The sequence below is a fragment of the Prosopis cineraria genome, unplaced genomic scaffold (genome assembly GCF_029017545.1).
Source record: "Prosopis cineraria cultivar Desert tree isolate PC_DT_omini unplaced genomic scaffold, ASM2901754v1 PC5, whole genome shotgun sequence".
NCBI lineage: Eukaryota > Viridiplantae > Streptophyta > Magnoliopsida > Fabales > Fabaceae > Prosopis > Prosopis cineraria.
In genome coordinates, this window is record NW_026555336.1 from 14,931,297 (window position 1) to 15,003,385 (window position 72,089).

General features: G+C 34.7%; 1 protein-coding gene across 1 annotated transcript; it reads left to right on the plus strand.

Moving 5' to 3' along the window:
- The first annotated feature begins 12,933 nt into the window (after positions 1-12,933).
- LOC129311827 (uncharacterized) lies at positions 12,934-45,719 on the plus strand. Its single transcript, XM_054954299.1, is given in 15 exon segments — positions 12,934-13,385; positions 14,140-14,275; positions 14,278-14,897; positions 14,996-15,132; positions 15,212-15,332; positions 15,428-15,526; positions 15,624-15,923; positions 16,035-16,142; positions 16,258-16,329; positions 16,491-16,577; positions 16,763-16,834; positions 17,173-17,262; positions 17,959-18,066; positions 44,129-44,197; positions 45,327-45,719. Coding segments are annotated over 15 exon segments (2,340 nt in total). The 5' UTR covers positions 12,934-13,139; the 3' UTR covers positions 45,402-45,719.
- The last annotated feature ends 26,370 nt before the right edge of the window (positions 45,720-72,089 follow it).

Sequence of the window (72,089 nt, forward strand, 5' to 3'; positions counted from 1 at the left end):
CATCGATGCCCAGATGTAGTGTTAAATGAGCAAGGGCTACTGTGTTATTCTAGATGTGCACGGCTAAAGAAGTTAGTCCATGAGAGTAAGATTAGATTTGGTACTTGGAATGTTGGGACATTGAATTGCAAATCTGTAAAGGTTGTAGGGGTTATGATTCAAAGGAAAATCAATATCCTATGCCTGCAAGAAATAAAATGGTGTGGAGAAGAAGCTAAGGATATTTAAGGTTTTAAACTTTGGTATACAGGAAAAATAAGCACATGTAATGGAATAGGTATCATTATTGATAAGGAGTGGAAAAAGAACGTTGTAGAAGTTAGCAAAATTGGAGATAGAATTATTTTCTTAAAAATGACAGTTAGATGTGAGACTGTTTATATTGTTAGAGCTTATGCGCCTCAAGTTGAGATAGAAGCCAGTCTTAAGGAATTATTTTAGGAGGACTTGGAGGGGTTGATTCAACACATACCACATAATGAAAAGATTTTTATTGGAAGAGACTTTAATAGGCATGTCGAGAGGGAGGTGGTCAATATGCGAGGGTGCATGGTGGTTTTGGTTTTGGAGAGCTAAACAATGAAGGGCAAACTCTTCTTGACTTTTTGTTGGCGTATGATTTTAAAATTGCCAACACTTATTTTAAGAAGAGAGATGAGCATCTCATTACTTAAAAAAGTAGAGTCTTAAGGTCACAGATTGATTTTCTTTTGGTTAGGAACATAGATAGAAGACTTTGTAACAATTGCAAGGTGATTCCCGGTGATGCTGTAACGACACAACATAAGGTCCTTGTCCTTGATGTATGTATTATGAGTAAAACTCAAGAACATCGAGAAGTAATAGCACCAAGGATTAGGTGGCGGCAATTAAAAGGTGAGAAGCAAGATATTTTCAAGAAGAATCTTTTAGACAAAGGAATTTAGAAATCTCAGGGAAGTGCTAATATCTTATGGGAGGATATAGCTAAAAAGATAAGGAAGGTTGTAAAAGTAGATTTGGGAGAATTCAAAAATTTTGGTTCGAGAGATAAGGAGTCTTAGTGGTGGAATAATAGTGTACAAGACAAAATCAAACATAATAAGGATTGTTTTAAAGCCATACATTTGTGTAATAATGAGGAAAATTGGGAAAGGTACCGTATGACTAAAAAGGAAACTAAGAGAGCTGTGAGTGAAGCTCGTTCTAAAGCTTTTAAAGAATTTTATAAGAGACTTGAGATAAAGGAAGGACAATGAAACATTTATAAGATTGCTAAGAGTAGGGAAAGAAAATCAAGAGATCTAGAATAGTTAATGTGTATAAAGGATAAAGAGGGAAGAATTTTAGTTACAAATGATGAAATTAAAAAACAAATAGGAGACATACTTTTCCAAACTTTTCAATGATAAAAAGGGTCCGTCTAGTAACTTAGAGGATTTAGTAGCTTGTAAAGGAGAACAAAATTTATCATTGTAGAATAACACGTGATAAGGAAGTAAAGGAAGCTTTTATGAAAATGGCAAATGGTACAGCCAATGGACCTGATTGTATATCTATTGAAGTGTGGAAATGTTTAGGTAAAGAAGGGGTGAGATGGTTAACTAAGTTATTTAATGGGATTTTATGGTTCAAGAAAATGCCTAATGACTAAAGGAGAAGTACATTAATTCCTATTTATAAATATAAATGGGATATTCAGAATTATACTAACTATAGAGAGATTAAACTCATGATCCACATAATGAAATTGTGAGAGAAAGTAATTAAGCATAGGTTGAGATTGGAGACAAGTATTTTTGAGAATCAGTTTGGTTTTATACAAGATAGATTGACTATAGAGGCAATTTATCTACTAAGGGGATTAATAGAAAAGTATCATTGTAAAGATAAAGATTTACACATGGTTTTTATTAATTTGAAAAAAGCTTATGTTCGTATACCAAGAGAAGTGTTTTGAAAAGCCTTGAAAAAGAAGAGAATATAGATTTTTTAAATTAAAGTTATACAAAAAATGTATGAGGGGGCAAGAACTAGTATAAGAGCATCTAGTGGTCAAACAAAAGGCTTTCCTATAAAGATTGGATTACATTAGGGACCATCTTTGAGTCCTTATCTGTTTAACTTGATCCTAAATGTTTTGATAGAACATATTCAAGGGAAAATTCTCAAATGTATGCTCTTTGCGGATGATATAGTTGTTATAGTAGAGACAAAAGAAGAGATTAATTGTAAACTTGAGTTATGGAGGAGGACATTGGAGTCGAAAGGTTTCCATCTGAGTAAGAGTAAGACGAAATATTTATATTGTAAATTTGGTAAGAGAGTAGTCGACAGTATTTTAGAAGTGAAATTGGGAGATCAAATGATACCTCAAGTGAAAAAGTTTAGATATTTAGAAGCCATTATTCAAAATGATGGCGAAATCAATGGGGATATTTCACATAGGATTCAAGCTGAGTGGTTTAATTAAAGAAAAGCTAAAGGAGTTATTTGCGATCGTAAGGTGCCTAATAAACTTAAAGGAAAGTTTTATTGTACTGCTATCAGACCAGCTATATTATATAGTAGTGAATGATGAGCTCTAACAGGACAACAAGAGCATAAAGTTAGAGTAACAGAGATGAGAATGTTACGATGGATGTGCGAACATATGTGTAAAGATAAAATTCAAAATGAGCATGTACACAAAAAAGTAAGGGTAGTACCTATTGAAAAAAAATGGTAGAAAATTGTTTGAGATAGTGTGGGCATATACAAAAAAGACCACGGGAGGCACCAATGAGAAGAGTGAAACATATAACTTTGAGCCTTGTTAAGAGGTGTAGAGGAAGACCTAAGAGAACACTCTTGAAAATTGTTGAACGCGATCTCTTAATTAATAATATTTCTACAAGTTTGGTAAATGACAAAGCACAATAGCGTCTTGCAATCCATGTAGCCGACCCCACCTAGTGAAATAAAGGCTTGTTGTTGTTGTTGTTATTGATTGAATTAGTATAGAAGGAAAAAACTGTCTACAATACTATTATGAAAACCACCATTTTATATTCAAGGTTTCTGCATTGCTAATTTTATTTAAGTGATGTTACATTTTTCAAAACTACATAGCATACACTAAGTATTAAAGTTGACATATCACTACTCCCTAATAAAATATTCTTACTTTTTGAGAAGAGTATTCATGGGGGAAGATCTTAGTAGTCAAATGCTTTGTTCTGACTAGATTGTACATTTTTGTTTAAGTTACTTATTTGTTCATTGCTTTTTAGATTAAGCAATAACAAGTAGTTCTGATGGAATCTAATAAGAAGATTGTCACGGTATGGAAAAGAAAGTTGTTAATGAAAACAAATGAAGGATTGGAAGGTGATTAAATGAAAAAGGGAAAAAGAATGTATAGTAACTTGGGAAAATATATATTATCCTAGTTACAAGGATGATTTCGAGAAGATATGAATTATTAGAGCACAATAAAATAATTTAGTCCAAAGCTCCAAGGAAAACGAAAGTATTATTCACTAGTCTCCATATTTTTTAGGTGATAAATATTCTTTTGAATTTATTAATTTCTATTTTTAGAGAATAAACTTTGTTTAAGTTATAATAGTTATATTTTTTATCTACAAAATATTGTCTTGAATTTTAATGTTGAAAAGAAATGTGATGTTTTCATTTAAAAACTAATACCTCAACATGAGGTATTATATTGACTTTCTAGGTATTATCATAACTTCTATATTTGTAGCTCTTACCAATATTGAAATACATCACTTTAATAATTTTTTTATTTGGAGTTTTCTCCTATCTTATTAGGCAATGTTCTAAAACCCTACTTAATCCTAAATGTAAAAGTAAAGATGTCGTAGTTTTCATTTTTCTTTTTTCTCCTCTAAAGTGACCTCTCTTTAATTTATTATGGGAATATTGATAGTTATAGTGATTGTGAATCATTATGTAATTTTAATTGACATCAAAACAAGATATTTGACTATCATGTAAGTCTATTCTTCTAGGACATTGCACCGATAGTAAATGATAATTATGAACAAAATGGTAAGTTTTTATTGAAAATTTTGATAATAAACATATAATCTAATAGCAAGTTTTTGTGCAAAGCAGATCTTCAACACAAATATAGTCATCTAATTCGTCTATAATAGTTAACTAGTAAAGTACTCATGCTATGCACGGGTTTTATATTATAATTTTTATGCATAGTTCCAAAAGAATAATTTATAGTATATATTTTATATATATCATCATATATGTAATGGAATTGTGTATTATAATCATTAATATTAAATATATATATATATATATATATCAAAGTAAAGAAAATGTAAAAACTAAATCAATATTGTGTAAATGGATGCGATGGAAAGTAAATTAACAAAAATTTAAATTTATAATTATTTAGATCAAATTATCAAAGACATTTTTATAAATGACAAAGGCCAATATAATAGGAAACTTCCTCCTTTTCATAGTAAATGACAAGTTGACAACCTTGAATTAGATGGACATATAGCAATACATGGTATATATACGTTCGTTCTTGTAATTGATCCAAACATTTCTCAAGCTTTAATAATATATTTTCTAGCTCCTGTAACTATAAAACATGTACCATTACATAACTCCATAAAATAATTAAGGGTTAATGTGAAATTTCGCCCTTAAAATATTATCAAAGGAGCAATGTTGCCCCTAAATTATTCATCAAAGTAATGTTACCCCTAAACTAATTAAATCGAAACAATGTTGCCCCTATCATTAAAACGTCCATTACTGTAGCTAGTGGAACTCACTTTTCATAAGTTGAGATACAATTTTGCCCCTACAATATTCTCAAAAGAGCAATGTTGCCCTCACCGTTTAAAAATTATACAATTAAACAAAAATAAAATTATAATAATATTAAATAAAATAATATTAAAATGTATTGTTAGTTTGTAAATAGGTTTGGACAAAATTTTTAAAATATTATTATAAGCCTAGCCTTTAAGATCTCAAGTTCATAAACTTATTTTTCTTAAACCCAACCTTTATTGATAAGATTTATGACTAAGCTTGAAAGCCTGTATAGTTTTTTAAAAAAATAAAAAAATTGATTATACTAATGCATATATAGATTATAAAGTAAATTAATTAAATATATAAAAGATAATGATAACCTTTGATGTATAATCAAAATAATACAAACCACAAAATATAATATAAGAGATACAAGTCCTAATTTGTTATCATCCAAAATGTAAATATAATGTTAAAATATTTTGATAGAAATTATTTTGACTAAAAATTTTATTATGATTTAAAATTGATTAGCTGTAATTTAACATATATTTAAAATTTTATTGAAACTATTTTTTATTTTGATATGAATGATAAATTTGCATCCAAAAATTGTTTTTGGTTAAAAAAATCATATAATATTGCATCCTTAAAATAAAAATATTAAATAAAAAATATTGATATATATATATATATATATTATAAAGATAAATAAATTTCATTATTAAAATATATCATAATAAAATGATTTTTCAAAAGTAAAAATTTAATTTTAAAATAAAAATCATGATTAAAAATAAAATAAGAAAATTAAATTGAAAATACATTGAAAAAGAATGATTAAAAAATAATTAAATTATATTTATAAAATTTATCATAAAGAATAAAATTTAAAATACTACTCACTCCGTTCAAAAATATAAGGCATTTTTAATCAAATCTCACTCCAATAAAGTAGTTACCTACTTTTAAACTAACTCTATCTTTTCATACTTATCCCTATCCAACATCTTACAATAAATATAAAGTCATTCATCAATAGGGGTATTTTTGAAAAAAAGCAATCATTACACATCGAAAGACTAAAAGTGTCTTACATTTTTTAATATCCAACTTCTTAAAAAATGCCTTACATTTTTTAATGGAGCAAGTATATTATAATGTCAAAAAGAACAAAATTTAAAGTTTCTAAAAAATATTAATTAATTAAAATTAAAATTTAGATTTTATAAATAATTTTAATATTTATCTTTGTATTTATTATAATTGTATTGTAACATCCTCAACTTTAAATCAGGATTAAATAAGTTAAATAGACTAATTAAGTGGAATTGTGAGGTGTGTGGCCAGAGAGGCCTAACAAGCGTGTTTGGTCTCAATTTCAGTTCTAAACGTAGGTCCGAAGGAGAATCGGGTCACTTAGGAATGGAAGAGGAAGAATTTATGAAAGAAGTGATTCTGTGCCACACGTCGTGGCTTGTGGTTGGTCCACATGGCGCATGCGCGACAACATGCCTGAAAGAGGCTCTCTATGCCATGCGCCGCTAGAATTTTGCATTATTAAGTTGCGAACCTAAAGTAGAAGAGAAAAGAAAACAAAGGGAACCGAGAGAGTGACAAAAGAGCTAAGCTAGGGCATGAAGAAACTAATTATTGGGAGTAAATTGGAGCTCATAAACACAAAGGTAAGCTTTCTTGCTTAAATCTTCCTCTCTTCTTCCATTTTTTTGATGGTAAAGGTTAGGGTTTGATTGTTAATGGTGATTTTCGGTCCATAGAAATTATGGCTCCGAACCCATTGATCTAAATAGAGTTAATGAGAGTGGATTGAGCTAAGTAAACTTAGTATTTATGGTTTTATAATGATTGGTGGTTGGAGGACATTAAATGTCCAAAATTTTTATAAATTTGGTAGTTGAAAATAATGTGGTTTCATTAATACCTATTTAAGAGCTCAGTGTTATTAATGAGAGTTAAAGGAAGCTAAGAAGCCTTATGGGTACTTTCACATGAGTCAAGAATAAATCTTGAGTATTAAGAAATGATGAAATGTTAGTGGAAAATCGCTCAAAATGGATATTGATGTTTTGCGTGATAAATGCTTGTAGTTTAACTACCATTAGCACCATTCAAGCTTCTTTGAAGTTTCGGGAGTGAGTAGTTGAGGGGTGAAACCTTTGACCTTTCAAAGGTTTGAGGTAACTAAGGAAATTCTATCTTATACTTTTTTGTGTTTATTAGTTTATTGATTTATGATTTATCATTTAAATGTGTAAAATAAAAAGAAATGCAAGTATGGCTTAATTTGTTAGGAAATCTACTAGATCCAATTTGTGAGTTTTATGCCTTGTGATGTAAAATGTCCTTGAGAACAATAGTAGTGGATTTTCATATTAATGTTTATTAGGAGTTCAATGATTTTGCAAATTGAGAAGTAATATGAATCTTTGTTCAAGAGAATTTTAATGATGTTTTAAAATAGTAGAGTTCAATGCTTTTGAAAGTGTGAAGTACAATGATTGTGAAGTTGGAGTTCAATGACTTATTTGTTTTGAAGTTTCTTGAAATGTGATTGAGAAGTTCGATGATTGTGTAATGATGAAGTTTAATGAAAATTGATATGTGAAGTTCCATGAAATGTGATTGAGAAGTTTAATGATTGTGTAATGAAGTTCAATGAAAATTGATATGTGAAGTTCTATGAACTATATATGTATGAGTTATGGCATAAATTTGCATGGCATGATCTTGAGAGGCAGGAGTTCGCCTAGGAAACAAATTAAATGATAAAATCTACATGATAAAGCCCATCTGTGTGATAGTTTGTCTGGATTGATTCTATCCATATTGTCCCACTTGTTCAATGAGGGATTGTCCCACTAGTTCAACAAGGGACTCAAACCTAACTAGCCATCCGCCAATTCCATGAAGAGGCTAGTCTAGGGTGTATGACACCCTATAGTGTGAGAAATGGGGAAAATTGTGATCCATAAGTAAGTTGGGTATGTCTTGGTTGGGTAATCCCCTCACAAGTGTTTTAAACTAGGGGAGTCAAAGAATATAGACTATCCCCTTGAGTTATAGCCTATAGTTTTGTGTCAGAGGAATAAGGAGGATATAGGGAAGGTGTGATCATACATATAATGAGTAAAGGCACTTAATGTCTATATTGAGTCTATAATGATGACATCTTGAGTTGAGTCTTAATTTCTGCCAATATATTTGTTAATGATTTGTGTGACTAACTCTCTTCATATAAAAAGTGTTAAAAGCATTGTTTCCCAAGTAAATGCTGTTATGTGAGCTGAATTATGAATATCTAATTTCAATTGTTACACATGGGTTAAAGTATTAATATTAACTGCCACTTACATTTAAACTAATTGACATGCATTAGTATAGGTTAGTTGGACCTTGATTACTGAGTAGCTATACTCACCCCATTATCTTCATTATTACAGGGAATAATTCAAGAGGTGTGGACAGAGGAAAACACCCAGAGGCTTAGGATTGCAATCCCTTTGTAATAGGCTTCTTTATTTTGGGTAAACTTATGTGTATGACAATTTCATTTGCCAACTAGGATTTCTCTTTTGTTACTTACTTACATTATGTGAAATGTAAATTGTAAGGGTATTTTAGGCCCTAGGGAGAGAGTTGATTATTATGTGTTATGGTGATAGGGCCAAAATACTAATGCAAGTGAGGTTAGAGAATATTATGTGATGATTTGGGAGAACTTGATGAAAATTGTGGTAAACTCCCATTTTCTATGTTTTTAAGTTTAAGGGGTTGAGTAATGGAAATTTTATTTGAAAATATTCCTTGTGTTATGGTGTATTGCACGAGTTAGTCTTGATGATTTGTATCTGGTTATATTAGTGTTGGTGGCTATTGGTCCTTGGTTTTTGGTTTGGACACTTGGAATTGTGAAATCTATAGTAAAAATGTAAGTTTTAAAAAGGGTGTCCAATTTTTATTTTAAAAAGAATTTGAGTCTGAGACCAATGCCATTAGTTAGAGCCTGAAAAGAGCTTTCTGTAGACACCTAGTTTGTGTCATTTAGATGTCAGATGGAGACTTGGGACGTGTTGGAAGTTAGCCCTAATGCTATCAAAATTAACATCAAAATTCACTGTTAAAATTTATGCAATTGCACCATGGCTTATGGTGTCACGAGTCGTGGCGCATGTCACAGAGGCGAACACGCCGCAATGCATCTTCAACGAGCTGCGGCACACACCTCAAAATTTTTCAGAATTTCTCTTATTTTAAATTCTTAAACAAATGCACTCACTTATGCAATGATCCCTTGCTTTCGCATCATTGTGAATTTTGATTTGTCTTATCATAAGACTTGAAAATGATTTTAGTATTATAAACTTGGGGTCCCCATTTTATTAACCAATAAAAATTTTATATTTTGATGATTATTATAATCCTATTTCCTAATTACCTGGGACTTGAATTTAATTATAGGATTAAAAGGAGGAGGATATTACATGTACAATATCCTTTTGTATTTTATTAAAATTCTAATTTATTGATTGTATAAAGTAAATAACTAATTAAATGAGAGAAAATGTTATAAATATGAAGATATTATATAATTGTCTCATAACAAAATAATGATTTGAATTTCAAATAGATAGATCTATACATTTTATTAGGTTATTTTTCAAGTTGGATTAGTCAAAGTATAACCAAAATTTAATTTTATTATTGTATGAAAATATAAAATAATCTGCTTACTCCATTTTAAATTGTTCAATTTGAATTTCAAATAGATAAATCTAGTTAAAATAAAATAAAAATATATAAAAATGATAAATTATCTGGAACCTAACTTCATACTCTGAACCTATCAAATAAATAGGTCCAAAAGAATAAATAATTCTTTTGGACCTATTTATTTTATTTGATAGGAGATCTGTAGATATTAAATAAATACTTTATTATTTTTGAAAAGCAAATTCAAAAAATTTAAATACATACCAACTAAGTAATTATCATTTATTGCCTCCCTATTTGCAAGTTTTGGAATATTAACAAAATTAAACCCAAACGACAGATGGAACCCGTCTCAAAATGCAACTTCATATAGGTAGAGAACATGAAAGCTAATCTTGTAAGGATGATCTGTTATCCTATATAATCAGGAATACTGAAAGCCTCCAAATTTTAAAATTTCATATATTTTAAAGGGATGCAACTTATCTCCAAAATGTCTCGCAAAAGGCTCTCAAATGATTGCAAAAATTTAGTCACCCTATAGCAATGTTGTCCTATAGATTGAATAAATCTCATATATTTGATGTAATTGATAGGATTCAAATTATAAAAAAGAAATACAAAAGATACAAACACTTACTCCATTGTCCTCAAAAACTAATTCAATACTGTTAGATTCTTTTGATGTATTTCTTCCTGTTAATTTTCAATCATGAATCACCCTGATTACAATGCGCTAATCCTTTTTCATTGTATTGATAGTACGAATCGCATGAATTACAAATGTAGAAATTATGAATAATAGTTGAGAGGAATATAATCTAATAATAACTGTTTGTGCAAAGCATATCTTCAACACATATATAGTTGTCTAATCCGTCTATAATAGTTAATTTGATGAGAGACAGGAATGTAAGTTATTATGGGAATAGAGATGTTCCAATTTTCTTTTTTTCTTTTTTTTTTTGGGTTAGTAGCTTAAGCATATTTACTTCACAAGTTTTAATTGCATCCACTTATAATATTATGGGTTAGTATGTGCATGGCTACCGCTATACTCATGCCTCCGACAAGTTTTTATTTTTTGGTTGTTTTCTATAGATAATTTTAGTTTCATTATTTTTTTAAATCTTCCTTTTATATAAAAAATAATTTTTTCTTAATTTAATAAGTTATTACTTATAATCTCTCTACATCATGCGGGGTAATAAAACGTAGTTATTATAAATATAAGTAAATATTATTTTCACCCTTATATAAATATAGGTAAATCTATATCTAATATATTGTAATATAATTTAATTAAATTGTATTAAATTAAAATAAGTAAATAAATTTATAGGGTACTAGTATATAGCTTGGCTTTTTTAAACTTTGGCGTGATGATAGAACACATTTGTTACCCACTTTTATTTGTCAATTAGGACCATTTTATTAATGATTTATCACCTTCAAGTACACACATTGCATTAGATTTGGAACTTTGCCTAAGTTTCTAAGATCAGTGCACTAGGGGCATTTTGGTCCAAAAAATGAACTTTTGAGAAAATGTACAAGAAAAATTGACAAAGTGCATTTTATGTCCAGTTGATGAATGGTGAAATTATATTTTTAAAATTCATTTTAGTTTGGGAGTAATTAAATAAAAAAGTCAACACTTTCTTAAGTGTCTTAGTTTGTCCTAGTTTTTGGTTTGCCTTTGTGTGAAAATTTTTATATAATTTTGTGCAGCCTGAAACTTGGTTAATTTAATAAATTCTCCCTTCTAATTATGAATTTAATTCTGGACATGAATTAGATTTTATTATATCATATGCTATTTAATTGAATTATGTGATTTATGTGACATAGGTGGCATGTGACTTGTGCATCAATTGGGCAATTGAGGTCAACACTCCTTGAGGACAATGGCTGATGGTTTGCACGTGAATTATGATTATTTTGAGGGATTAGATCAGCTAAAATGATGTGGATGACACATGAGAAATTAGGCACACATTGGAATCATCTACAAACCAATAGGAAGTTGCCACCTTGCAAGTGTGACAAGGCTTCCATTTACATTTTAATTTCTTTTTCCTTATTTTAATTAAGCTTCAGCTGATGGGAGACACCAAGGAGCACGTCATTTTAAGTCCCAAATGGGATCCAACACATATCTCATTCATTTTCCACATTCTCTCTCTCTTGTTCATAGTGTTCTTCATTTTCTCTCTTTTGTTCTTCATTTTCCAGCACCCTAACCTCCATTTTGCAGCCACCAAAACTCCACAAAACTTATACCATTCTTCTCCTCTATTCATTTTCGTTCCATCCCTTCCATTTTCACAAGGATTGAAGCTCATTTTCATCATTCAAGAGCTATGGAGTTTGGCCTTCACAAGCAATCACTAGGGTTCTTGAAGATGAAGATTGGCTAAGTTTCTTTGTGGAATCCTAGAGAGATGAAGATGGAGGATGAGTCTTGAGCTTCAAATTGGCTAAGTTCTTTTGTTTCCTATCCTCTTCTCTTTTTACTAGATGGTTAGATTCCTTAATCTAGGGTTTAATCATCTTAGCTTATAAATTCTAATTTGAATTTGATGTTGATGTAAAGAGAGAGGATTGTTTCATTTAATTTCTTCCTTGGACAGCTATGACTGAATTTTGCCACTCTTTGTTTGGCACATAATCTTGTGTTTTTCAATTAGTGAATTTCTTGTGTTAATATTGCATAATCTTGTGGTGTTAATGCTTGTGTTGTTGAGTAGCTTGACATAATCTTGTGGTTGCTCAATTTATGTGTTTGACCATGGCTGTTGAGAGAGGATTTTGAGTGAATCACTTGGCTAATGTCTTCACCAATTGGTTAATTGAACTAGGGACTTTAATCTAAGACCTAGGGAGGTTAGCTAATTAGGTTAATTGGCTTAGGATAATTTTCTTAAGTCATGACAGCTTTAGTCAAAAGGAAAGGGAAGCTAAACTTAGCCTAATCATGAGAAGATAATGAGTCCAAAATCAACTAATCTCTAGGGTTCCATTATTGTAAAAAGGAAAGTTCATTTCACTCACTTTTACTAGCATTTTAATTACTTGCATATTAGGTAATTAGTTTAGATAATTAGCTAGATAACTAAATTCCTACAAACTTTGGTTGATTTATTTCACTAGATAACTTTCAATTAGACTTAAAACCATTCCTTGGGAGATGACCTAGGGTTGGCCCTATATTGTATTAGGGTTAGTTTTAGTGTAATTTTGAGGATAAGCGACTAATTTCCTATCACGTGACTCATTTAATAAAAAGATAAATTTAAATTTGTAATTTATAATTAGACCACATACGTTTAGACGAAGCTTGATCCCTACTCTCAGCCGCATTGGCGTATTTAAATGAGTGGGGGAAATTCTCCCTCTGAAGTCTAAACGTTATAAACTGCCGCCACGTTACTCTCGGGAGGATAACACCTTTCTTCTTGTTTTTGCTGGCCGTTTATCTATCCCCACCATATTTCTAAGCATCATCTTTTTCCCCTGGCAGCACAATCAAAAGTAAAACCCACATGATATAGAAGAACAGTGGCTAATGGCTAATTCCATTATTGCCTTGTGAACTGTGATGAGAATAATAGTAGCAAGCTCTAAGGAAAATGGACGGTCTTGCTCTCATCACCACAGCCATGTCCGGCAAACCCTTCTTCACCGGCCGAACCAGCCTTCTTTCAATTTCACCGAAGAGAAGAAGTGCTATCAGAATCCTTTATTTCAATAAAAGATCAAATGCCTTCATATTTTGTGCCTCACGGGATGAGGCCCCCAAGCTTGACAGGTTTGACCAGATGGAACTCAAGTTCGGGCGCTTAATTGGCGAGGACCCAAAGCTTACGCTAGCCAAGGTCTCTTGTGTTTCTTTCTTTTTTCTACAGTTTTTGTCTCTTTCATTGCATAGTGTAGTCTTAGGAGCACCACCACGGATACCAACATAATACAATTCGAATATTTCGATAATAGTGTTTAAATGTAATTTAAAGCGTGTCTGAATCTGATATAAGAGTCAAAGATGTTGGACATGATTGATATTGGTCGCATAATTGGATCTTCCGTTCGGACATTCTTATTTGGTCCCGTAGAAGAAGTGATGTTGGTAAAATAGCTTTGTTTCTTTTAAATTGGCGAGCACCCAAAGCTTACCCTAGCCAAGGTCTCTTACGTTTCTTTTCTTCTACAGTTTTTGTCCCTTCATTACATAGTATAATCTTAGGAGCCAACATAACACAGTTCAAATATTGGAATAATAGTGTTTAAATGTAATTTAATGCATGTCTGAGTCTGATATAAGTGTCAAAGATGCAAAACATGAGTAAGATTGGTCGCATACTTAGGCCATCCATGCGGACATTCTTATTTTTGGTCTCATAGAAGAGGTGATGCTGACCAAAATTGGTAAAGAGGCTGAAGGAATAAATATAAGCTCTGCTTTTATGTTGGCAATTTTTTCTTCTAAATTTTCTAAAATTAATTTGTTTCACATAACTTGATGTGGTTAATATACATTCGAATGCTTGAATTAGTCTGGTAACTATGGCGTTCAATGATCCAGTATGTGTGCACTTATAACTCTTTCATTTATGATTATATATGGTGCTTCAGATAATGGGAAGAAAGGCAAACCCTGAAGCTTCTTATCTTGATATTGAGAAATCCTTTTATAAGAATAAGGGTAAACTTATTGCGGTAGGGGAAGTTCCATTTGAGGGGTCTAAGAGGAAATCTTCAAGTTCGCTAGATGATTGGGTTTAGTACGACCTGTTCCTGTTAAAGGAACAAAATTCAAATCTGATGATAACAAAGCCTCATTGGAGATTAAGAAACGAACCAAACCAGCAAGTAAGACAGTGAATGTAACAAAAAGTAGCATGCCAAATGTCATCTTAAGAAAGCCAACTGTGCATAATGAGGATGGCAATGAAGACATTTCATCAAAGTTGAGAATAAAACCAAATTTGTCTCTAAAAATGTGGAATGGGCAATCAAAGGACAAGTTTAGTGACATGACACTATTGAGGAAGCCTGAACCATCATTCACAAAGGACACTGATCAGACTCAAGAGTCTTCTGCTCCTGTGAATGCCCAAATGACCAATGATAATGATTTGAAGGTGATGAAAGAAGAACCAGCTGATATGACCGTATTGAGGAAGCCTGAGCCATCAATTGCAAAGGGGACTGATCAGAAGCAAGAGCCTTCTGATCATGCAAATTCCCAAATGAACAATGGTAATGATATGCAGATGAGAAAAGAAGAGTTAGATGATAAAACTGGAAACTTGACTTTGCTGGAACGTCCAGACAAAGCAACTGGCAAAAGGGAAAGTGAGGGGTTTGGAGAAGTGAGCGTCATTGATGATGTAGGTATTTATTTTCATTGCCATAGAGAAGTTAATTATGCATGGCTAGAATATATATATATATATATACACACACTTTTAAATGTTCGGTCATTTAGGGGTTGAAGCAACACAAGCAGAGACATTTGGAGTCTCATCAAGAGCAAACTGATTCGAATCAACATTCAGATTTAAATTCAGCTGATTATAGTGTCAAGTTGCCTGTTGAGGCTGCACTGCAGGGAAAACCAACAAGGTCTGGGATTTCTTTTACTGTTACATGATGTCATTGTATAGTGGCAATTCTTGTCAGATTTCATGTATTTGTCTTGTAGATTAGACCGGTCTGTGAAACAAACTTCAAAATCTCCTGGAGAAGCGACTGGTTTTGAGAATCCTGGAGATTACAACAGCACTGTTGAATTAGAAAATCTCATAGCTATGACAAACTTTCAGGTTAGACTGTTCATGTTCCATAAGTGATTAATCTACTATTTAATTGTCATGTATCTGCAAATGCTTGGTGATAACTTTTGCTCTCATTTCTAAAGGAAAATGAAGATGCTGATTGGACCAGGGCTGAAGATTTGGTTAGGACTGGAGATAGGTCAGATGTGGAACTAATAAGCTGTAGTACCAGAGGTTTTGTTGTAAGTACTTACAGGGCAGTATGATGGGCTTCCACTCTGTTTTTAATGGCCTTTTCTCAATATATCTCTTCTGAACCTAATTAAAAACATTTTACAGGCGTCTTTTGGTTCCTTGGTAGGATTTCTGCCATATCGTAATCTTGCTGCCAAGTGGAAGTTCTTTGCTTTTGAGTCTTGGTTAAGACGAAAGGGCTTGGATCCATCAATCTACAAGCAAAACTTAGGCATTATTGCAAATTATGATGCTGAAAACAAGTATTTTCCTCGTGATTCTCCTCAACACATGAAGATTGATAATATAGTTGAAGAGAAAATTTCACCGGATATGAAATTGGAAGATCTGTTAAGGATTTATGACCAAGATAAAATTATGTTCTTGTCATCATTTATTGGCCAGGTCCAGTATTCAAAACTTTTGTGCTATTTTCTAATCTGTCCTGAAGTTTTCCTTTAAAAGTGAAGCTTGAATATTATTAATATATATATATATATTATGATATGATTGCAGAAAGTTAAAGTCAATGTAGTATTGGCGGACAGGAAACTAAGGAAGCTCATATTGTCATTAAGACCAAAAGAGAATGAAGAGTTTGTTGAGAAGAAGAGAAATCTTATGGTAAGTAGTGAAAACACAGACACACACTGAGATGCAAAATCTTTGTATCAATATTGTTGATTGAATGTGACACCAACTGGTCTTCAACTTTTTTTTTTTCTGTTTCTAATGGCAGGCTAGACTTCAAGTTGGTGATATAGTAAAATGTACCGTCCAGAAAATAACTTACTTTGGCATTTTTGTTGAGGTATATAAAAGCATTTGATTCTCAGTTGGGAAGTTAATACTTAGTCACCTAAAATAGTTTAAGCGCCTTGTTGGGCATATGTTTAGTGGAGGGCCTGGAGTGCCTTTCATGTAAGTCCATGAAGGTGACAAGTTTGTAAGTTTGATCAAATACAAATGTAGGTCGAAGGAGTTCCAGCACTAATTCATCAGACAGAAGTATCATGGGATGCAACTTTAGACCCAGCATCATATTTTAAGATTGGTCAGGTATTTTTCAGACTAGGAAATTTGAGATTACTTTTCAGTAATAGATGAAAAGGGAGAGTATTGATGCATGTCATGAACAACTTTTGTGATTTTTCCATCAATTATCAGATTGCTTAACATTGGTGCAACTAATTAATTATTTATGATTTCTATAATCCTTATTAAGATTTTTTGTTGTTTTCCAGGTTGTAGAGGCAAAAGTTCATCAATTAGACTTTGTGCATGAACGCATATTTTTGTCACTAAAGGAGATCATGGTAATATATGTTTTTGTGTGTTTTCATTTAAGCTTTTAATTTAAACTAGGGTGAAACTACAGAGTTTGTCAGAAGCTTTACTTTTGAGGGTTTAATCCATTCATTTCATTGATTCAAAATATCATTTATAGAGGTCTATGTATATATGCACTTACTGAACTAGATACGTAATGGTTATATTAGTTGTATCCCATGAAATCAGCTGTTAATCACATCACGGCCCTCTGGCTATTTATAATGAATATTATTTAATACTCGTATCCACTAATCATGCCAATACATAAAACACTATCTATTTACCCTTTACAATTAACAAAATGCATTCCCTTCTATGGCAGCCTGATCCATTGTTGAAGTCCTTGAAATCTGTAGTTGGGGACCATGACCCCATGGATGAGAGATTGGAAGCAGCTCAAACTGATGAGGAGGTAAAAATATTAAATTTGTAAATGAGAAAAGAGCAATCATCTCTATCAGATCAATGATGCTGAAGGATATACCTATAATTGCTCGTGTATTATCAATTAAATGCTGGTGTTAAATGCTGGTGTTGGTATTTGTTAAATAGTGTATATATGTTCTTATTTTGAAATTATGCTCTTTGTGATATGTATTTTGTTAAATAATGTATATATGTTCTTATTTTGAAACTAAGCTCCTATTTAACAATTATGGACTGCCTATCTGGAATGGGTGCTACTAATTAGACCTATTTTTCTAGCTAAACATCAAGGTATTTATTTATGATGTGAATGAAGGAGTTATGTTTTTTTTTTTTAGCATTTTTCTCTTGTCATGTTGCTTTTCCTGGTACCGTAGTCCATGGTGAATGCAAATGAATATGTTAATTGTTTCTTTTAGGGTGAGCTTGTGTGGCCACAAAATTGACTGCATGAGATTATTGGGAATAGTAATTAATAGCTGGCACCTGCATTTTGTTCCATTTTGCTATTTCTGGCCAAGTGCCTATACTTTGAGATGGGATTCTATCTCATATTCTGCATAAAATTTTCTCCCAATCCCAATTAATTCTGGAAATAACTGTACGGCGGAATGTGGATTTTGCATCCACTGAAGCATCAGTAAGTGTATTACTAAAGAAGAATATGGTCAATTTTGTACAGTGGTCTGAAGTGGAATTTCTTATCCAAGAATTGCAACAGATTGATGGGATCCAATCTGTTACAAGAGGTCGCTTTTTCAGGAGCCCTGGTTTAGCTCCAACATTTCAGGTACTGACACCTATTGTCCAAGCGGAACATGATCTGTTAGCCTAAAAGACTTAAATGTAACCGAATTCTGAGTGTAGGTTTACTTTTTTCTTATTTACTTGAATTGGTATTACCTTCTGTTCTGTTAGAACTTTCTATCTGGTTAGTATTATGCATTTGGCTGATAATATTTGCATCAGTTTATTATCCTTGGAATTTTGAAAGGTTGGGTTGGCATTTGCTTCAATGAACTGTCAGATGGGTTCTGCTCATGAAAATAGAAAATATTTGCTGTATAATTTTGGCCCCCCTTTTTTGGCTAAAGATGAGTCGTGTGGGGTGCAGTTCTACTAGAAAGTCATTTGTCCTAAAAATTCTTAATGCACTCAGTTTTCAATATCCATTAATTATGCTAACTCCTCTTCTTTTGTAGCAGCCTGATGGAACCGGGGAAACTTACTGATATTACTTCAATAAAATAGCTAGTTACAACTTCTATCGGTAAAGGAAGAGGAAAACAGTGATAGAGTAACTAACTAGGAAGAAAATACAGTGAAAATGATCCTAATGCAACCAAAGGAAATAATATAGAAAACAACCAAAGGAAATAACATAGAAACATAAAGACTTCCCTGACATTTGATAGGTCAGGAGCTCTCCCCACAAGCCACTGTCTGAATGTCTATCGTTTCTAGGGCACACAACCCTAGATAACCACCTGGCCACTGTTCTCTCCAGTATTATTTGGCCCCGGGCCCACTTTGGTACCCTTTTATCTGGTCCTCACTGCTGTCTCGGGCTTCATTGTTAGTTTTGGCAGGCCTTTTTTTATAAACATGGCTCTTAAATGTACTGGTCTCGTCATCTCCCTCCTGTAGAAGTGCCATCTTGTCCTCTGGGAATTGAGCCACAATCACAATTAGATCCTTCCAAGTGCTGTCACAATCTTGTTAATCTTGTCATTTAATGAGAACTTGCTGCCATCTGTCATTTTTCTCAGTTTCTTCACATCTTTAGGTTGAACTTGCAGTTCATAATCCTCAGATAAGGACTTTGGGAGTTGTTGGGCAGTCACAGTGGTTGAAATGGATTTTTTGAGCTGGAACACATGGAAAATGGGGTGAATCCTGCTGTCTCAGTAACTTCAGTTCATAAGTCACTTTGCCCACGTGTTGCAAAACCTCATAAGGTCCATAAAATTTTGGAGCCAGTTTCTCATGCTGTTTCCTAGCCAGATTCTTGAGTTTATACAGCTGAATATGCAGATATACTCTGTCCCTACTTGAAACTTGACATCTCTTCGCTTCTTATTTGCTTGCTCCTTCATTTTGGCCTAAGCTTGCTCAAGGTGAGATTTGAGCTTCTACAGAATCTCATTCCATTCTTAATTTGGTCATTAACATCCTCCACTTGTGAATCATCATCTTTCCACTTAAGAATGAAAGGCGGATCTCTCCCATGTAGAGCCTTGAAAGGAGTGGCACCCAAAGATCTATTGTAAGTAGTATTGAACCAAAATTCAGCTCAAGCTAACATCTTTACCTATCTCTGCCGTTTACTACCTCCATTTGTGGATGGCTACCTGAACTATATTTCAGCATGGTTCCTAATTAAATAATTCCCTCCAAAAGTGGTTGATGAACATACAGTCCCTATCTAAAACTATGGTCTTAGGGAACTCGTGTTGTTTGACTATTTCAGCAATTAAGCTGTTTGCCACTGTGGTTAGACCTAATATTTATTGTATATATTTGCTGTAAATAGTTTAGGAGAATAACTCGGCTAGTTGTTTGTTATTATTATAGGATATTCGTTTTTGGGTCAATCTCCTTAATTCTCGGAGATCTGATCGTGTTTCTCTTCTATTTATCCCTGCACTCTTTCTCAGCTGAAATACAAAAGTTCAATAAGCCTTATTGCTATATGGGATCAGAGCTTGGCTTATCTCTTGAAACTTTCGATCAATCTGATTTAGAAAACGTCGAGACCGAGTTGAACCCAAATCTCTCTTCCTCAATGTCGAAGAACGATGGGTCCTCGAAAACTGATCCGAGTAGGACAGGCGGTCCCCTTGGGTTGACTACCAGTCACGAAGGATCATCGATGTATATCATCACTGTTAAGCTTAGTGGAGAAAATTATCGGCTGTGGGCTTAAGCGATGAAACTTGCGATGGGAGGAAGAGGGAAGGTGGGCTATATTGATGGTTCATTGAGAATCTTAGAGAAGTCCGAATCGCACGGGGCTCAACATTGGGATGCCAAAAATTCCCTGGTCTCATTGTGGTTGATAAATGCGATGGTTCTAGAAATTCCATAGAGTTTCATGTTTCTTCCTATAGCTCATAAGATTTGGAAGGCAGTACGTGACTCATACTCTGATGGGAAGGACCTGTCAAGACTATATGAACTTAAAACTAAGGCCTGGACGCTGCAACAAGGAGAACATGAGGTTACTGCCTTTTGTTTAGAACTAACGGCCATTTGGCAAGAACTGGACCTGATGACAGAAGTGGAGTGGTCCAGTCGCAGAGACGTTATTTGCTATAAGGAGCAAATTGAAGGTGAACGTGTCTTCCAATTTCTTGCTGGACTTCATCAGTCTCTAGATGATGTTCGAAGGGGGATTCTGAGTCGTATGCCACTCCCATCAACAAGATAACTATTCTCTGAGGTACGTTGTGAAGCTTCTAGACGAAAGGTAATGCTTCTTGGAACTACTCCATCTTCATCTCCTTCTCTAGACTCTGTTGCACTTGTCAGCAAGAGTGGTGATAACCAAAAGGGCCAAAAAGGGAAGATTACTTGTGACCATTGCAAAAAGACTAGACACACACGTGATACTTGTTGGGAAATCCATGGCAGGCCAGTAGACTGGAAACCGAAAAAAGGAAAGACTAGAGGTTACCAAACATCGCATGATGTACAATCACAAAATCCAGATTTAACACCACCAGTGCCCCAAATTGATAAGGAGCAACTAGGTAAGTTACTTGAGATGTTAAATGTACTTCAAAAAGGTGATCAACATCATCAATCAAATCATACTGCCTCAATGACCCACAGAGGTAATTGTGCTCTGCTCACCATTACTACTAATTTCAAATGGATTGTTAATACTCGGGCATCATATTATATGACCTCTAATTCAAAATTATTCAGTACATACGTCCCTAGTGGTGGGAACGAGAAAATTAGTACAGCAAATGGGTCATCTTTTTCAATTGAAGGAATAGGGAGTGTGATTATTTCTTATGCTATGAAATTAGAACATGTGTGACATGTCCCGCATTTAGCTTGCAGTTTATTGTCAATAAGTAAGCTAACAAAACAAGCAAATTGTTGGACTCATTTTTGTTCTACTCACTATATTTTTCAAGACCTCATATCGGGGAAGATGATTAGGAGTGCTAAAGAACATAATATCTCTACTATTTAGATGAATCAACCGTGAGTACACTTTGGTCTCGAATTCAATGCCATGTTGCATCTACATTTGAGAATAAAGACTTTAAAGATCTTATGTTATGGCATAGGAGAATGGGTCATCCAAATTTCTAATATTCATGTCATTTGTTTCCCAAAATCCAATATGATAAAATCTTTTCCTTTCATTGTGTCAATTGTGAATTTGCTAAACATCAAAGATCAAGTTTCAAACCTGTTGAGTATAAATCCCCTCATCCTTTTTCAATAATTCATAGTGATTTGTGGGGGCTTACTCGTATTCCTAATTGCACAAATACCAAATGGTTCATTACATTTTAGACAATCACACTAGAATGTGTTAGGTTTACTTAATGCATGATAAATCCTCTGTTCCGTCTATCTTTTCTGATTTCTTTACAATGATAAAGAACCAATTCAATGTGTCTATTCAAGAGCTGCACAATGATAATGGCACAGAATACTTCAATAATGCCATGGATCTATTCCTTAAAGAGCATGGGATCATTCATAAGAGTACTTGTCGTAACACTCCCCAACAAAATGGCATTGCGGAATGGAAAAACAAACACTTGTTAGAAGTTGCTCGTGCCCTCTTATTTACTTATAATGTATCAAAGTATTTCTGGGGGGATGCAATTTTAACAACTACCTATTTGATAAATCGCATGCCTAGTCGGGTTCTTTCCTATTCTACACCTGTTCAAAAATTAAAAGAAACTCATTCTGTTAACCACCTTGATACTAATCTGTCTCTTTGAATTTTTGGCTGCACTTCTTATGTTCACACTCACTCATCCCATAAATTGGAACCCAAAGCTGTTCCTTGCATTTTTCTAGGATATTCCTCAACTCAGAAGGGATACAATTGCTTTGACTCATGCTCTAAACATTTGTATGTCAGTCATGATGTCACCTTTGCTGAACATATCCCATTCTATTCTAAAGCTTCGACTCCGGGGGAGAGGGGGAGTTATTCTCAGCTTTTGAATAAGAACTCAGCTATTTCTGAAAATTCTGAATTACTTCCAGAATTATTTCCAGCATCTGAAAACTCCCAGACACACCCCACAAATACCAGAATTCTTATCCAGCCACTTACTGATTCTAGTATTCAGTCTTCTATGCCAACAACTGAAGTGAAAAGTCTTTCAGATTATAATGCAGGAAAAGCACTGAACAAGACACCATTGATGTACTCAAGAAAGAAATGGCGAAATAGAGAGACTGTTATGTTTGAAGCACAACCTGAATCTGAACCAATAGAGGTTCTTGAAGCTGAAAGTGATGTAAGAAATAAATCTGGAGGGAAAGAAGTGGCTGAGAATGAAGAATCTGATGAGTTAAACTTGCCTATAGCCATTAGGAAACAACCCAGAACATGCACACAGCATCCGATTCAGAAATTTGTAAGATACCATGCCTTATCTCCTCAATTTCGTGCATTTGTAACAAACCTAGATGAAGCAAAGATTCCATCTGATATACATGAGGCACTTAGTATACCTGAATGGAAAAATGCTGTGATGGAGGAAATGAATGCGCTAAAAAAGAATGGTACTTGGGAGGTAGTAGAACTTCCAAAAGGAAAAAAGGTTGCAGGTTGCAAGTGGGTTTTTACCCCAAAATATGATTCTACAGGTAAGCTGGACAGGTTAAAAGCCAGATTAGTGGCAAGAAGGTTCACTCAGCCTTATTGCTTGGATTACAAAGAAAATTTTGCACCTGTTGCTAAACTTAATACCATCAGAATTCTAATTTCTGTTGTTGTAAATCTTGACTAGTCACTTCATCAACTAGACATCAAGAATGCATTTCTCGATGGAGACTTGAAAGAGGAAGTATTTATGACTTTACCTCCAGGTTTTGATAAGGGACACATCAATCATGTATGCAAACTGAAAAAATCTTTGTATGGTTTAAAACAATTACCTTGAGCCTGGTTTGATAGATTTTCAAGAGTATTGAGGATTGAAGGATACAAGCAAGGGTTATCTGATCATACCATGTTTGTGAAAGTGAGTAATGGAAAAAGGTGCATACTTATAGTGTATGTAGATGATATAATCATCATAGGTGACTATGAAGAGGAAGTACTCAGAATAAAGAAGGCTCTTGGAATAGAGTTTGAAGTAAAGGATCTAGGAAAATTGAAATATTTCTTGGGTATGGAGGTTGCAAGATCACAGCATGGGATCTATGTGTCTCAAAAAAATATGTTCTTGACCTGCTAACTGAAACAGGCATGCTGGGGTGTAAACATGTAGAAACACTCATGGTGGTTCAAAAGAAAAAGAAAAAAAAAGGAAAATGCCTCCGAAGAAGAACAACTTGAAGAAGTAGAAGAGGAGAAAAATGAACCAGTAGACAAAGAGAGATATCAGAGACTAGTAGGAAATTAATCTATCTCTCTCATACATGTCCAGATATTGCCTATGCAGTGAGTGTAGCAAGCCAATTCATGTGTGATCCAAGGAGGAGGCACATGGAAGCAGTATACAGAATTTTGAAGTACCTAAAGGGAACTCCCGGAAAAGGGTTATTATTCAAAAAGCAAAGTCTACGATCTATGGAGATTTATACGGATGTAGACTGGGGAGGAATTCACCAAGATAAGAAGAACAACTTGAAGAAGTAGAAGAGGAGAAAAATGAACCAGTAGACAAAGAGAGATATCAGAGACTAGTAGGAAATTAATCTCTCTCTCTCATACATGTCCAGATATTGCCTATGTAGTGAGTGTAGCAAGCCAATTCATGTGTGATCCAAGGAGGAGGCACATGGAAACAGTATACAGAATTTTGAAGTACCTAAAGGGAACTCCCGGAAAAGGGTTATTATTCAAAAAGCAAAGTCTACGATCTATGGAGATTTATACGGATGTAGACTGGGGGGAATTCACCAAGATAAGAGATCAACATTAGGATATTGCTTGCTCGTTTGGGGAAATCTAGTTACTTGGAAGAGCCAGAAGCAGAGAGTGGTCTCAAAGAGTAGTGCAGAATTAGAATTAAGGTCACTAGCTTAGGGAATTATGGAAGTACTATGGATAAGGCGTGTTATGGATGAAATACATGTTAATATTGATCCTCCATTAATGCTCTATTGTGATAACAAAGTTGAATTAGTATGGCGCTAAATCCTGTGCAACATGAAAGATTTAAGCATGTGGAAATTGATAGACACTTCATAAGAGAAAAAGTAAGGAACTGTATGTCTTGTCTATCTACTTACTAAACTTCAAGCAGTAGATGTCCTAACTAAGAGTTTGCACAAACCAGCTTTTGATAGTTGTATAAGCAAGTTGGATATGTTTAGCATCTACAATCCAACTTGAGGGGGAGTGTGGTTAGACCTAATATTTATTGTATTTATTTGCTGTAAATAGTTTAGGAGGATATCCCGGGTAGTTGTTTGTTATTATTATAGGATATTCGTTTTTTGGGTTAATCTCCTTAACTCTTGGAGATCTGATCGTGTTTCTCTTGTATTTATCCCTGTACTCTTTCTCGGCTGAAATGTAGAAGTTCAGTAAGCCTTATTGCTATAGCCATATCTTTGGCAGTGAAAGGATGAGCGTGAGGAACAACATGAGCATACTTAGTAAATCTATCAACTTCTACCTTGATAGTATCATACCTGTAACCCTCCAGCATGCCTACTATGAAATCCATGCTAAAGTCCTCCCAAACTTGTGGTATAGGCAGGGGTTGTAATAAACCTATAGGGCTTAGTGCTTCATATTTGTTGCATTGACAAGTCTCATACTTGGAAGCCCATTCTTGCATGTCTCTCTTCATTCCTTCCCAATGTACCAATTCAGAAAACCCCTTGGAAATACGTAGGTACCTTGAGTGCCCTCCAACAGGGGAGTTATGGAATTATTCGATGAGCTTAGTAGTTTTCATGGAGTTTCTGGGCAGCTCTAATATGTTTTGTACTGTATCTCAAATTTGTAGCACATCAACTTCAACACCTACTTCTTTTGATTAGGATGCACCACCTTTTACTAAAGTAGGTATTTCAAAGCCTTCTGATCCATTTTAATGATGAACTGCTTTGCAGCAAGATAATATTGCCAATTTTTTATGGCTAGAACAATGGCAGCCATTAATTCTTTCTCATAAACAGATCCTTGCTATGCTTTCTCAAATAATTGTTGACTGAAGTAAGCAATAGGTTTGCCCCTCTGCATTAACACAACCCCTACATGAACTCCACAATCATCAGCTTCAATCTAAAAGGCAATTGAAAATTAGGCATAGCTAGAACCAGCATATTGACCATGGCAATCATCAACTTCTCAAAAGCCCTTTGAACTTTTTCTCCCCAATTGAATACATTTTTCTTCAACAAGGCTGTCAAAGGAGCAGCTATTATCCTGTAGTCTTTGAGGATTTTTTTGTTGTTCTAGGTGAGACCCAAAAACCCCCTCAAACTCTTGATGTCTTTCAGGATTGGCCAAGTCACCATTACTTCAATTTTGGCCGAATATGCCTTCATCCCTCTGGAAACAGTTATGTGTCCTAGATATTGAAGTTGCTTCTAACCAAAACTTCACTTATTTAAGTTAACAACAAGCTGGTTTTGTTGAAGCACTTCGAACGCTTTCTTCAAATGATCCAAGTGTGACTACTTATCCCTATTATAGACAAGGATATCATCAAAGAAAACAAGAATAAATGTTCTTAAATAATTCTTGAAAATGTAATTCATCAATGATTGGAAATCTGAGGGAGCATTAGTAAAGTCGAAGGGCATAAGTAAGAACTCATACTATCCATCATGTGTTTAGAAAGCCATTTTGTGCTTATCCCCCTCTTTGATGCAGATTTGGTGGTAACCAACCTTTGAGGGCCAGCTTTGAGAAAATTGTGGCGCCTCCAAGTTCTTAAGCAACTTGTTTGTGGCTGGAATAAGGTACTTGTATGGGACATTGATCTTGTTGAGAGCCTTATAGTCCACACTAAACCTCCAGCTCTCGTCCTTCTTCCTCACCAGCAAAACAGAACTTGAATAGGGACTATTGCTAGGTCTAATAATTCCATCTTTAATCATCTTCTTCACTAGCTTCTCAATTTGTGTCTTGTGGGTATGCAATATTGGTAGGGATGCAAATTTGGTGGCTATGGGCTTTCTTTGATCACTATTGAGTGATAGGGCAACTCATGTAATGGTCCTATGACTTGTTTGTAGTGTTCTTGCAGCTTCCATATCTTGAGAGTAATGTTGGTCTTGGCCTCTCTAAGAGTCATGTCTTGTAAGGTTGTAATGTTGATCTCCAGCATATATCCCTTGACTCCCCCTATTAACACCTTTTTGAAAGCCTTAAAGGTCGCTAGGGTCTGAGTGAGGGTGGGATCTCCATTCAAGTAAGCCTATTTTATATCTACCTTCACCGTCATATATAGTTGCCCCTAGTTCACCCTGATTTCTCCCAATGATTCTAGTCAAGCCACTCCCAACACTAGGTCGATATTTGTTAGTGGAAAGGGGTAGAATGTTTATACCACCTCAGCCCTTGTAAAATTAGTTCCATATCTTTACACTCTCCCTCAGAATATACATTCTTGCCATCACCAATAGCCATAGAGCACATACTTATAGGTTGAGTCTCAATATTGAGTTGCATGACCATTAAATAGACAAAATTATGAGTGGCGCCACTATCTATTAATAGCACCACAGCTCGCCCCTTGAGAAATCCTTAAGCTTTCATCGTTGTTTTATGACTCAAAATTCCCAGCATAGTCATCGGGAGGGTTCCATAATAGTGTACGATTTCTCTACTTCTTCATTCCCCAGCTCTTTGAAATCCCTCTCTCTGATTTCTTCATCACTTTCTTCTTCCACTACTAATAGTTGCAATCTTTTGGCCTTGCGCTTGTGGTCGGGCCTAACTTTCTCTTCACACTTAAAGCATATACCTAGTGTCCTCCTTTGGTTTATTTTTGTGTTTGACAACCTCTTAGTGTATCACCTACTGCTGCCACTGTGATTGGAGATTGTGTTTGGGGCTGCCACTTTATTGCTTGATATTTTTGTCCCTTCCCCTTCCTTGCCACCACTTTGTCATGCTGCTTGGATGACGCCTAGGGGCTTGAGTAACTCAGGAAGTTGTGTAAACCAAGGATATGGGGAGTTCGATGCCGCCCACTTCGATCCCCATCTTTTCGGTGGTTTTTGGTCTCATGCCTTTACCTGGCCTTTTCAAGAGTCAAGTTTCAGCCCTCAATCTCAAACACTACGTCCATGTTGGGTTTAAGCACTTGTACATCAGCCTTTACCTCCTCCTGAAGCCCATTCAAAAATATACCCATTGCTAGCAATAACAAATGGAGGCAGTCAATCAATATAGATTGATCCGATATGTGATTCAAATCTAATATAGCACTTATGGGTACATGAGAAATGTGTTGAATTGATTCTTTTTGATTTTCAATCTAGTAAACTTGTAAATGAATCATATTTTTCGACACCAGATGAATCAATGATTTACTAGAATTTTTCTAATCAATGTACCTCTGGATCAATTCATAAGATAGGGCCAAGATACTTTGATTTCTTATGTTTTCGTAGAGATGATCTTGTGTTATCATACATACAAATTTGAATTGATAAATATTAGAATTTCAAAATCATCTCAAAATTTTCCTTATATTCTGAAACGGTCCCTATTTGCTTCAACATTGCCAAACACACACAGTTGTTGCCCTCTTGAGAGCAATGAAATTGCTGAATGACCCCATGCTTGAACTCCGTTCAATTTGCCATCAGAGCTTTGGTCTTAGCCCATTAGAACTAGTTTAAAGCCTTCCCTTCCAACTAGACTATTGTTGCTTCCATCTTCTCTATTTCGGGTATTCCATTAACAGAAAAATACCTCTCTAAATGAAAGGTCCAGCCTATGGGGTCTTCCCTATCAAATAATGGCATCTCTAAATGCCTGTACTTTTACACATCCTTGTCCCCAACTTCCTTGGCTTCCTTATTTCTTCATGTTTCCATTTTAGTGTTTGGAGGAGTTTTGGTATTCTGAGGAATCTCAGTGTGGTTAGCCCCGGTTTTTGTATTGTGAAGAGTTTCAGTGTGGTTAGCCCCTGTACCTATCCTTCTCCTTGCTCTATGATGTGTAGTTCATAAAAGAAATATTAAAGATTAGTTAGTTAGTAGTTTAGATGGATGATTAATTAGTTGGGTTTTGTTAGAATAAAAGTGAAAGGGACGAGCCTATATAAAGGGGTCCTATATGTGAGTTAGGTTATGCTTAATTGAAAACCCAAAAATATTGTTCAGTTTCTTTGTGTCTCTCTTTGATCCTTTATCTCATATCTCTATTTCTCGTTCCCCTTTGAGTTTGCCTTTCCTACCTTATATGCTCGTCACCCATTCCCAAATTACGTTAAAGAAGATGGACGAATAGACTAACGCAAGATTACATGCTATTGAAACCTAGATTCAAGTAGTCATAGCATAGATTGCTCAACTTGTTTGTACCTTTGATGAGTCTTTGAAATAATCATGAGACAGCCTTTAATGGAGTGTGAGGACACCATCGACCAAAACCAGAAAGGGAGCACCAACCTCCAACACAATTCACCAAAATGGAATTCCTGAGATTTTAAAGGGGATGTTCTGGGTTTGATTCTAAAGTGTGAGTGCTACTTCTAGATTGATGAAATGCCTGAAGCTTGGAAGGTGATGATGGCTTGTGGGAATATTACATCATTATTATTATTTATTTGGTTTTATCATTTTATTAGGTTTTATCTCCCTTGATGTGTATATATAGGATCAGTTTGTACATATGAACACACGTGAATGAGAAACATATTTTTCTTCTCCCAAAATACTAGATGGTATCAAAGCATTTGGCTCAAAACTCAAATTAGGTTCATTCTAGAATGGCTGATAGACTCCTTGGGCAATACATGAGGGCATCTTTGTGGGTAATGGTGGAACAAGTTTGGACTCTCACTACCACCCTAGACATACTCAGTAAGCTGCGAATGGTGGAACCCATGATGGCAACAGCGAATGGTGGCACATGTAGCCTATACACACCACCTCAACAAGCTGCGTCAGAGAGCTTCTAGCAGCACGTGGTCACTTTGTTTAGGCCATGAACTCATCGGACAGTGACAATGCACTCTCTTTGGCCAGACTCATGCAATTCTGGTGTATGGGTACGTTGTTTTTGAACCATATCAGTTTGTGTGGTATGTTTAGTGCCCTGTTTCATGGTGTATGGAGTTATATTGGGCTATGGGTTTTTGTTTTAGTTTATCACGAAGTCTTTCCTTTATTTGAAGTGTTAGGGGTGGTGTTATGGATACTCATACATATCGTGACTAATTTTTCTAGATCTGCAACTATGGCATTAGTGGCAAAAAGGGGCCTTTTCTTCAGGCTCTAAGGATGACTCGAAGTGCAATTGTGTGGATTGTGGATTCTGAGGCATCTGACCATATGATTAATTGTCATTAATTTTTCACCAGTCACACCCATATGTTCCAATGTTAAAGTGAAAATTGCAAATGGCTTCTTATCAGACTCTATTGTTTTGCAATCTATCCTCTATGTGCCAAAACTTGATTGCAATTTACTTTCATTTAGTGAATTGACCAGGCACTCAAATTGTTTTGCTAAATTTCTCCTGTCATATTGTGTTTTAGGATTTATCATTTGGTATGACAATTGATAGTGCCAAGCAGTGCAAGTAGCTCTATTATTTAGAAGTCGACACTTGAGTGGGTAACTCACCTATTGTTGGTAATTCTATATCTACCTCTAGAGTTAATGATTTTTTGTTATGGCATAAGAAGATGGGTCATCCTAATTTTCATTACCTTCAACGATTGTTTCCAACCTTGTGCTCGAATCTGAATCATAGTGAAATCTAGTTTGAGGTGTGTGAACTTGCCAAACACCATCGAACTTCCTTTCCTAGAGCCAAATACACACCCATCAAACATTTCACAACCATTCATAGTGACTTGTGGGGACCATCTCATACTCCAAATTGTACTCACACAAAATGGTTCATTTCCTTTATTGATGACCATACTTGTATTTTTTGTGTTTATCTTTTAAAAAACAAGTTTGAAGTTGCATCTATATTCATGGGCTTTTTCACCATGATCAAAAACTAGTTCAATACTAGCATTCAAGTCTTACACACCAATAATGGTACTAAGTACTTCAACCAGTCATTGAGTAGTTTCCTCCAGATGCATGGTATTGTCCATACAAGTGCTTGTGCCCATACACTCCAACAAATTGGGTTGTAGAAAGGAAAAATAGACATATTCTTGAAGTTGCAAGAGCACTCATATTCACTTGCAATGTGCCCAAGTTTTATTAGGGGGATGCCATATAACTGTGACTTATTTCGTCAATTGAATACCCAGTTGAATCTTATCCTTTAAAACTTCTTTCAAAAAATTGCAAAGTGTTTTTCCCATATCTCACATTGAAACCAAACTTCCACTTTATGTATTTGGTTGCACAACCTTGATTCATATCTATTAAAGTAGTAAACTTAAACCTCGAGCTATCAAGTGCATTTTTCTTAGCTATTCTCCTACTAGAAAAGGATACAAATGTTTTGATCCTGTTTCAAAACACATCCTTATGAGCCTTGATGTTACCTTTCATGAAGAAGGTCATTTTTATTCCCAATTTTTCAATTAAGGGGGAGAGTATAGGTGAATCTTAGACTTGGAAACTAGAACCTAACATAGAATATGTTCCTCTTGAGCCATTACCTCTTGTACCATGAACCATCACCTTCAACAGTTTTTCCATCAAACACCCCATTTTCACCAAGCTCTTCTCTTATGACGATGGTTGAGGAAAACAAGAAAATGTAGGGAGATGTAGAAAGACCACAAAGGGGAGAGTTGTTGGTTTCCACTTGAAAGAAGAAATCAAAATATGGTGAGCAACTTGTACCCAAGGCACCAAGAAAGTAAGAACCGGAGGTAGTTCCTAAAGTTGAAATACCAAGGACCGATCCATCCAGTGAACTAGAGGATTCAGAACAAGGAAGTAAATTTACTTATCTTGATCTACCTATTGCTCTCTGGAAACAACCTTGGTCTTGTACTTTGCATCTGATTCAAAAGCATGAATCCCACAAGGCTCTCTTTCCTAGTTATTGGGCCTTCATCACTAATTTGGATAAAGTTGTTATTCCTAACAACATCCAAAAGGCATTGAGAATACTAGAATGGAAAAATGCAAGTTTGGAGGAAATGAGAGCTTTGGAGAAAAATGGAACATGGGAGATTGTTGAAAGACCCAAGGGCAAGAAATTGGTCTGTTGCAAGTGGGTCTTTACCCCAAATTATAAGGCTGATAGCACATTTGACAAGTTAAAGGCATGGTTAGTAGTAAGGGGTTTTGCCTAGACATATGGTTGCGCTAGTGGCAAAACTAAATATAATTAGAATTCTATTGTCAATTGTAGCCAACCTTGAATGGCCACTTCATCAACTAGATATCAAGAATACCTTTTGAAGATATTTGAGGAAAAATTTTATTCCATTCACATTGAACCCTTTCAAGGGAATATATACAGGTATGAAGACACAAATCTGGCCTTAAATCAAGGGATAGGTCGAGGTACAAGGAAGGAAAAAGGAAATAACCATTCTGACTAAATAAACATATATTTACACTATATAATTGATATTTATTGTAAGGATATTAGGATATCGATACTCCCTCTCAAGTTGGATCATAGATGTTGATCATGTCCAGCTTGCCAACAAAATGTTTGAACTTGTCTCGAGCTAATCCTTTTGTAAGAATATCAGCAGTTTGTTCTCTAGATGGGATATAGGCAATCGAATAACACCATCATCAATTTTTTCTCTGATAAAGTGCCGATCAATTTCAACATGCTTGGTTCTATCATGTTGAACAGGATTATGAGATATGTTAATGGCCGCCATATTATCTGAATATAGTTTAATTGGAAGATTCATGCTCTGCTTTAACTCCTCCAAGACTCGCTTGAGCCAAATTCTCTCACAAATTCCAAGAGCAATTGCTCTGAATTCTGCCTCAGCACTACTCAACAACACTTTGCTTCTTACTTCTCTAGGTTACAAGATTGCCCCACACAAATGTGCGGCAACCTGAAGTAGACTTTCGGTCATCTTGGTTAAATGCCCAATTAGCATCTGTAAACAACTCCACATTTCTTTTATCAGATTTTTTTAAACCATAGTCCATAATCGGGTGAACCTTTCAAATAGCTAAGGATTCTATAAACTTCATTTAGGTGGTTTTGCTTCAGATCATGTGAATGTTGACTAATCACACTTACAACAAATGCAATGTCTGGCCTGGTGTGAGAAAGATATATCAACTTTCCTACCATACGTTGGTATCTTCCCTTATCAACTGTCTTCCCAAGATCTTCATCTCCACTGATCTTATCTACTCTAATGGGAGTATCACTTGCTCTGCATCCCAACATGCCTGTCTCTTTTAAGAGATCCAAAACATACTTTCTTTGAGAGATGTAAATCCCCTTCTTTGATCGGGCTACTTCCATCCTGAGAAAGTATTTCATTTCTCCGAGATATTTTATCTGGAACTCTTAGGCTAATGCAGCTTTAATATGGTCAATTTAGCTGTATCATCTCCAATGAGAGCAATATTATCAACATAGACAGCTAGAACTGTCACTTTTCCTTTTTTGTGTTTGTAGAACATAGTATGATCACTCTATCCTTGAGAGAAACCTTGCCTCTTCAACACCTTGGTAAAACGTTTAAACCATGCCCGAGGTGATTGTTTTAATCCATACAGTGACTTCTTCAACAAGCACACTTGGTTTGATTTCTTCCCTGGAAACCCTGGAGGCATTTTCATATATACCTCTTCCTTGAGTTCACCATTCAAAAACACATTTTTAACATCTAACTGATGTAATGACTAGTCAAGATTTGTAGCTAATGACAGTAGTACCCTAATAGTATTCAACTTTGCTACTGGTGCAAATGTCTCTGTGTAATCCATCCCATGTACCTGTGAGAAGCCTTTTGCAACAAGTCTAGCCTTATATTTTTCCAAGCTAGATATTTAGGAGTGAAAACCTGCTTACAACCAACGGGCCTTTTTCCTTTAGGGAGATCAACTACTACCTAGGTGCTATTTTGCTCAAGGGCCTCCATTTCTTCTAGAACTGCTTTCCTCCATTTAGGCATGGCTAGAGCTTCATCAATGTTATTTGGTACCTTGATACTATCAAGGTGAGCAACAAACACACTATTTTGAGGAAAGTGCCTGATAGGAAACGAATTTTTCTATGGGATGTCGTGTGCAAGCTTTAGGCTTCTTTCTGACTGCAATAGGGAGATCCATGTCTCCTATTTCTTCTTCCTACTCATTGCTATGACTAACACCTTGTTTCTTCGTTAAACCTACTGCTGGTTCTGACTCTTGGTGAGTGCTAGGGCTTTCGGGTACAGTACTTGTCTTGTGTCTTCGTGTATAGAACTTGTCAAATTTCCTGGCAGTCTCTACCCCTGGGTCAGACCTTTCTGTTTCATTTGGCATTTCCCCACTCTCACTATTGGTGTCCTGGGGAGCAAGTTCCAAAGATAACAGGTCAGGTTCAGGTTTATTTGTGGGCTGAAATTCACTCCAACTCTCCCCCTGAATTGGAGACCCATGGTAATAAGGGACTCCTTCATGAAAGGTAACATCACATGTAATATGCAGACGTTTTGTAGTAAGATCAGTGTTGTTAAAGGCGAAAGGCGCACTCAAGGCGCAAAGCTGGTAAAACGCCTTAGGCGCAAGGCGCTACAAAGGCGCACGCCTGAGTGAAGCAAGGCGCTACTATAGATAAAATGCATAATACATAGATTATAGACAACAAACCATAGATAAAGTGATGAATATAAATCTACTTCAATCATAAACTTCTACAAAACTACAACAAAATAATATAAACTATTCCAATAATCAATCAAGTGCATAAAATGTCTTTAAAATATGAAAAAACAATATTGAGGCCTATAAAAAAATCAAACTAGAAATCTGAATTAGATTCAGATGCGGCAAGCTCAGGACTTTCTCCTCCTTCATTGTTGGATTTATATCCTTCATCGTCTTCCTCTAACTCATCTGAATCAAAATTTGCAAGTTCCTCAATGTTGTTAATCGGTTGTTTTCCTTTAGCTCTAGATGAGCTAGCTTTTTTTCCTTTAGCTTGGCTTTGGCTTGTTTGTTTAATTGGTTCTCCAACACCTGCTGCTGATGCAACAGCCCCCCATGTTAACTCTTCATTCTCATCATCGCCAAAAACACGCTCATCTACTGCGTCCTCATCGACATCCATCATACTACCAAGTAGCTATTCATTACTTTCATCAATATCCGCCAAGGAAATGGGATCTACATCTTGCCTATCATATCTATTTTTCAGTGCTTGATTGTATTTCACAAAGACCAAATCATTGAGTCTATCTTGAGCAAGCTTGTTCCACTTTTTTGTATGAATCTAAGTGGAAAAATCATATATAATAATTAATTATCTTAATATGAAGTGAAGATATGATAAAACATAGCATTGACCTATTTTAAAAAATTGAAATATTTAAATTTAACCTGCTCAAACACACTCCAATTACGTTCACAGCCTGATGCACTACAAGTAAGGCTTAGTATTCTGATTGCCAAATGTTGTAAATTAGGGCTAGAGCTTCCATAAGAAGCCCACCATTCCGCTACAAAGTCATAAAAATAATACATAATTATTTAACTAAATTAGTAAAACTAGGACTATTAAATAACTAATGTGTGATTATAATCTACTTGGAGCTCTTGTTTTCCTGGTTTTGATGGCCAAATCAACCCCAAAAAGTCCCTCAGCTCTTTTATATATTGTCAATTCATTCATGATCTTCTCTTGGGCGATTGGGTCTTTTACAAGTCTCCCTATGCAAGATATTAGGCCCCTAGTGATTTCTTCATCAAACTCTATATCTAAGTTGTCATAATAATATTCTGGATTTAGGAGATGAGCTGCAGCATGTAGAGGTTGATGAAGTTGGCAATTCCACCTTTCATCAATAATATGAAAAATCTCTCTATACTTATCTTCATTATTATCAAATGCCTTTTGAATTGCTTCCTTGGCTCTATCCATTGCTTCATACATATAACCCATGGCTGGTTTTTTTTTATTATCTACAAGTCTTAGCACTCGAACAAGAGGTCCCATAACTTTTAATATATAAGAAACAGTATTCCAAAAAGAAGGCATAAGCACACTTTAACCACACGCTTTCCTTTAGGTTCTCTTGACCACTTACTTGATTCCCACTTCTCTGAAGTAAACATAGTCCTCAATGCAGTTTTCTGTTGATGAATGCTTTTAAGAGTAAGATATGAAGTGCAGAATCTAGTTTTGCCAGGCCTCACCAACTCCTTTTGCTTAGTGAACTCTCTCATCATATTTAGAAGTCCTACGTGGTTATATATATACCCTGTCAAATTGATTGCTCTTGCCAAAGTCTTTGATACCCTAGAAATTTTTCCAATGTCTTCTAATATAAGATCTACACAATGTGCTGCACATGGTGTCCAAAAAAGATTCAACCTTTTCATTTCTAATAATTTACCAGCAACTTTAAAGTTAGACCCATTATCCGTCACTATTTGAACAATATTCTCTTCCCCAACATGGTCAACAAAATCATCAATCAAATTGAACAATCTTTCTGTTGTTTTAACATATGATGATGCATCAATAGATTTTATAAACATTGCCAACTGGGCAATTCACTAAAAAATTTATCAAGCTTCTATTTGTTCGGCTAGTCCACCCATCAAGCATAATGGAACAGCCTTTTCTTTTCCACATATCTCTATGATTTTTCATCATATCATTTGTAAGTTCAACTTCTTTCTTCAAAATTGGCACCCTCAACTCATAGTAACTTGGGGGTTTTAGATTTGGACCATATTGTCCAATAGCTTCAATCATAATTTTAAAGGAATCCATGTTAGCAACATTAAATGGAATGCCAGCTTGGTAGAAAAATCGACCAATGTATTGACAAACCATAGCTCTTCTCTTCTAATCAAATTTATTAGTTATATTTCCATCTCGCAACTTTCCTTGTTTTCGTAATTGAATAACTTGCTCTGGTTTCCTCATAAAAGAATCCATGGGACCTTTTTGTCAAGGCTTCTTTATGTAAGCATAACATTTTTTCCTTTCTTTCCATACAACTCCTCCTCCTCCTCCTCTTCTTCTCCATGCATACTTATATCCACAACATTTATAATTGGATTATCATATGTCTCTTTTTCTACCTTTTTTTTGTCCATGTAATCTTGCAACTCCTTCCTCACATTATCAAGACACTTTAAACATTTAGCAGCATTCCTATTACCTCCAACTTGATGCAACTTAGCTCTATGAATCCTTCTTTTTGTAGATTTGTTACAAAAGGAACAAGTTACAGTATTGCTGTCATTTGGGTCACTCAAGAAATTATATTTCCATCCAGGGTCTTTTCTCTTATTCTATTCTTGTTGCTTGTTTTGACCTTGACCACTACTTTCAGCCATGGAAGCACTAAAAACTGGGGAAAAATACCAGGAAAAACCAAAAAAGAGAATGAAAAATTAAAGGTTTGTTTTTTGAATAATTGTTCTGTGTGTTGTAGTGCTAAAGGCCTAAAATCAAACAAATCAAATAAGAAAAACAGAAAATAATATGTTTGAAACTTAGAAGTTAGAACCTGATTGTTAGAGTGCTAGATGTGCAAGACGTGCAAGTCGTGATCCTTGGAGATATTGCTCACTTGCTCTAAGCCTCAAGACACACTGATGCCAATACCAAATAACAGTAATAGGTTTTCTTTTTATATCTTAAAAAATATACATTGGGAGGGATTTCAAAGTCTTAAACTTTCCCAAAAATTTTCCTTCAGATAGCAAAATTTTCTCAATCATATTTAAAATTTAAATCAAAGATAATTTCTTATAATTAATTAAAATCTTTTTCTATATACAATATTTTTCATTATCTTTTATTTAAAATTCAAATCTTCCCTAATTTATTATATGTTATACGTTTCTCCCACAAGATAGGATAGGATTTGTTAAATCTTTTATAATTGTCTCAATCATATTTAAAATTTAAATCAAAGATAATTTCTTATAATTAATTAAAATCTTTTTCTATATATAATATTTTTCATTATCTTTTATTTAAAATTCAAATCTTCCCTAATTTATTATATGTTATACGTTTCTCTCACAAGATAGGATAGGATTTGTTAAATTTTTTATAATTATTTACTATATTTTTTTATCATATTTTAATGGATTTTGGTTAAAAAAATTATATTTTAATGGATGATATTCAGTCCACGATGCTGAACTTATGGCCAGCTAGCATACTCGCACGATACGGTCGTACCCAGTCGGTGGAGTGCAGACGAGTTCTCGTCTCTGATTCTTGCATACCCAGTCGACACCGGCAGCCGAACAAGAACCAACTTCTACTCTTCTTTTCGGTTCTTTCACACCCAGTCAACATTCTTCACTCCTTCATCTTCCTTTATCGTCTTCTCTTTTGAAATCTTCCGTCTTTGTCTTCTCTTATGATCTTCTCATCTTCACTGCTTCCAAGTGCTGTCAGTCGCGCGCCTTTAAGATATGCGAGGCGCACAAGGCGCTCAAAGGCGAGCGCCTAATGAAACCCATCGCCTCTCTTCACTTGAGAGGCGATGGCCAAGTTCAGCGCCTCGCCCAGGCGCCTTAGGTGTTGAGGCGAGCGCCTTTTACATCATTGAGATCAAAGCATTTATACCCTTTTTGAGAGGCAGAGTAACAGAGGAAGACACACCTAGCAGCTCGGGGGTCAAGTTTGTTTCTATGATATAGGTGGACATAGGAAGTACAACCAAACACACGTAGGGGAAGGTTATTTGTTAGATAGGGTAGGTTATAAGTGGCACAAAGAAGCTGTAACGGAGTTTTATAAGATAGCGTTCTACTTGGTAGACGATTTATAAGGTAAGTGGCAGTGAGGATAGCATCATCCCAGTGATATTTGGGCACATTGTTGCTAAGCATAAGGGCTCTAGCAATGTCAAGAATATGACGATTTTTTCTTTCCGCAATCCCATTTTGTTGAGGACTGTGAGGGCAAGTGCTTTTATGAATGATTCCATGGTCTTTAAGGAAAGTGGAGAGATTTTTGTTGAAATATTCAGTGCCATTGTCACTATGAAGGATTTGAATATTTGTGTGAAATTGTGTTTGAACCATTCTGTAAAAGGTAACAGAAGTTTGATAAACTTCTGTTTTATCTTTCACAAGAAAAACCCAAGTTACGCGTGTGTGATCATCAATGAAGGTTATAAACCATTTAGTTTGAGTTCGATTTGGAGTCCTAAAGGGACCCCACACATCACTACGGATTGTAGTAAATGGATGAGATGCATGATATTGAAGGCTAGGAAAGGATGAGCGGTGATGTTTAGCACATTCACAAGAGTCATAGTAAAAGATAGATGAGTCTTTATTAGAGCAAATTGAAGGAAACAATTGAGACATATAATGAAGATTAGGATGACCTAACCGTTTGTGCCATAATTCCAACTCACTAGACCTAAGGAGGGACACTTTATTACAAGTTCCAATACTCTTAACATCACTTTCATCCAGGTAGTAAAGCCCATCAAACTCTCTAGCACTGCCAATCGTCGTCCCCGTTGACAGATCCTGAAATAAGCAATGGTTTGCAAAAAGGTTAACATGGCAACATGTGTATTTTGCCAATTGGCTAACATATAGTAAACTATACTTTAGCTTTGGAATGTGAAGAATATTATGTAAAAGTTAAGGTAGCAGAAATACAAACGTCGCCAATACCAGCCACCAAACAATTAGAATATCAGCAATTGTAACAGCAAGATTTTTCTTGCATGAGACGTATGTCGTAAAGAGTGTAATATTATCAGTCATATGATCAGATGCACCTGAATCTATAATCCAACAGTCCCCTGAGCACTTACCTTTGACAGTAGATAGTGCTTGAGAAAAATTACCTTGTTTGACCATAGTTGCAATTGGTTGTTTGTCGCTTTTCATGGCAACAAGCAATTCCAAAATTTTGTTGAGAGGATCATCTTGTGAAGACATGCTAGATTCCTTGGCAGCTTCAGCTATATATCCATGACCTCTGCTTTTCCGAGGTTTCCAATCAGGGGGTTTGCCATATAAGTCCTAGCAAGTATCTTTAGTGTGTCCTACCTTGCTGCAATGATCGCAAGTAGGGCGTCCCTTATTATTCTTTTGCTTATTTGAACGTACAGCAAGTGCGGAAGACGATTCAGGCAATGTAGATTGTGCTGTAGAGTCTCCTTTCAGCATGACTTTTCTCTGGGATTCTTCCCTTCTTAATATAGCAAATGCTTCTCGGATAGATGGAAGAGGTTCTGCGCTCAAAATTCGGCCTCTAGCATCATCAAACACAGCATCCAAACCTACAAGTAACTCAAATAAACGCTCCTTTTGTAATTTTTTCTGGGATTTGGCAGTGCCAGTAGGGCAGCACCATGTATCATCACTCATTAAGTCCATTTCTTGCTAAAGAGAGGTTTTTTCAAGATGATACTCGCCCAAACTTTGACCATTCTGGATAGAGAGTAAAGGTTTCTATTTTATCTCAAATACCTGAGAGACATTTTCACCATCACTGCAGGCTTCACTAACAGCTTTCTAAATAGCTTGGGCAGTAGAAAGAAACATGAAGCTCTTTTTGATGGTTGCAATCATGGCATTTATGAGCCATGAAGAGACGAGCATTTTCAGATTTCCACTTCTTCTGAGCCTTGACGTCGGACGTTGGAGGAGTAGGAGATTCACCTGAGATGAAACCTAGTTTGTCGCGACCTTTGAGAGCAAGTGTCATTGACTATGCCTACTCACGATAGTTCTCGCCATTCAGCTTCTCTGGTATGATCAGAATCGCGAAAGTCTCGAGCCCAGAAGAGACGACTCGTGTGGACCCATTTGCGGCGGAATCCTCTATCGCCAGCAGCGGTGGAATCCTCTATTGCCAGCAGCGTTGTTGACTGCGACTTGCTTTGCCCTGGTTGAGGACTCATCTTCGACTCAGTATCCGAAGAAGAATCAAATTCTCCCTCCTATTGCTCTGATACCATGAAGATATTTGAGGAAAATTTTTATTCTATTCACACTAAACCCTTTCAAGGGAATATATACAGGTATAAAGACACAAATTTGGCCTTAAATCAAGGATAGGCCGAGATACAAGGAAGGAAAAAGGAAATAACCATTCTGACTAAATAAACATGTATTTACACTATATAATTGATATTTATTGCAAGGATATTAGCATATTGACACCTTTCTAAATGGAGAATTGAAAAAAAGAAGTCTACATGACTCTACCTTCGGGGTTTGAAAGAGGTAGAAGTGACAAAGTATGCTGGCTGAAGAAATCACTATATGGCTTGAAATAGTCAACTAGAGCATCGTTTGATAGGTTCTCAAAGGTTTTGAAGTCATAAGGCTACAAAGAAGGGTTATCAAATCATATCATACGATGTTTGTTAAGGCTGAGGGAGCTAAGAAGTGCATCCTCATTGTGTATGTAGATGATATAATTCTTATAGGAGATCATGTTGAAACAATAGCAAGGATAAAGGCTGTCCTTGGTAAGGAATTTGAGGTCAAGGATCCCGGGAACTTGAAATATTTTCTTGGAGTGGAAGTTGCAAGGTCAAAATGAGGTATATATGTATCTCAAAGGAAATATGTATTTGATCTTCTCAAGGAAATTGGCATGTTAGGCTGTCAACCTAAGGAAACTCCTATTGTGGTCTGAAGAAAGAAGTAGTTTGAGAAAAACAGTACGGAGGAGTCAAAAGGAGAAGACAACTTTGATAATGAGGTTGAAGAAGCAGAGAAGGAAAAAGAAGAAATTGTTGATAAAGATAGATATCAGAGATTGGTTGGGAAGCTTATTTATCTATCTTATACAAGGCCAGATATTGCTTTTGCTATTAGCATAGCAAGTCAATAGATGTGTGATCTAAGGAAGAATCACTTGGAAGCTATGTACAGGATTCTTAAATACCTTAAAGGTACACTTTGTAAGGGATTGCTATTCAAGAAACATGATCAAAGGACAGTTAAGATCTATACAGATGTAGATTGGGAGGGACCTATGAAGACAAGAGATCCACCTCTGGTTATTACTAGTTTGTGTAGGGAAAACTAGTAACTTGGAAAAGTCAAAAGCAAAGAGTTGTATCTAGAAGTAGTGATTAATCATAATTGAGAGCATTAGCTCAAGGAAAGAACTATGGATAAGAAGGGTCATGGAAGAAATACAAGTCAGAATTGATCCACTAATGAAGCTGTATTGTGATAACAAATTGAATCCTGTACAACATAAGAGATCTAAACATGTTGGAGTAGATAGACGTGTTATCAGAGAGAAAGTAGAGGAGGCATTGTATGTTTGACGTACCTACCTATAGAGTTACAAGCTGCAAATGTGCTGAATGAGGGACTACCTAAGCTTGCCTTTGGGGGTTGTATAAGAAAGTTGGATATGATTAACATTTATGATCCAACTTGAGGGGGAGTGTGGGAATATTATGTCATTCTTATCATTTATTAGGTTTTATCTCCCTTGATATGTATAGGATCAATTTGAAAACACATGAATGAGAAACGCATATTTCCTCTCTCAAAATACCACATGGCCAGCATCCATCCTGATAAAAAAGCCTTCCAATGCCATCAAGTCTTAGAATGCGTGGGAAGAGGACATGCGATGGGCTGGGAAGAATATTCATAAGCAATAAAGAAGAGATTCAGACCCACCTATGAAGCGCCTATGGCTGATTTGATGCATCTGTGACAAATAGGGACTTTGGTCGACTACGATGACCTGTTCGGTGAAATTGTCTGCAAGCTTGACCTATTAGGTTATGAGAAAAGGTTGCTGGGCCTATTAGGTTATTAAAGCCCATTACAGTACAAAATGCTGTCAGCCTGGCTTGTTTACAGGAAATTCACATTCAGAAGTCAGGCAAAGAATTTAACATGCTCAACGAGAATAAAACAGATAGATCGTGTTGGTATGGTTTTCTTGGCTCTCCTCCTAGTGTTTCGCACTCATCGACAAAGGGAAGGGAGGTGGAAACAGCAGTTGGAGGTAATGGGTTTCGTTTTATTAAGGGTAAGACTAATCTTTCATCTGAATATCATTCTTTTTCATTGGCAATCGGATCTGCTTCTTTTGTTTTGTTGACAGCTAGTTCTTCTTCTTCAAACCCTAATTCGAAAATCTTAGAGAAATTAAACCGAGAGGAGATTGATGATCTTCGGTCAAAGAATCTTTGTTTCTATTGTCACAAGCCACTCTTCTACCATATCCACTGTTTTGAAAACCGGACCGGATTGGCTGGTTGGACCGGTCGGACCGTCGACCGGTCTGGTTCAAAGGAAAAAACCGTTTTAAGAGTTGAGCTGGTTTGAGCCGTTTCGAACCGGCGGTCGGACCGGGAACCGGATCCGGTTTTCAAAAACCTGACTGTTCAAAAAAAACTTTTTTTTTATTTTTTATCAAATTTTAAAAAATGACTAATTTTTTAAATCATTTGATATTATATTGTATCATATGGCTTGTTAAGTCGTGATAAACTTAAAATATTTAATTTTTTTAAGTTAAATAGCAATTTCATATGTATTTCTGTTATTTAAATTATTATATACATATATAATTTTTTTTTAATTTAATTATTACGTCACCGGTTTGACCATTGGTCCAATCGGTTGAACCATGCGAACCGTGAACCGCTGACTTTTCCGGTTCAATGTCCGGTCCGGTTCTGAAAACATTGACCATATCACTCTGGTCCTCCCTTGGGTAAACCCGTCAGAGCAGAGTTAGAATATTGTCATTCTGCTCCTGCAGCCGAGTCATCACCCACTGCATTGCTGCTCTTTCCTCCCTTGTCTCAGTATTGGCCCTTTGTAACTTAGTGACGGACCTTCCAACGTATTGTAATTCATCCACAGTCGTTTCTAAGTTTTCCAGCCTAGCCTCCATTCTCGTACTCACCATCCACAGGACTGACCTGCACTAATACCAATTGGTGGAACTTGGGAAATTTACTGTATTACTTCAATAAAATAGCTAGTTACAACCTCTTCTATGGGAAAAGGAAGAGTAAACAGTGATAGAGTAACTAACTAGGAAGAAAATTCAGTGAAAATGATCTTAGTGCAACCAAAGGAAATAACATAGAAACATTAATTCTTCCTTGATGTTCGAGAGGTCAGGAGTTCTCCCCCACTGTCTGAATGCCTACCGTTTCTGGGGTACACAACCCTAGATAACCACCTGGTCACTGTTCTCTCCAGTATTATTAGCCCGGGCTTCACCTGGTCCTCATTGGCATCTTGGGTTTCAGTGTTAGTTTTGGCAGGCCTCTTCTTATAAAAATGGCCCTTAAAAGTACTGGTCTCATCAGGCCGCATTTTTTGGGGCCATTACCACCTCTTTTATTACTTTTTTTTAATCATTTTTTAAAATTTTAATATTTCTCCAGGTTTATATGGCTTCCATGTTTGAGAATCAATACAAGTTGCTTGCTCGGTCTGGAAATAGAATACAAGAGGTGAGAATCAGTACAGGTTTATATGCTGATAAGTTAAATTAAATGTTGTAGATTCTCTCTCTTTTTTTTTGGGGTGATATGAGGGGGATGTAGATTCTGTTTTTGTTCCTCTGGTGAAGAGATTTGCTCTTGTCAAATTGAGTAATATCGTCTCTCTTGCTAGATTATTTTTTGCCCACATTTGTTGGCTTTTTTCTCGTAGATTGTTTATTTGCTCCTAAATGTTGAACTGTCACATGGCAAATCCCTCGTTATTTTCCTCAGTTTTATCTTATCCGTTCCAAAGAACTTGCATGTTCTTTCATTCTACACCGTGTCCTATTAGAACTCTTTATCACTGTCTAGAAATGTCTGGCCTCTGAAATTTCCACACTTTATTGTTGTATCAATCATGACAAGACTTCCTTTCTGACTTTATTGTAAGAGTGGTCATTTATATGTTCTATTATTCTTGAAATGTGGTATAAACTTCAAGCTATACCCTTCTTGTGGTTTCTTTTTTCCATAGTATTAAAACCCAATCTAGCGTGGCCGGTCAGACTAATAAACCAGTGAACCAATCCCCTAGTTGATCCACTTAAGATTCTGGACAGCTCGAGTGGGTTAGTTTTATATTTTTTTCCCTCCTGGCTTGAGCCTAAAATGACATGGTTGTGTTTTAAAAAAACAAAGAAAAAAATAGCGGTCTGTCATATTTGTGCTTTGGTAACTCCATTCTATTGGGTTATGTATAGTTTATACATGAATGCTCCATTTATCTATGGGTTAATGTTTTTTTTTTAATTTAAAATTATTCTTTTTAGGGTTACCATGAATATTTTTGTTTATTTTAAATTAATTATATTATTTTAATTATGACTTGTTTGATTTCGATTCAACCAGATTTGCTATTGAACTTTCACCTTTATTGGTTCAATGATCTGTTACATTTTCCTATACCTTGTTTTTTTCCCTTTCTTTTAAAGCAGCATGAACTCACAGTTACTAAATGAAGGCACGCTGTTCCATATTTATATATATTCAGTAGAATGTTACATATTTATTATTCATATCACATATATTTTTCTTTTTGGGTGAAAAATGACATAGTGTCTTTTAACTCGAAAACAAAACGAAACATCTTGCACAGGTGATGGTTCAAACATCTTTGGATAAAGAAGAGATGAAGTCAGCAATTCTGGCATGTACGAATAGAGTAGAATAATAGTGATTGTAGAGGTAAGCAGCTTATGGCTTGATCGTTGGTTATTGTCTACTAAACCGGTAACACACTGCAATCTAAGGAGCATTTGTGGCAATTACTTGTGCAAAAAGCTGGAGGAAGTAGACTATAATGTATACTATATGGGGAGGGTCAAAATCTTATTCCTCATAGAGGCAGGTTTTGAATTTTGTACATACATTCATTTTATTTATGTTGTGCAATAAATGTGTGTTATCATTCTTAATTGTCGAAGGACTAGTGTCCTTAGCTGAGCATTGTGTTCATCCAGGCTATCAAGTGGACCTTTTTTTCCCCTCACTTTTTGTCTCCAGTTTGATTTGGACGTCACCGACGAGCTTTTTACTATGATTTATTGTATCCAATTTGTTGATACTTACATTTTTTAAAATATAAGGTGCGATATGTTTTCAATACGTGCATGTATATTTTTAAAAAATCATAGAAAACATTAAATATATCATTTCAATTCAAAAAATAGCTTGTTCTTTATTGTAATATGAAGCAAAACATAATTATTAATTGTATTTTTATTCCATTTATATCCAATTGCCCACTGCCAGTCTCACTAATAATTAGAGTATCAATATCTTCTCTTATCAACTATCATGTAAGAAAAGGATAACATTCATCTTGTTCGTCAAGAAATAAATTTGTCATTATTAAAATTATAGTATCATCAACAACCATGTTTATAGTCGGTCCTAAGCTTGAGTAAAGGAGGAGGGTTGTGTTAGGTCATTAACAGCTAATGCAAAACTTTGTTGAATCTATCATGAACATGGACAATATATGTTATAATGTTAATGCTAGTGTTGGCGCCTTGATGTAGTGTTAAATGAATAAGGGTTACCGCATCAGTTTGGACGTGCGCAGCTAAAGAAGTTAGTTCATGAGAGCACGATTAGATTTGGTACTTGAAATGTTAGGACATTGAATTGTAAATTTGTAGAGGTTGTAGGGGTTATGATTGAAAGGAAAATCAATATCCTATACCTGCAAGAAACAAAATGGCATGGAGGAGAAGTGGTACTATAAGAAAAGTAGGCATGCAATGGAGTGGGCATCATTATTGATATGGAGTGGAAGAAGAATGTTGTAGAAGTTAGCATAATTGAAGATATAATTATTTTCTTAAAAGTGATAGTTGAATGTGAGATTGTTAATATTGTTAGTGCTTATGTACCTCAAGTCGAGACAAAAGCCAGTCTTAAGGAATAATTTTGGGAGGACTTGGAAGGGTTGATTCAACACATACCATAGAGTGAAAAGATTTTTATTAGAGGAGACTTTAATGGGCATGTCGGGAGGGAGGCTAGTCAATATGCGAGGGTGCATGGTAGTTTTGGTTTTGGAGAGCTAAACAATGAAAGACAAACTCTTCTTGATTTTTTGTTACTGTATGATTTTAAAATTGCCAACATTTGTTTCAAGAAGAGAGATGAGCATCTTATTACTTACAAAAGTGGAGCCTCAAGGTCACAAATTGATTTTGTTTTGGTTAGGAACACGAATAAAAGACTCTGTAAAAATTGCAAAGTAATTCTTGGGGATGTTGTAACGACACAACATAGAGTCTTTGTCCTTGATATGTGTATTATGAGTAAAACTCAAAAATGTCAACAAGTAGTAATACCAAGGATTAGATGGTGACAATTAATAGGTGAGAAGCAGGATATTTTCAAGCAGAATCTTTTGAACAAAGGAATTTCAGAATCTCAAGGAAGTGCTAACATTTTGTGGGAAGATATGGCTAAAAAGATAAGAGAGGTTATAAAAGTAGTTTTGGGAGAATCAAAAGATCTTGGTCTGAGAGATAAGGAGTCTTGGTGGTGGAATAATAGTGTATAGGATAAATTCAAACATAAGAAGAACTGTTTTAAAGCCATACATTTGTGTAACAATGAGGAAAATTGAGAAAGATATTGTATGGCTAAAAAGAAAACTAAGAGAGCTGTGAGTGAAGCTTGTTCTAAAACTTTTAAAGAATTTTATAAGAGCCTTGAGACAAAGGAAGGAGAACGAAACATTTATAAGATTGTTAAGAGTAGGAAAAGAAAATCAAGAGATCTAGAATAGATAAGGTGTATAAAGGATGAAGAGGGAATAATTTTAGTTACTGATGATGAAATTAAAAATAGATAGAAGATTTACTTTTCCAAACTTTTCAATGATGGAGAGGGTTTGTTTAGTAACTTGGAGGATTTAGTAACTTGGGAAGGAGAAAAAAAATTTGTCATTCTATCGAATAATACGTAATAAGGAGGTAAAGGAAGTTCTTAAAAAAATGACAAATGGTAGAGCCAACGGACCTAATTGTATATCTACTGAAGTGTGTGAATGTTTAGGTAAAGAATGGGTGAGATGGTTAACTAAGTTATTTAATGTGAATTTATGGCCAAGAAAATGCCTGACGACTGGAGGAGAAGTACATTAATTTCTATTTATAAAAATAAAGGGGATATTTAGAATTGTACTAACTATAGAGGGATTAAACTCATGAGCCATACAATAAAATTGTGGGAGAAAGTAATTGAGCATAGGTTGAGATTGGAGACAAGTATTTCTAAGAATCAGTTTGGTTTTATGCCAGGTAGATCGACCACAGAGGTGATTTATCTACTAAGGAGATTAATGAAAAAGTATCGTTGCAAAGATAAAGATTTATACATGATTTTTATTAATTTGAAAAATGCTTATGACCGTATATCAAGAGAAATGCTTTGGAAAGCCTTGGAAAAGAAGGGAGTATGGATTGTTTATATTAAAGTTATACAAGATATGTATGAGGGGGTAAAAACTAGTATGAGAACATTTAATGGTCAAATAAAGGACTTTCCTATAAAGATTGGACTACATCAGAGATCATTTTTGAGTCCTTATCTGTTTAACTTGGTCCTAAATATTTTGACGGAACATATTCAAGGAAAAATTCTCAAATGTATGCTCTTCACGGATGATATAGTTCTTATAGCAAAGACAAGAGAAGAGATTAATTATAAACTTGAATTATGGATGAGGATATTGGAGTTAAAAGGTTTCCATTTGAGTAGGGGTAAGATGGAATATTTATATTGTAAATTTAGTAAGAGACTAGTCGATAATAATTTGGAAGTAAAATTGGGAGATCAAATTATATCTCAAGTGAAAAAGTTTAGATATTTGGGAGCCATTATCCAAAATGATGGTGAAATCAGTGGAGATATTTCACATAGGATTCAAGCTGGGTAGTTTAATTGGAGAAAAGCTAAAAAAGTTATTTGCGACCGTAAGGTGCCTAATAAACTTAAAGGAAAGTTTTATTGTATTGTTATCAGACCGGCTATATTATATGGTAGTGAAAGTTGGGCTCTAATGGGACAGTAAGAGCATACGGTTGGAGTTGCAGAGATAAGAATGTTACGATGGATGTGTGGATATACACGTAATGATAAAATTTAAATGAGAATGTACGTGAAAAAGTTGGGTAGCACTTATTGAGGAAAAAAATGATAAAAAATCATTTGAGATGGTTTGGGCAAGTGATAGGAATTAGTCGCTTATCCTCAAAATTAAACTAAAGATAGCCCTAATGTAATATAGAGCCAACCCTAGTTCATCTCCCAAGGAAATATTTTAAGTCTAATTAAAAGTTATCTAGTGGAATAAGTCACTCAAAGTTGTAGGAATTTACTTACCTAGCTAATTATCTAAATTAATTACCTAATATGTAAGTAATTAAAATGCTAAATAAAGTGAGTGAAATGCACTTCCCTTTTCACAATAGTGGAACCCTAGAGATTAGTTGATTTTGGACTCATTATCTTCTCATGATTAGACTAAGTTTAGCTTCCCTTTCCTCTTGACTAAAGCTGTTATGACTTAAGAAAATTATCCTAAGTCAATTAATCTAATTAGTTAACTTCCTTAGGTCTTAAATTAAAATCCCTATTTCAATTAACCAATTGGTGAAGAAATTAGCCAAGTGATTCACTCAATCTCCTCTCAATAGCCACAGTCAAAATAACAATGTGAGTAACCATAAGATTATGTCAAGCTACTTAACAATACAAGCATTAACACCACAAGATGATGCAATATTAACACAAGTAATTCACTAATTGAAAAACACAAGATTATATGCCAAACAAAGAGTGGCAAAATTTAGTCACGGCTGTCCAAGGAAGAAATTAAATGAAACAATCCTCTCTCTTTACATCAACATTAAATTTAAATTAAATTTATAAGCTAAGATGATTAAACTTTAGATTAAGAAATCTAACCATCTAGTAAAAAGAGAAGAGAATAGGAAACAAAAGAACTCAGCCAATTTGAAGCTCAAAACTCATCCTCCATCTTCATCTCTCTAGGATTCCACCAAGAAACTTAGTCAATCTTCATCATCTTCAAAAACCCTAAGTTGGAAGCTTGTTGACCAAAATTCATGGAACTTGGGATGAAGAAAATGAGCTTAGAACCTTGTGAAATAGGAAGGGATAGAACAAAAATGAAGAGAGGAGAAGAATGGTGTGAGTTTTGTGGAGTTTTAATGGCTGGAAATGGAGGTTAGGGTGCTGAAAAATGAAGAACAAAAGAGAGAAAATGAAAAACACTATTAACAAGAGAGAGAAAATGTAGGAGACAAATGAGATGAGTGTTAGATCTGAATTAGGGCTGAACGAACGTGCTCCTAAGTGTTTCCCATTAGCTGAATACTCAATTGAAAAATGAGAAAAGGAAATAAAAAAAAATGGAAGCCTTGTCACACTTGCCAGGTGGCACCCTCCTTTTAGTTTGTAGATTATTTCAATATGTGCCTAATTTTTCATGTTTCATCCATATCATTTAAGCTGATTTAATCCCTCAAAATAATCATAATTCACGTGCAAATGATCAGCCATTGACCTCAAGGAGTGTTGACCTCAATTGCCTAATTGATGCACAATTCACATGCCACCTATGTCACATAAATCACATAATTCAATTAAATAGCATGTGATATAATAAAATCTAATTAATAGATAGAATTAAATTCATAATTAGAAGGGATAATTAATTAAAATAATCAAGTTTCAGACTACACAAAATTATATAAAAATTTTTACACAAAGACAAATCAAAAACTAGGTTAAACTAAGACACTTAAGAAAGTATTGACTTTTTATTTAGTTACTCCCAAACTAAAATGAATTTTAAAAATATAATTTCACCACTCATCAACTGGACATAAAATGGACTTTTTCAATTTTTCTTGTACATTTTCTCAAAAATTCATTTTTTGGACCAAAATACCCCTAATACACTAAATTTAGAAACTTAGGCAAAATTTCAAATCTAATAGAATGAGTGCACTTGAGGTAATAAATTATTAATAAAAGGGTCCTAATTGACAAATAAAAGTGGGTAACAAATGTGTTCTATCAGCATGTACAAAGAAGACTGCGGGAGGCACTAGCGAGAAGAGTGGAACATATAACTTTGAGTCTTGTTAAGAGGGGTAGAGGAAAGCCTAAGAGAGTACTCTTAAAAGTTGTTAAACATGATCTCTTAATTAATAATATTTCTAAAAGCTTGGTAAATGATAGAGCACAATGGCATCTTGCAATCCATGTAGCCGACCCTACCTAATGGGATAAAGGCTTGTTGTTGTTGTTGTTGTAAAATTATAGTACCATCAAGGTCATTCAATTCATTTCCACCACTAATGTCTCAAAGAAGATATTAGTAATAAAAGGTTTAATATCATAATTTTTAATAAAATTTAATTTCTTAAAAATTTTCTTAAAATGTTGACTCGCTAATTAAAAGTATTGAATATGTATCAAAAATTAAAATTTTTTAAATTAAAAAATAATATTTCAACACTTACAGATATATATTAAAAAAGTATTAGTGTTTCATAGGTTTTCTAAGCTTAGCAAAAAAAACCGGCATGGTAATTTGACATAACAAAATTAATTGTAAGTTTGCTAATGGTCTTATGGTCCAATGGCATCTAAACTTCCTTATAAGTAGGAGGTTGTGGGTTGGACCCTACTTGTAACTTATGTGTACAGTCTTGTTTTCCACCTCGGACTGTACTTATATATTCACATATTACATTACAACAAATAAAAACAAGCCCTTAATTTGTTTTTAAAATACAGGATCCCCACTTCGTTGAAAACACATTAATCATAAACTTAAAGTTTAATAAAAAGGGCTTACAAAAGCATAGACGCCAAACCTACGCATTAGAAAAACACACAAATATTTTCTCAAAACAGGCCATGAGTTGCAACATTGTCATCATGCGCTGCGTCGCAAGTATCAAAATCTGCCGTCAGGATAGATTTCTAATATAAAGTTCCGCCACGCGCCATTTTCATGCCTAATGTTCGATAGGAGTGATTCAAGCACCAATAGGAATCTTGTAACATCAACTATCTAATGAGACAAGTTTGGACACATTTCAACTGTTTGATCATAAATTGGACACCTAGGTTCAAAAAGTTGCTTTCATTTCAAAACTAGGCACCCAAAGTGTTCAATTTCCATCTCTTGCCTCATTAGACTGTTTTGGGCCTTGAACTAAATCTAAAAGAACCAAGTATAGATTGACACATCATATCACATACAATACACCTCAAGTACATTTTGACCTCTCAATGCTGCATTATATATTGTGGTCTTATATGAGGTAGCACACAACATCACATATATAACAACACACTTGCTCTATTTTACACCTCTGACTTACACATATGGGGCTCTGCCTCACCTTATAGTCAAGATTCACAATATACTTGACTTGTACAAATAAGGCCAAGCCTCACTATTTTGTCAAGTCTCACACTAATACACATTCTCACACCACAATTCACAAATATCATTAATAGAATAAGTCATACTTCAATTTATATACTTGTTTGAATAGCATCTTAGCAAGATGCAATGTAGGTTATACAAGTAAGTTACCCAACATTCAATAAACACAAGTATATGCATCCTAGTTGGCAACTTAAACCCTTATATATAGTTATATACTTCCATTACACAACAAGGTAGTTTTATACCACTATCAAAAGTGAAGCTACTCTTTCATCACTTCCTTTCTCGGTCATCTAGTACTTTCTTCATAGTACATAAAAGGTAACGGAGTGCAACATGCATCCCAGTAACTTGGATAAACTCTAAATATTGATTAGCAAGTAAAATCAAATACAAGAGATCGAGTAACATCAATTTCCATAAAAAGCAATATAGATATATCTATATATACACACAATGTCATGCTCAATCATCTACTATACTTATGCGCTCCCAGTTCCCACTAGTAGAGCAAGCTCAATGTAACCTCTCCTCATAACAAATTGTACTCTTGCCACATATTTAGTATAAAGAGGGGTTAACTTAATCACTATACCAAACTATCAAATTATACTCAAAGAATACTTATTTGAAAATGCTTTGACACCTAAGACTTCTTTGTTAAAAACTATTTGAAATCAAGCACACAAAATATTGCATAGTGGAAGACAGATCCTTATATTCATCACTCTCAATACATGATTTGAAATCAATCAAACAAGATCAGAAAAGGGACATTCGTCGCAACGTGCACTTTATGTCATGTGGTACAGACCCATGGGCCACCACTTTATGTCATGCGTCGTGGCTTGCTGCATCGTGCTTCGTGATGCATATGATAGAATTTTACTATCATATGACAGTTCACTGAGGTGAACTTCCAGTGTGCATCGTTTTCACATATTAAGTCCAATTGGAGTGATTCAAGTGCCTATAAGAAGCTTATTTTATAAGCTAGCTAATGAGAGAAGTTTGGACGTGATCCAACGGTTCGATTTAAATTTAGACATTCAGGTGCAAAAAGTCACTTTTTTGAAATATTTCATGTACCAAAGTATTCAAATCAAACATTTTTCTCATTAAGCTATTTTGGGCTTAAAACCAAGTCTAAAAGGACCATTCACAACTGATTGACCACCATTCACATCATATATACACATATATCAGACTTTGGCCATTCAATCGCCCATTTACACAATAAAAGGGGGTTTTCACAACTTTACATAAAGCACCCAATTGGCTATCCATTTTACAACCTTTACTACAAGATCCTCATTACCAACCTTTTCAGACATAAACATAAAGCAATCTTAGCCCGTAATTACATTTCACCACTTTTTCCCATAAATGGGCTAAGTTTCACCAACTAACACATTTCACCACATGATTACTACTTATTTAATCACAATACATCCTCAACTAAATCTTAGCCCATATCACATAATTCAATACATATATCACATTTTCAAAAATACAAGGCTAAGATATACAAAATCACTATATGTCATGATTTAAAACATGCATATGTATGTAACCACGAGGTGAGATAATTATCTCAGTAACAGAATAACTCTCTATGACTGACTGCCACAGGTAACTATAAGCAAGTATAGCATAAATATAGTCGAACATAGTATATATTATAAGTTTCACTTCATGAAACCTTTTTCATAATAAATCATTACCACTATTAGCATAATCACTATCATCCGAACCTTTGAATCGCCCCGACTAAAACCATAAGCCAATACATACTCATTTACCTAAGAGGTAGAATTATCCAGCCAAAAGTGTTCTATCCCATTTTCGAACTATGGTTTTCCCCTATCATACAATGATCGAGGTGTTGTTACTCCAACACTACATCACACAGATGCTAAGGAACTCAAACCTCCAATGCTACACCCCACATGAGCATTAAGGAGATAATCTTCAACATTGCACCTTAATAGGTACTAAGAAGATGAAATTCTCTAATGCCACACCTCATCAAGCACTTAGAAGAATATGCCATATGGACTTTCACTATTTCTCCCTATGGCTGAACTTCCACCCTCCTTATGATCATGCCCACATATAAATTACTTGTTTGTGTACAAATCCATACATATATATAACCACATAATCGTATAATTTCATAAACTCATTTCCTTTAAAACCCTTCAAATGCATCAATCATGCCTTTTCAAACATTCACATTCTAAAACAATTTCATGCAATAATATTCATACTTCTAGATAGTTACAATAGATAATCACAGAGAGAAAGTTATTCAGTGACCTCAACCCTTTTATCACAAGAAAGGTTATCGGTGGATTTTCACAACACTAAGGCTTCTCTACACAGTTACTTTCTCAACTTACACGCGTAATATGTCAATCTACACATAATTAGTACTATTTAGTCAATTAGTCAAATTGACCCTAAGAACTAATTATTTCTCAAAACATATTTAGCCATTCATTATCTTCCACTTAGGCAAGTTAGGCTCATAACTACTTATTCTCCACTTTCTATCACATCTATTGATCCCAATTCACCTCTTTCACAACTTCATTCCTGTTTCCCTCTTTTTGAGGGTTAATTTAACCTTACAGCTTTAAAGCTTTAAAGCTTTAAAGCTTTATCTTTAATCCCAAACTAGTCACAAAACTCCAATTTGATTCATAGGAACCTTTTTATTATAAAGGGGTAAGAAACAATCCCTTTAAAATTTCCCAATTCAATTTCTCTGTAACTTAAACTAAGAGAAATTAGTGTAGAATCGAAGCTACAGGTGGTATGAAACTTATCTGATAAGCAATCAATCAAAATATTTCCTAAGGCCATAAATCTTCTTGTCCTAACAGAACTTGCTCTCTTCTTCCTCTTTATCCGGGTTTCTCTTCCTTTTCTCTATATTTTTCACTAGCTGACCACGTCTTTATTAGCTAATTTCTATATCATGCACCGCAATGTATGCAGCTTGAGCCATAGCGTGTGGGATAGTAGGAAAATCCTCACCGAATGCACACGCTTCATTCAAAAACATCGTCTTTCCTCTCATATTTGCTCATTCAACATTCCAAAGAGTCCAAACACCAAACCTTCATTCAAATCCTAATCACTCACTAATTACTAATTCACCCTCAAATAGAAATTAGTTTCATGATTAGAAAGTCAGGATGTTATACTCAACGCTCAAACCAAGACTTCTTAGCCTTACTCGAAATAAGGCCCACCAACCACTGCGTCAGACCAGGGTATCAAGGATGGGTGGTATGCTTTCTTGTATCCTCATTAGCAGATAAAAATCTATACTTGTACTACTAAGACTTCCTATCCTTACATAGAGTAAGGCCATAACCCCCTACCCTAGCCTAAGGTATACTCATGGATGCATTCCTGAGTCTTCACTAGCAGACCATAATCAACACTCTGGACATTAAGGATTTCCTAGCCTTACATGGAGTAGGGCCGCAACCCCTTATCCTAGTTTAGGGTACATTCGTGGATGTAAATGCATATATGTCTCATAAACATTTCAAGAATTACTCACACACACATGTATCATTTTTCATAAACTTGCTACTCTATCATTTTATAAAATAGAATGTATATTGTTAATACAAAATACTTGTAAATTATTTCACAGACTAATAGACAAAAGGGTTACTTTAGCTACCTTTTATCCTTATTGCCAAGGGTTACTGTTTGTACTTCCTTAATCCAGAGGTGTTGATTCCACAAGCAACTTCTCAAGTACTTAATCTACACAATGAGACATCTTCTATCAATCCTCAATACTCAACACAAGGTACCAATTTGGTTAAACCAAACTTTTTGGCACATTAAACAACTTTATCATCATCCTTTAAGTTCACTTAGCCTGTTCCTCATAATTACTTCCCCTCAGGTATTCCAATTGACCAAAACCCTCCTAACCTTTGATTTAGAATTTTCACCTTTCTCAACCTAATCATTTAGGCCAATTTGAGCTTATAGCTCTAAGGCTCAATCACTAAACCTTAGACCATCCATAAAACCTTAGTTTCACACCCATGAGCCCTTTTTAAAACCTTTCTCTTCAGATTTCAACCCTTAAAAACTCCTTGATTCAATTTCTTTATCAACCAAACTCAAAAATATTAGGGTAGAAAAGCAGTACAGGGCGGTATGAGACTTACTGAGAAGGTCATTAGTTAGAGAAAACTTCCAGGCTCCTACAAATCGATGCCTTAGCAAAGTTGGCTTCTTCTCTCCATTTTTGACTCATTTTTCTTCCTTCTCTCCTTTGCCTCACGAGCTGATTCATATAAGCTTTATCCAATTTTGTGCCATGCACTGTGGCCCATGCAGTACACGCCGTGGCTTGTGGTATAGTAAGATAAATCCACTTGTTGCTCGTGCGTTTTATTCTAAATAGTTGTCTTGGTAATTAATCCTATTAACATACTAATTAAACAACACCAAGCATCAATTCACTATATGAAACCATAATTAATCTACTAATTACTAATTTACCCCTAATTAGCAACTAGTTTCCTGGATTGAAGTTTAGGATGTTATAGTTCTCCCCTCCTGTAAAGGAATTTTGCCCATAATTCAAACACAACTATTAATTTACCTCATGGGAACAAATGGGATATTGCTCCCTTATACTTTTCTCTATCTCCCATGTCACATCACCAGGAGCGATCCCTTATCAAAACACTTTTACAATCAGATAGTCTTGTTTTGCCATTGCTTCTTCTTAATATTGAGTATCTGATCTGGCTTAATCTAATACATGAAATTCTCTTGAAGCTCCACTTCCTTAGGCTCAATCACGTGCATTGGATTTAAAAGGTACTTTTTAATTGTGACATGTGGAACACATCATATACTCTAGACAACTACAAAGGCAAAGCGATTCGATACGTTGCAAGGCCCACTTTGCTTAGAATCTGATATGGTCCTATATAATAAGGTGACAATCTCTTAGCCAATATAGACTGACCAATACTAGTCAGTTAATACACCCTGAGAAATACATGGTCCTCGACCTCAAACTTAAATGGTTAACATTGCCTATCAACATAACTCTTCTTATGGCTTTAGGTATTAAGAAGTATTTGTTAAAAAACTCTTATCTTCCTATGGTCTGATCCATAATGTCCGAACCAATCACACTTTTCTTACTCAACTCAACCTAATATAGGGGAGATATATACTTTCACCTATATAATGCCTTGTACAGTGGTATTTGGATACTTGAATGGAAACTGTTATTATAGGTGAATTCAGCCAATGGTAAATGGTTGTCCCAACCGCCTTTCTACTCAAGGGCACATGATCGGAGCATATCTTTTAGAGTCTGTATCATATGCTTAGTTTTGCCCATCAGTTTGTGGGTGATATGAAGTACTAAATCTCAATTTGGTACCTATAACTCTCTGTAGCATCTTTAAAAGCTTGAAGTAAATATGGGATCCCAATTTAAAACAATGTCCTTAAGCACATCATGTAATCTCACAATCTCTTTCATATACACTTTGGCATATTTTCCCATATCATACGTGGTCTTCATTAGCAAAAAGTATGCCAATTTTATCAATCGATACACAATTAGCCACACAAAGTCATATTTAGACTGAGTCCTCAATAACATATACACAAAGTCTAACGATATGTTGTCCCACTTCCATTAAGGAATTTCTAAAGGTTGGAGCATCCCATTCAATTTTTGATGCTCAATCTTCACCTTCTAACATGTGAGACATTGGTTTACAAACTTGGTAACATCTCGCTTCATGCCTTGCCACTACCAATGCTTCTTCATATCATGATACATCTGGTCATACCAGGAACAGTGCATATTTGCTCTGGTGAGCATCTTCTAAGAGCCTCTTCCTGATTCCTTCATCCACAAGCACACAAATTCTGTACTTGTACAAGATGAATCCATCATTACCAAACAAAAAAGAGTAGTATGACTCTATTCAATATCTTCTTGGGTACTTAAAAGGAACTTGTCCTTCAACTGTGCTTCTCATATCTCCTACTAAAACTCATTAGAAATCACCATAGAGTTTCTACGTTCAAAGAATAATCTAATGCCCCAAGATGTACTTCCAATAAAGACAACATCAATTGATGCTCCCTGACCATCAAGCCAGCCATATGTAGTGACTTCTGACTCAAAGAGTCTGCTACTACATTGGCTTTTCTTGGATGATATTTACATTCAAAATTACAATCCTTCAAGAACTCCATGTATCGCCTCTGACACATGTTGAGCTCTTTCTAATCTACAAGATATTTTAAACTCTTGTGATCACTACACACATTAAACTCCACACCATAGAGATAATATCACCAAATCTTGAGAGCAAATAACATAGCTACTAATTCTAGGTCATGCGTCAGATAACTTTCCTCATAAGGCCATAGCTGTCTAGATGCATAAACTACCACTTAGTCTCTTTGTATCAGAATGCACCCTAAACCTTTTACTTAGTATCTGTGTAAACCTAATAAGGCAACCATAGATTAGGAATAATTAATATCAATGTTGAGGTTAACTTCTCTTTAAGCTTTACAAAAGCTGCTTCACACTTTTTCATCCCAAATGAAAGGCTAATCTTTCCTTGTTAATTAAACTAAAGGAATAGCCAATCCTAGAAAACTTTGCACCTCAGTTACTGAACTCGGTCATTCCTACTATGACATTATGTCCACTTTATGTGAATCTATTGAGGTACCTCCATTAACACCACATGTCTGAGAAATCGAACCTCTCGTTGCCAAAATTCACATTTACTTAGCTTGGCATTCAAGTGGTTATCTCTTAGAATTCTTAGTATAGTCCTCAAATGCCTCGTGTGCTCTTCTTTATCATTATAATATAGCTGACTTCTTCTTCCCTTTCCCATGTGTTTTTCTTCCCTCTCTCCTCTGCCTCACAGTTAATTAATTTAGCTTATCTAAATTCTGTGCCATATGCTATAACACATGCCACAGCTTGTGGCACAGTGAGACAAATCCCATTATTGCTTGTGCGTTTCATTCTAGATAGCCATCTCACTAATCGATCCTATTAACATGCCAGTGAAACAATACCAAGCATCAAGTCACTATATGAAACTATAATCAATCCATGACTTACTAATTTAGCCCTAATTAGAAACTAGTTTCCTAGATTGATGTTTAGGATGTTATGCTAGAGCTGTTAGTGCCTACTCCTTTAAGTTAAAAAAATGGAGAGTTTTTATTTTTTTATTTTTTTTCCCCCGAGTGAAGCAAGTCCTTTATATTGAAGTTCTTCTTTGATCTCTTGGAAGCTTTCGAGTTCAACTAAGTTGTGGAGAGTCCACAATATATGTTTTTTTTTTCCCCTTCAGCTGTTGGAAAATAAAAATAACGCCTCTTAAAATTAAAAAAATAAAAAAAATCAACAATTAATATATAGTTAGATCAAGCAAAAGGAACTTAAAAGTTGAGGATTCAAATTTTGTAGATATAAAAAGTCACATTAATTTTAGTTAGACCTAACTACTTAAATTTGATTCCGTAATATTAGATGTTATATAATTATTTCATGAAATATTAAATTACGTTTTAAACAGAAGGTATTATATATATACAATAAAGAGAGATTACAGTCACGGCTCAATTAAACAGTAACATCACAAGGTTTATTAAAAATTAGGCATAACAAAATGAAAAACTAATGATATTTATTTGTGTTATATGAAATTTTTTTTTTGGCCACAATAGGAGACCTAAATATATTTTTTTTCAAAATATTATAGATATGATGATGATGATAGAGTTAAGTAATTTATTTTGAAGTAGTTTCAAAAATGGAGTAATTTTGCAAAAAAAATGAGAATAAAATTGATAGTTTGACTTGCATTAAAGAGAAGATGAACATTACTTTAATTAAGTTTTTTTCCCAAAAACTTAAGAAAAATAAATATGCAAGTCCTTATAGTTTTTTTTTTCCAATTTTGAATGAGATTCATATAGTTTAATTTGTTTTAATTAAGTCCTTATTTTTTTGTTTAATTAAATATGTGAATATTAAAATAACTAATGAATAATTAATTTTTCCAAAAGAAAAAATTTAAATTAATACAAAAATTTGATTCAATTCTTTTGGTAAAAAAGAAAAAAGAAAAATTGATTTACTATAATGTTTTCATTTTTATAAATTCCTTATTCAATATTTTGAAAATTATTTAGAAAACATAACCTAATTATAGAACTCTGAGTTATAAAAGTTATGTAATTAATTTTTAAGTTATAAAAAATTAACATAAGATTAATTAACACATTCAAGGATAAATTAGTAATTTACCCGAGTAGGAGTAGTTTTAGGATGACTTTTGGACCTATTGGACCCTAAGGGACATTGTGCTCGATTGGGCCTAGGGGGCATTGGACCAAAATCCAGTTTGGCCTCAGTATTTCATATCATCATATGGCAAATGGCATAATGTGTTATGGCAAGTGTCACACAACCTTTTTATATCAAATTCATGAAAAGTTAAGAAAAATATAGGGAAAGAAAGGGAGTCCAAGGGAGAACAAATTTGGCTCTGCTAGAGCTTGTTATAAGATCCTAAGTTTCAAATGGAGAGAAAGTCTTTAATTACTAACTAAGGGTAGAATTATTAAATAAGTAGATTAATTTAATTAATCATGTTTTCAAATTGTTAATGGGTGTTTCGGACCATTGGATAGCTCTAAGGTTAGGTTAGGATGGAGTTTGGATCTGTTGGGACAAAATGACATGAGACAAGTGAGAGTTTTCTCATTGTGCCACATGCTGCAATCACTGCACGTGGCTATTTATCTATTTAAATAAGTCATGAATCAACTTTGTTAAATATACAAAAATTTGTTTTTTTTAAGAACACAATAAAGAAGAAGGGAGTTGTGTTAGGGTAAGACTTAAGGTGATCTTGAAAGTGGATTTAGACCATAACACAATTTGGTAAGTTTCTCATTATCTTCTCTACTCCTACACCTGGCTTCTTGAGAGGTTAGAGTAAGAAAGTTTGATATGTATTAAAGAGCTAAGGATCCATGCTTCAAGTTTTGCATGTGATTCTAATAGCTTGATCTAAGTTCCTTGAGTTTGAGGTAAGTAGTTTCATGGAGGTTGGTGGTGAGAAGGGAGAATTCAAATGAGCCGTAGTTGGAATTAAGTTGTTTTGGAATTGGTAAAGGTGTTTTGTGTTGTGATTTTGATAAGAAGGTATTAAAAGTAATGGTGTGGGCTAGTTGTAGCTTCGACTAGCTCCACTTGTAAGATTATGGTGTGAGTGGTGAAATTGAGTTTAATTTAACTAAAAAGTATACATGTTAAGCTGAGAAATTAACATATAGTATTTATAACTATAGATTATGGTAGCAGGACCTCATAGAGGTTGAAGAAGAGATAATAGTGTATACAATGTAGCATCCTAAATTTTTAATTCTAAAACTAATTGCTAATTAGGGGTAAATTAGTAAATTAGTAAGTGATTAGGATTTAAATGGTAATTTTGAATTTTAAACTCATTAAGATGTTGAATGAATAGGATAGAGTGGAAGTATGGCATTAGGGAGTGAAACATGCAAGCGTGGTGAGAGTTTCCCTCACTATGCCATATGCCACGACATATGTAGCATGTGTCATGGCATATAGTACAGAATATGACTTTTAAGGACGTGGAACAACTCATGGTTCAAGAGGAAAAAAGAGAGAAGGGGCATAAGGAGAGGAGGAAGAGAGTTCTCTTTGTTAGGGTATTGAATTTTGGAGCCCTAAGAGAAGTTTTCAATTAGTCGCTCGCTGGGTAAGTTTCATACTAGCCCTATGCTCAGATTCTACCTAATTTCTCTTAATTTAAGTAATAGAGAAATTGAATTGGGAAGTTTTAAGAAGTTTATTTCTTATCCTTTAGTAGTAAAAATATTCTCAGGAATCGAACCAAGGTTTTTTGATTGGTTAGGGAGTTTGATAAAGTTTTGAAGCAATAAGCTTGGAATAGCCCTAAATTACCAAGTGAAAAAGGGGTGGAAATTTGTATGAATTGTACCGAGATGTGTCAAAGTGATAGGAAGGTTAAAGAGGGTAATTAAAGGCCTAGAATAGCTAATTGCATGGAAATGAAAGGTTAGATATGATCAATTGTGATAGTTAGTACTTGTGATCAATCTAGTAACCGACTAATAAGTGTTAAGTTGTGTAATTATCATATTACGAGTATGCTTGGAGGTAGAAGAAGTGTGGGGACATTAAATTATTGAGGAAATCTAAGGGTAGTCTTTCTTGTGATAGAAGGGTTGTGATAACTGAATAATTCGCTCTATTGGATTAAATTGCTTAAGTGCTTGTGAGTAGATATGTAATATTATCTCTTGTGTTTTGAAACTGTGCATGTTTGTGAAATGAGTATATTATGCATGCAAATGGTCTTAAAGAAATGAATTTTTAAAAGTGTATGTATATGGATGTGTGAGTGAGCGAGAGCGAGAGAGAGAGGTAGATACAGACAAGTGGTTTGTATATAAGAATGAGATCATGATCATTTAAGGGGTAGGAGTTCACCAATAGAAAGGAGTAGTGGAAGTCTATATGGCATTTACTCTCCTTAGTACTTGACAAGGTGTGGTGTTGAAGAATTTCATATCCTTAGTGCCTAGTGAGATACGATGTTGGAGATTATCTCCTTAATGCCCATGTGGCCTACGGTGTTAGAGATTTGTACTCCCTAGCATATGTACAATGCGGTGTTGGATTAATGATGCCTTGATCTTGTATGATAGGGGGAACCATAGTTCGTAAGTTAGGCATACCACCTTTGATTGGGTGATTCTATCACTAAAGGTGTGCTCATGTTAGTGAGTCTTTAGTGAATTTTCTATTACTGAGATTATTATCTCACTTCATGGTTATATTTTTATAGGTCCATATTGTGAGCAAGACAAGGGGAAAGACTCAGGATAGGCATAGTGGTATTACTACCATGCAATTGAAGAGTGTGTAATGAATTTGTTTTGTTATAAAATTGTAAATGATCTAAGTTACCATAGGATGCATTTACATGATTTTGATGCGTGAAATGTAGCAAATTTATGTCTTGGCCCAATATATGTGATATATGGTGAATTATGATACATGGGCTAGGATTGTGTTGTGTGTGAATATATATTTATAATAGTGGTGAGTATATGAAGCTATTGGCTAGGGATTATATAAATGACAAATGTGGAATAACAGGTGATTAAACACTTATTTACATACTTTATCCATACATTCAAGACCTATTTTGCTTGATATATTCCTTAACTATGTGGGTGTTAAAAGTGATAAAATAACTTAAAGGGTGAATTTGTGCACTAGGATTATTTTGGTCCCAATTTGCACTTTTTATGGAAAATTGGGTTTTTTATTACACAAAATGTCATTTTTTGCCTAGAGTCATCGTGGCCTAATTGGTTTCAAAAATTCATTTTGGTTTGGGAGATATTGCACAAAAGTCACACTTTAGGATTGTTGACTTGGTTGATCTAGTTTGATCTTTGCATATGCAAGTGTTTACATTATGGTTCTCACGTGGCATTGCCCTTGAATTTCATTTATAAATATTTTCCCATTTAAATAATTAAGTCCTTGTGCAAAAATATAATTTATTTTGTCACACATATATTATTGGATTAAATCAAATGTTATTTTGTGACTTAGGTAAACAAGTGCACTTGGACTTGTGTCTATTGGGCTAAAGGAGAAAGGAAGGCTTTTGGCCTTGAGTTAGAATTTCAAGGCCTTGTAAGAAGAGGAGAGGGAGCTGCAAAATTTAAATTCAAAATGACAACCATGTGGCACCACATCACACTCACTCAAATCTTTAAATTAATCCTTATCTTGACTTTGTGATTTGGAAGTTAGATTTTGTAGCCAACAAAATCACCTTGAAATCAGCTCATATGCCTCCCTTCTAATCTTAACCTAACCTTCTTTGTGTCCAAATCTAGGCTTGATCTACATACTTAATTTTGTCCAACTCACACACACATCACTCATCAATCACACAATCATCTATACTAATTCAAGAAGGGTGCAATTTTCGTCCAAGCCATCATCCATTCACTCATCCACTCATTTCTCTCATTCTCTCATCTCTTCTCTTCCATCTCTCTTCACAAATTTCATCCACCACCTATATTACACCAAAAAATACACTCACACACACACAACCCTAGTCTCCATCCATTCATCCATCCAAAGTTTTCATCTCCAATGGTAGGTGAGTTTCATTTTGGCCAAGGCATGAAGAAGAGGTCTTCCATGGAGTTTGAAGGCTAAGGGGCTTGTGGATCTTAAAGGAGGAGGAAGACAATGAGACCGAACACTCAACATCTCTTCAATTTTTAATTACTCTACTCTAGTTTTCTTCAATGTCTTGATATTATAAGGCCATAATTTAGGATTATTTCATCATGTATTTGAGATCATATTGGGTCATTTGTGTTTATTGTTGAGAACTTGGTGATTTGATTATATTTTGTATTTGGTACTTCCTTACATTAGTGGATGCTATCATAATCTTGAGATTTCCATTAGTGTCTCGTCTTGCATTTTCTACATCATTATCTTGAGTGGTTGATGCTTGATTTCTTGTTTTCTCACCATAATCTTGGGAGTTTACATGCCTTTTGGGAAGGGTTGAATCACATATGCATAATTCACATCACACTTGGTTCAATGCTTAAAACTAACCTAATGAATTGAACTAAGGACCTTAATCTAAGACTTAGGGAGGTTGTTAGGAAGGTTAAGAGGCTAAGATAATTTTCCTAATTTTTTTCATTTTAGGCCAAGAGGGTAAAGTAATCTAAAGCCAACTTAATTAATTTTTAGCTAATGACTCACTCACTTCTCCAACTCTAAGATCCTACCATTCCATAAGAAATCACCAAAGACACTTTAATCTAGTTTTAAAGCTTTCTTTTTAATTTTCAAAAAATCAAATCAAAATCAATCAATCCTTTGAGTAGTTTAATTAACATGGGTTAGCTCTAATTAATCATAGTAAACCTCCTCAAGAGAATGAAACTAAGTTGACCATTATCTATATAATGTGAAACTTTGTATTATTTTAGGAGTTAATAACAAACTCTTCCCAAATTTTGGCACCATTGCTGAGGAGGCATAGCTTTGATTAATTTGGTGAATGTGTTTGTATTGTTCTTTTTATTATTTTTTTGTGTTTTTGATTTTTTTGTGATTTTTTTGTGTTGGTTTGAGCTTTGATTTCAAAAGAGTACAAAAAACAATTGAGTTTTCACTGCTGTTCCAGCTCTCTTGGTGAATTTCAAAAATTCTTCCAGAACTACTCTGTAGGCAAAAAAATTCTTGTATTTGGTGGTCTATAGAATTTTATCCTGATTTGATTTATACCAAATTTTGTGATTTTTAGGGCTTGTGTGCTGCCCTATGCAAATTTATGAAGCAAGCAAAGTTTGACTGCTTGTTCTGGAGAAATCTAGAGCACTGGGCTACCCTTTTTTTTATATATATCTAGCTGTGATTGTCCAAATTGACTAATTCTTGGCTCATTTTTCCTTTTGTTATCTTAAATCTAATGTTTATGTTTAGCATTTTTCATTTCAAGGTTTTAATATTTTTGAATTTGAGGTAGAAACTTGTTGGGTCACTTTGGAAGAAATTCTGTTTCCCAAAGTGTTGTAGCCCAAATTTGGAGAATTAGTGGAACTTTCTGTCCGCTAAAAATTCAGATATTTTAATATGTTTTTAGGCCTATATTTCTCTTGTTTTTATATAAATGTATGGGTTGATTGGATGAGTGGAGTGCCCCAGGGAGGTCATAAAATCTGCTGGACTCAAAACAAGGCCAATTTTCAAGTGTTCAAGAGTCATTGATTTGTTTTTCTTGTGTGTTTTCCTTGATTTGGGCCTTCTATTTGGTGCATGACCAGAAGTAATTCATCTAATTTAGTAGCCTTATATCTAGAGATTAAGTATACCCTTAGACAACTTAAGAAGTCACAATTGCATCTAGTAAATCATAGTGTAATTGACAAAGTCATGGAGAGAGTAGAAGTAGAGGATTTATATGAGCATGAAAAGCATAATCATGTGCATAAGGGTAGGGGAAATGGTGATAGGATCCAAGAGAATATAGTAAATAATGGGCATGAGCATCCAAGGAACAACCAAGAGGAGAAGTCCATTAGGCAAGTTACCCAACCTACTTAGGATGAAAATCCCTATGGTTTGTATATGGCTCTAAATGGAGTAGACTTTGAGTTAAAAAACTCCTCGCTAATGCTCTTCATAAGTTCCATGGGCTCCCTAGTGAGGATTGTTATAGGTTCCTCCATAATTTCTTCTTCCTTGTGTGCAAAAACATGAAACCCCCACATGTTAGGGTAGATAAGGTCCAAGCTAAGGCTTTTGTGTTCACTTTAGAAGGTATTGCCAAAGAGTGGTACTTTAACTACCCCTCTTACTTTGGGTTCACAAGTGGGCTGATTTGAGAAGATTATTTCTTGAGAAATTTTTTCCCAACTTTAAATTTTCAAATCTCAAGAAACAAATCTATATTGTTATGCAAAGTGAGGATGAAACATTGTATAAGTATTGGACTAGGTTCCAAAGTCTTTTAGCTAAATGCCCTCACCATCAAATTACAAGTGAGAAACTAATCCAATACTTCTATGATGGTTTGATTCCTAGAGACAAAGTGAACATTGATGCTATTAGTGGTGGTTCCCTTATTAACCTTAGTGCCTTGAAAGCTTGGGAGCTGCCAGAAAAGATGACTACAAGTGGAGGTCAATACTCTATTAGGGATAAAGTAGAAGTGTCTTCCATGAATATGGGTTTAAATGATAATCAACTTGAATTGCTTGCGTTGAAGATAGGTAAGATGCTTTCTAATTCACAAGGTACATTCGGCCAAGGTAATATGGCCAAATTTTCTCAAGTTTCCATGCCTTTTCCACCCTAAGGTTCCTCACATGTAAGTAATGTAAGTATGTCCAATGCTCTTATACGTTACTCTTGTCCTATATGTGACTCACCTATGCATGTAGATATCAATTGTCCACATCAAGTTGAGCAAGTGAATGCTATGTATGGAAGGCAACAATTTGGTCAAGGGAGAGGAGGTCAAGAGGAGGGATGTACTCCAACACCTATAACCCTTCATGGAAGAACTACCCTAATCTTTTCCTATGCTAACAAGGATGCTTCATTACAAGAGGAAATTCCAAGGGGAGGGTACCAAGGAGGCTAAGGCTGAACCAACTATGTTCAAGGAGGACCAAGCTCTAGTTTTGGTCAAGGGGGTAATGCACTTGTACCTACTTCTTTTCTTAGTAATCAAGTTATTCCAATTGAATCAAATGCTTATACTTCTTCTAATAAGTTTAACTTATTGAGTAAGCAAATGTTTGAGATGAATAAGTTGTACAAAGGTGTGTTTGATGAGCATGGAAATTAAGCAATTAGGAGGCCTCTCTTAATTCTAAATTTGATGCACTTGCTTCACAAATGAGTTCCATAACCAATCATTTGAGTGTATCACAAGCACAAGCGCCCACTCTTCTTAGAAATATAGTGGTCAACCCTAAGGCCAAAGTGAGCGACATCACTTTGAGAAGTGGTAAGGAAGTGGGAGAATCACTAACCAAGGCCAAGAAGAGGAGGAGGCCAAACCTATGCTTTAAGAGGTTGAGCCTCATGGTAAAACTTCTAACCCTACTCCTTTGTTACTATGGTGTGCCCTCTTGTTGTAAGGATGATAAGACCATTTAAGAAATTGTTTGTGAGCCACCTCTAACAAAGAAAGAGAAGCATCCCTATTTGGCCAAGTGGATAAACCAAGCAATGAGATGGTGCTAAATAAGGAGAAAGCTTTAAAGAAGAAGATAGAGGACAAGGAGGGAGAGGAGAGATCGACCCTTGAGTTGATGAAGAGATTGCCTTTCTGTCAAGCAATGAGAATGTCAAGGAAAGAGAAGGGATAGGATAGTGAGGTATATGAGCTCTTTAATTAAGTTCATGTGAATGTACCTTTACTTGATTTGGTGAAAAATGTCCCTAAATATGATAAGTTTTTGAAATATTATTATACTAATAAAAGGAAATTTACTCCAAATGCTATGGGGCAAATTTTTTCTTCCATTAGTACCATAATTAAATTTTTTAGGGTCATTTACAATTCCTTGCAAAATTGGTGAATTGCAATTTTCACATGCTTTGATTAACTTGGGTGCTACTATTAATATAATGTCTTTATCCATTTATAAAGCCTTTGGTTAAATTGCATGTACTCTATAAAATGATTTTCTAATTAGCTGATAGGATACTAAGGCACCCACATGAAAAAGTTAAGGATGTTTTCATTAGTGTTGGAAATATGCCTTTCCCTGCTGATTTCTATGTGCTTGACATGTCTTAAGAGAGTAATGGGGAGAATATTTTAATACTTGGTAGACCTTTTATAAGGACTACCTACTTTGATTGATATGGAACAAGATAAACTTACCTTGAGGTATGGTAAGGATTCTATTACTTTTAATATTTATGAGGCTATGAAGCATCCTTATGAGGATTAATCCCTCTTGGGTGTGAGTGCTATTGAAATTGTTATTGAAGATACTTTAAATGTTGATTTAAAAAATTCTTTGCCTCTTAACTCTTATCCTCTTGCATCTCTTTTATTACCTTGTTCTTGCATTGATGGGTATACTTGTTCCTCTTGTGAGAAGTTTGATTGTTTCTCTTTTGGTGACATTGATATGGGTGTTATTCTTGACTCATTTGGCCTTGAGAGAGGTATTGTTTCTTGTTCTCATGTAGGTGAAAAGTCTATGACCAAATTACATAGTTAACCTCCACTTAAACTCGATGTGGCTTTCCTTTCCAAGTTATTAGACGTTGATTATGCACACTTGAAGGACAAGGCCATAGCTACTTTGACCTTGCTTGAGGATAAAGATAAAGAAGGAAAGGCCAAGTTAAAGAATCTTATAAATGAAGCAAACTCAATTGTACCCTATAAAAAGGGTATAGTGGCCGAGATACATAGAGGCTTGGAACTCACTAAGTTAGTGCCATTGAGCATTGAACCTCCCATGTCGAAGCTTAAGCCATTTCCAAGCAATTTAAATATGTTTTTCTTCTTGAGGGTGAGAAACTTCTTGTTATCATTTCTAACTCTCTTGCTGAAAAAGAAGAGCATGATTTACTTGATGGGCTTAAATGTAATATGCTTGCTATTGGTTAGTCATTGGCTGATATTCCTAGAATTGATCCACATGTTTGCACACACAATTTTCTTGAAAGATAATGTTAAACCTATTAGGCAACTCCAAGGAGGCTTAACCCTTTGATTTTAGATGTTATGAAAAAAGAGGTTGTGAGAATATTAAGTGCTAGTATTATTTACCCCATAGTTGATAGTGAGTGGGTTTACTGACTCAAGTTGTTCTTAAGAAAGGAGGGATTCCTATTGTAATAAATGAGAAGGGTCAGCTGGTTCTTACTAGGGTTCAAAAATCATAGAGTGTGTATAGATTATAGGAAGTTGAATGATGTAACTAGGAAGGATCAATTTCTACTTCCTTTCATTAACCAAATGCTTGAGAGGCTTGCTTGTAAGACATACTACTATTTCCTTGATGGGTTTAGTAGGTAGTTTCAAATACCTATACCCTACATGACCAAGAAAAGACCACATTCGCTTGTCCCTTTGGCACATTTACTTATAGGAGAATGCCATTTGGTTGTGTAATGCTCCTGGTACTTTTCAAAGATGCATGATGTTTATTTTCTGTGATTTTATTGATGATTGTTTGGAAGTGTTTATGGATGATTTCACTATTTATGGTGACTCTTTTGATGCTTATTTGTCTTTTTTGGACAAAGTTTTGAAAAGATATATTGAAAAGAAATTTGTGTTGAATTTTGAAAATGCCATTTCATGGTTGATAAGGGTGTTATTTTGGGTCACTTGATTTCATCCAAAGGAATTGAGGTTGATAAAGCTAAGGTAGAAGTCATTACGTCTTTGCCTTACCCCACTTGTGTTAAAGATACTAGATCTTTCTTGATGGATGATTGTTTGGAAGTGTTTATGGATGATTTCACTATTTATGGTGACTTTTTTTATGCTTATTTGTCTTTTTTGGACAAAGTTTTGAAAAGATGTATTGAAAAGAAATTTGAGTTGAATTTTAAAAAATGTCATTTCATGGTTGATAAGGGTGTTATTTTGGGTCACTTGATTTCATCCAAAGGAATTGACATTGATAAAACTAAGGTAGAAGTCATTACATCTTTACCTTACCCCACTTGTGTTAAAGATACTAGATCTTTCTTGGGTCATGCTAGTTTTTATAGGAGGTTCATTAAGGACTTTAGCAAAATTGCTCTGCCTATATCTAAGTTGTTACAAAAAGATGTGCCTTTTGTGTTTGATAAGAAATGCAAAAATAGCTTTGATACTCTTAAGAGCATGCTTGTTTCCCTTCCTATCCTAAGGGCACCTAATTGGGATTTGCCTTTTGAATTGTCTTATAATGCATTTAATTTTGCTGTGGTAGCTATGTTAGGCTAGAAATGTGATAAATTGTCTCATGCTATTGCCTATGCTTTTAGAATTTTGGATGCTACACAAATTCACTACACCACTACTAAGAAAGAATTGTTTGTAATTGTGTTTGCATTAGATAAGTTTAGATCCTACTTGTTGAATTCAAAGGTTATTATTTTCACTGACCATGCTACTGGTAAGTATTTTTTTAAAAAGACATATTCAAAGCCAAGATTGATAAGGTGGGTTATTCTCATGCAAGATTTTGATCTTGAAATCAAGGACTAAAGTGGATCCACTAATCAAGTACCTGACCATCTTTCTAGACTTCCTAATTTGGAAGAAAGCATGGTAAACTCTAACCTTAACCCTTATGATGTATTTCCTAATGAGATCCTTAGTGATATACCCACTCACATGCCATGGTAAACTCCATGGAATACATGTTACATTGGTCTTAATATAGTTTACATAGCTTGATTCAAATGGTGATTATCTTCCATCTTTCATCTTTCATAATTCAATTCATTTCTTTATCAAACTATTCCCCAATTCAAAAAGGTAAGGTTCCTATTTCCAAAGAGCTAGAGCAATTCAAAAAAAAAAATAAAGAAAGAAAGAAAAGAAAAGAAAGAGAAAACGAAGAGAAAGAAAGTTGAAAAAGAAAAAAAAGGAAAAGAAACTTATGAAATAAAGGTTGCTAGTTCAACATTATTGCCCGACTCATCCCTATCTCCATTCCTACTTGCACTTTTAAAGATTGTCATCTATTTGAATTTTGTTATGTATTGCATATTAGGAGAGCATCATTTTGGCAAAGACTAGTTCTTGTGCTAAACCCTAATTTCTCATATGCATTCCTAAACTACCCTCTCATATCCTACATTACATCCATAATAAAGTCCTCTTGATTCTTGATTGCAAGTGCTATATTAGTGGTAGAGATGTAGAAGTGTCACAAGCCTATGGTAGGGAAATTTTCTAAGGAAACTTGAGTGATATTGCATACCCTAAACACTTTGAGTGAAAAGTGTATACACCTAACTATGTGAGGCTACCCTTTGATATTGACCCTTGGTAAAGCCTTGTTTGTAAAGTGAAAATACTTTCTCTAAATTTATCACATTGATTTTAGATAGGTGAAGTTTCTTAGGCTCTTGAATTGTCAACCTTGAACACTTTGTTTCTTTATTTTTTTTTCTCCTTTACTTTGGTCTCAGTTTTGAGGGTTGAAGGAGCCTCTTTGTCTTTGTTTTACTCAAAG